We start from the raw sequence: 72,089 nt of genomic DNA, 5'->3' as shown, positions 1-72,089 counted from the left end.
CCCCATATGGTATCCTAAATAACTTGAAAGTCGAACTAGGAGGGAAAACAGTAGAAATAGATGTTGAAGTCATCGATGGGAATCTTGATTACAACATCCTACTAGGAAGACCATGGATATATGCCATGGCAGCTGTTGTGTCAACCTATTTTAGAAAGATTGCATTTCCCTTTCAAGGAGGAATTACAATCTTCGATCAATAAAACTTCCTCCCCAACGGTTCTCAAGTTACAGGAAGCATTCCCATGATCCATGGAAGCCCCCATTCGCTTCAGAATATTGGAGTAGGCCTACTAAAAGATCCTATACTAATGGGAACTTTCGCTCTTCCACCTCCAATCAACCTGGCGGAAGTAGCGTCGGTAGGAACCTGCAACATGATATCTTCCACAAAGATATCAAGAAACGATATCGACATGGATCATGCAGTGGTTTTTCCCCCAAGCCCAATAGAAATATTATAGCAATCAATGTTTCTAGCATGGGAGGCAAACCCAAATCAACGCTCATCGAGCGTTTGGATAGATAGGTCTAGAGAATATGGTACTCCTTTAGATCCTTGGTCGCGAGTGCATGTCACCGACGAAGGAATTGTCCAATCTATGGTAACTGAAGGAGCACCATGGAATGATTCCCACCATCGTTCCCTTATTCCGGATTGTGAAGAAGAGACTCAAAGTGACCTTTATCATCCCTCAGTCTTTGATTTTCTTTCAAATACTGTAAATACGGTGGATTCCGAGTGAAACTTATCCAACATTGAAGAGACTATAGCCATAAATATCTCGACCAAAACAGATGTTGTAGAGAATATTTATGTTGGCAAATGTTGTTCTCCTTCAGAACTAGAAATATATAACGCTCTTTTTCGCGAATTCAGAGATGTCTTTGCTTGGTCATACAGTGAAATGCCAGGCATCGACTCGAGTATCATTGAACACGAAATTAAGATGTATCCAGATGTCAAACCAGTACGACAACGGCTAAGGTAGGTGCACCCCAAGAAAGTCGCTGCCATTAAGGCAGAAGTTAAAAAACTTCTCCATGCTGGTTTCATCTACCCGGTTCCTCTAACCGATTGGGTATCGAATATTTTCCCTGTTATGAAGAAACAGGGGACAATTAGAGTGTGTGTCGATTATAGGGATGTAAATCAAGCTTGTCCAAAAGACAACTACCCTACACCCTTCATCAACCAGATAATTGATGAATGCGCCGGATGCGAAATCTTTTCGTTCATGGATGGATTCTCCGGGTATAATCAAATAAATATTCATCCACGGGACTAGTCAAAGACTGCATTCATTTGTCCGTGGGGCACATTCACATATCGAAAATTACCCTTTGGCTTAAAGAACGCAGGGGCAACGTTTCAGAGGGCAATGAATTATGCCTTCCATGACATCAAAAACATCGTTCAACCATACCTCGACGACCTTCCGGCTCATTCGCAAAAGCAGACCGATCATCCACAGCATTTAAGAGTGATATTTCTACGTTGCCGACACTACAAGATGTGGAGCTGTAACAAGGGTCTTTTTCACCTCTAGTTATCTCACATTACAAGTCAATCCGGGAGCGTTTTGTTATTGTAAGGGACATCTTAATTTGAGGCTATTTGTCAGGATAATGCTTCGTAGTATAGATCTAAAGAATACAAGAGTAAACAGATGCTAATGCTAAATTACTTTTGCATAAAGAAATCACACACGCAGCAACTTCGTCGGTCGAGGGTATGGAATTAATAACCTATCCCCCTAGAAACTGATGAAGGAGTATGGATCATGATCTGGGAGCATTATAGCGTCTGCTGTATCTCACAACAGTCTTGAACCTCCTCTCATGCCACTTCAATAAACGCAAGCGAAAGGAACAGCAAGAAAACAGAATGAAACAGCAATAAATGGAACGGCAATAAAGAAACTAAGTCTCGCGAGGTCTACACTTCCAATCCTTGGCACACGCTTACATACAAAAAGGAAAGCAATCATTTATACAGGTTTGTAGCTTGATCAAATGGAACAGCAAATTATCAAAGACAGGAAACGTCAATCATATATATATCAAATGGAACAGCAAATCATTAAAGACAGGAAACGTCAATCATATGTACACGATCTGCAATAGTCACCAACAATCCATTAACCTCAATCACCTGTAGCTGAAATATTCCACTTATGAATTCTGTAATTAGTGCAAACAACTCAGATCAACAGTATGCGAAGAATCCTTTATTACAGAGATTTATAACAGGGAAGCTACAGATGAATAAATATGAAATGACATGTAACCATAACAGATTATGAGAAACAAACCACACAAAGCAGAATTGTAATGGTACAATCAGCCAGTGTCCGTTGGAACCGGGCCCAAAGCTTCCAATGGCGCACTGTCGTAAACTACTTCAGACGCACGGAGAAATTAACACCGAGATATTATATTAGCGCATCAATGAGAGTACAAAACTAAGTCTCAGAGAGACTCAATAGTCTGAGTTCAACTGATAATAAAATTCATGAACAGAAAGTTAAAGATACAAAAGTCATCCCCTAGTTTCAATGCTACCCTCCTTTTATACAATTAATGGCGGAGTTCATCGGTCGACAAAACGATTGATCGTAGCGATCCCTCAGGATCGAAGATCCTGAGGGATCCGCTAAACTGTTAACGCTTTCCTTTACTCGGCCTGTAATTCCGAACTGGCAGTCCTTCATCTCGTTTCGGACTGATCTCCCTTGATTTACTCGACCTGGTCTGAACCTTATTTAGAATTGGAGGGACAGCCGTTATCTTCTCGTCAAATCCCCGTTTCGCATTGCGCCTTCCTGCTTTTACCTTTTTCTGCGTAGAGAAGACAACTGTTAGTGATTGGATCATTTTAGACTCGTTGTCTTTGCATTTCCCCTACTTTATAATAAAGAAAAGATTACAACTATTGCTTAAAACATCACTAAATCATTTATTAAAACATACCTTCCCAATGCTCTACACACCCCCCGACTTACTCTGTTTCATGGCCTCATGAAACCGTTATAATTAACATGGAGAGCAGTAAGAGAATAGGCTGGAGAGGGTACTTCATGAGGGGGTCTGCAACCATGATAGGCAACCAGATTATCAAAGAAATAATGCAACTGATCTGCAGGCATATCATACGAGGCCTGGTACCCTGGTGCAGGGTGCCAGATAATTGGGCTACGGAACCGATATCCTAACCATGATGGTCCAGCTTGCAGAATGCACTGGCCATAAAAAGGCAATCGTTCAGCAGCCAGCTCAAAGTTCTCATATCTGAAGGGCTCCCTGAGCTGGATGCTTGGGGTGGAAATCCGATAACGGAATTTGGCAGCCTCCAAGGCGGAATCTTTAATAACCAGGAAGTATTCTAAGCTATTTCGGATCAACTCCTCATGCATGGGTCCTAGTAGTTTCATAACGCCAGGGTTTCTCATAAGGCTTTTATGTGATTGCCATAGGCGAACTGGATCTCGAGGCTCAGCCCTGACCCATAGATCCAGGCTGTGCTCCTGCCTCTGAAAGGCATTGTAAGCCCTGAGCCATTTTAACTGGTTGACCCCAAATGAAACAAAGGCTTGCAGCTGTATATCCCCCACAAAGGGGCCAGGGTTTAGATCAGTTTCCTGCTCAAGCACCATATTGTGCAAATAAAATTCGCATAATAATCGTTGGACCTTAACCCCATAATGTTTGCAACAATCAATAAAATCATTAACAGTGTTAATCTGAATGGGGGCACCTGCCCTGACAGCTTTTATTTTCAATCTTAAGTATCTTTCAAGGAGGAATAAAGCATAATTCTTCGCGGGGGCCCTGCAAGTCAAAACATCATCATACAATGAACATACAGTGTCCAATTGTTTAATAACAGTATCTAGTCGACGTGTTACCTTGGCAACCTTTTCCTGCTCCTTCTGCCATCCTTCAAAAGCCCGACTCTCTGATTCACTCATGTTTCTCAGCTGCTGTTGCAGTTCTTCATGTTTTTCCAGAGGGATCCTTTGTTGCTCTAACTGCTCAGCCCTCTGCTGCAATTCTTCGTATTTTTCTCGAGGAATCCTCTGCTCAACTTCCTGTTGCAGCTGCTCATATTTCTCTCGAGGGATCATTTGTTCCCGTAGTTGTTCAGCCTCTTGTTGGGCCTGACTTATCTCGCGGCGCAAGGCCTTGGTTTTTGGATCCCTTTCCCATAATTCCCTGGAGGCCGGAAGTTTCGCCTGGACCTTTACATTTCGTCGCTTAATTCTCCTTGAAGGTGGTGTCTCAGTGTGAACTGCTCTATTTTCCCCTTCCTTCTTGACATGTACAAAGGGGTACGGTGGTCCTTCTGTAACTGGGATGTCGTCTTGTGGCTCAATTTTAATTGGAACGGCAGTTGGTTCTAATGGGCTGTTTGGAATATCAGCCTGCTCCTCTATGTCAATAGGAACGGCATTCTGGTGCTCTGTTCCAGATGGAACAACATTTTGTTCCTCAGTATTAATTGGAATAGCTGCAGGCTTGCTAGCAGAGTATCGACCTACTAGATGCCTATAGGTGCTCTGTCTTCCTCTCTGAGAGGACCCAGCTGTATTTGCCCTTCTTTTTCTTCTCACAGTCCTCTTTATTCTCAAACTGGCTTTCAGACTTCGAATTTTCCGCCGAAGCTGGGCTATAATGGTCAGCAATTTCTGCTGTTTTCTTCTCAACTTCTTAATTTCTTTTGCCTCGGCTGTGGGCACATGGGCGGCCCTCAGTTCTGCTCCTCTTTCATCGAGGGTTTCTTCCATCATTCGGGGAACGTCCTGTTCCCGACAAACATTTTCATCCACCCCGCCATCAGCGGATGGATTTCCTTCTGGTGTTTTAGGAACGGCTTGTTCCTGATTGGTATTCACATTTTCTTTGTCGATGACAGGGGTGTTTTCTTCCCCTGCCATTCCATCATGCAATTCGTCATGAGTATCTTCCTCAAATGGTCCTTCGGGAGGCTCTGCCGGACTGGAGGGTGAAGGATAACCTCTAAGGCTGGCCAAGATGGTGGCCATCTCTTCTTCCTCCACAGGGTTTTGTGGATGGCTACCCCCCAATTGTTCCATCTCCTTCTCCCGAATTGGCTGCTCAGCAGCTCCCTCTGGATAGCTGGTCTTGGCCGCAGAGTCGTCATCCCTATCTCCTTCTTCAGCTCCTACTTCATTCTCTGTTTGTTCCAGGTTTTCCCCAGGTATTTGTTCTGGCGCTGGAGGGTCCTCTATTATTTCAATCGGCTGGCCTATGTTTGGCTGGATTTTTTCCAGCCTACCTCTTATCTTTGCCAACCGAACTGACTTTCTAGGCCTCCCGGGCTGTTCGGGTGTGCTGACCATCTGTTCCTCCGCCTCCACCTTTCTGCGTTTTTCAACCTGTTCTTCTGTGCCAGAGGAATGCCTTCGCTTTAAGGTAGCAGGTCTTTCTGCGGCCAATTCCTTACGTTTTTCTGCATGTCTAGTTGCTTCAGGGGTGCATTTTTGTTTCCCTAGCTTTATGCGTTTCTTCGCTTGCTCGGTTGTGCCCGAGGGTTGCTTAGGTTTTGGCGTTTCTCTGGGTTTTTTAGGTGTTTCGGCGGTGCTAGCGGGGTGCTTCGTCTTTGGGGATGGTGATTCTACTCCCCCTTCAATTGCTGTAAGAAGTTCCCGCCAGCTGGTCTGCTGCCGAGCGAGACTGTATGTCACTATCAGGTGGATCAGCCCGTGGTGGCTAACCACTGCGTCTTCATGGTGTGCCTTTTTCAGGCTCCGAGAGGTATCATGCAACAATGAATTTAACAATGCAGGGAGATTCACAGCACATTTTCCTTTTAACACAGCTAAGAGCTTAAGGTGACGCGGCCTTACCACATCTTTTCGTCCTTCGCAGGTGATGTAGCTCTGTACTACCTTTGCCAGTTCGCTCCAAGGTTCTCCCAGTGTTGCCGGCAGCACTCCTTTTCCCTTCACTGTCAGCTCCTGCCCTTCATCTTGGAAGAGTTCTACGATCTTTTGCAGTCTTTCTTTCTTTGTTGTCCATATTGGACCTAAGTCTGGTAATCCGGTTACTTCCGCGATTATTTCCTTCGTGACTGCTATCTGCTTCCCACCTACCACTGAGTGTTCTTCCTGCAAATTCTGCAGGAATTCCATGGCCACTTTTTCGTTTGATTTGCGCAGGCGGCCAAAATAAGTTAACCACCCTGCTTTCTCTAAGATCTTCCGAGCGGCTTCGGAAACTATGAGCTCGCTCGGCTCGCTTCTGATAGACTTTCCCCCCATGGTTCTGTTTCAGGGTCTAGATGGAACAGCAATGCAAAGAACGTAATTGCGGCAAAAAGAAAAGATACAGAGCATGCATGAATAATTGATCATAAATAACAACTTTTTCAAAAAATAGCATTGTCATGCCGTTAACGCATATCGTACCTCCGTATCATATCATTTCCGAATGATGTGTTAACACATGGCCGGCGGAGTAATGAAGTCACCTCCCCCCCGCGCGAAATGATAGGCTGCCCCAGCCGTCAAATAGAAGAAGGCGGTCATTCCATCACCGAGTCATAATAGAGCAGCTTTTAAAATTTTGCCATGTTTCAGATTAGACAAAGAAATACCGAGATCGATGCGACAGATAGATCGCGTTTAACATAAGCCTTCGTGATGTGATGCAGAACATAAGGATAGGACGTCTAGCACTCATGGAAAGTCTGAGATTGTCATAGTCAATGCCTTTGCCATAATTGGTAATGATAAATGGTCATGTGACGTATCCATTAAGGTGTAAGATATAATTATTACAAGGATAGAAAGAAAGATTTAATAAGATCCAAATTGGTGTATATGTTTTGACTCCGATACCATTAACAGAGCTCTGCTGCCGACCGGTGTTTATAACCGTGGCAGAGTTGTTTATTTCACCCCGGAACCATAGTCCTTTGTGTAGTTTTGAAGAGCAATTCTTGTCAACATGCAGGCCATCATGCTGGCTTGGTAACCAGATAACCATGACGCCATTCACCAGAGAGGCGCGAAACGTGGGCAGGCTGGCTCGTGATGAGACCCCCTGTTCCAAGGTTTGTTTATATAATGAACCTGTTGGACCATATCCCTGGTGTGGTGGCCATAATGGGAATGCCACTTCGCTTCCAATCTTATGATCATAGTAGGCTGGTTCTTAATGAAACCCCCTATCCTGCATTTGACAAATAATTTCTTTTGGTTCTGCTGCTTTTTCTTTTGAGATAGACTTTTGCTCTTGTATAGTTACACATAAGGGTGGTTCAGCCCTCCTTAAGAGTGGGAATGGCGGAAGAAGTCTTGTTATCCCAATAGGAAGATATAAATTTTCTATTCTTATTTCCAAGTAATAATAAAGAAAATTGTAGGAACGTAACATGATAAAGTTTTCCAACAGGGCAGAGGAAGTGAGACTTATGGCTGAAAGAATGATGAGTGTATGGTTTCCTCCTTTGTTGCATCAATACTAGGGCTGTTATAGATAGCGATTTATGATGTGCTGATCTTGATATATCATGCCTTTTATATTTGTTGCATAAATATATAGCTGCTACTTATGGCCTCGGGACAATGTTTTCTTCTTATAGAAAGGACGAGGGCATACTATTTCTTTCTTACAAGGGAGGGTGGGAGGGTTCTTTTTGATGCAATGTCCTAAGATAACAAAAGCACTCAAATGCTGCTTACTAAAAAAAGATTGAAAAAAAACACACAAATGTTGCTCCTTAAACGGAATAAGAAAATTCAAAAGCGCTGTTCCTTTTGAAAAGGAACAGCAAAAATTCAAAAGTGCTGTTCCTTTTGGAAAGGAACAGCAAAAATTCAAAAAGTGTTGTTCCTTTTGGAAAGGAACAGCAAAACTCAAGGGTGCCGTTCCTTTTGAAAAGGAACAGCAAAACACACAAGTGCTGTTCCTTTTGAAAAGAAACAGCAAAACACGCAAGTGCTGTTCCTTTTGAAAAGGAACAACAAAACACACAAGTGCTGTTCCTTTTGAAAAGGAACAACAAAAACACACAAGTGCTGTTCCTTTTGAAAAGGAACAGCAAGACACACAAGTGCTGTTCCTTTTGAAAAGGAACAGCAAAACACGCAAGTGCTGTTCCTTTTGAAAAGGAACAGCAAGACACACAAGTGTTGTTCCTTTTGAAAAGGAACAGCAAAACACGCAAGTGCTGTTCCTTTTGAAAAGGAAAAACAAGACACACAAGTGCTGTTCCTTTTGAAAAGGAACAGCAAAACACGCAAGTGTTGTTCCTTTTGAAAAGGAACAGCAAAACACACCAGTGCTGTTCCTTTTGAAAAGGAACAGCAAAACACACCAGTGATGTTCCTTTTGAAAAGGAACAGCAAAACACACAAGTGCTGTTCCTTTTGAAAAGGAACAGCAAAACACACAGTTGAAACATATATACAAAATTTACAATCTTATATACAAAATGTGGTAATAAAGAATGAAATTCTTACGAATCTATAGGGGAGGAAGTTTTTGCTTCCTCTCCCATAATCTTGATGTTAGTATCTTGGCGTAACTGCTGGCAAAATGATTCCCGAGTGAGCGGTTTGCGATACAGACGAACTCGGTGGCCGTTTACCTTAAATGTATATCCAGATCCATCGATTGTAATCAAAGTAAGGGTCCCATTGTCATGGACTTTTTGAATCTCGTATGGTCCCAACCATCGAGTCTGAAGCTTCCCCGGGAAATCCTGAAATCTAGAATCATATAACAGAGCCCAGTCTCCTTCGTGAAATATCTTATTTTTGATGAGCGCATCATGCCATTTGGCTCGCTGCTGCTGGATGAGTGCTGTATTCTGTAATGCAGCGAGCCTTGTTTCGTCCAACTCATTAATTTGCTGTAATCGATTTTTCTGTGCTTCACTTAAATCTAATCCGACTTCTTGGGCAGTTCGCAGGGTTTGGATCTCAAATTCTATAGGAAAAATGGGTTGCTTTCCAAACACTAAGTGATATGGTGAATAGCCAGTGGTACTTCTCCATGTGGTTCGATAAGCCCACAGTGCCTCCGGTAGTCGGGCGGCCCAATCGCGGCGGTGTGAGGCAACAGTTTTTGTCAAGATGGACTCTATTATCTTATTACTGTTCTCGACTTGCCCATTTGCCTGCGGATGGTATGGGGTAGTAATTTTGTGATGTATGTGATGGTTATTGAGTGTTGCAGCTAATTTATGTCCCACAAATTGTGGTCCTCCATTTGTAACCACTTCCCTTGGGAGACCATAACGTACAAACAAATGGAACAAGAACTGAATTACCGACTCCTCTGTAGCTCTGGGTAATGCCTCCGCCTCAACCCATTTGGTAACATATTCAGTTGCCACCAAAATGTAAGTTTTTTGGTTTGATGGGGGATTGATGGGTCCGACAAAGTCCAGAGCCCAGCGTTCGAAAGGTTCGATCACCAATTGAGGCCGCAAAGGCATTTCGTCTGCTGGGCCAGGTCGTCCTACACGCTGACAACTATCACAGGCCTGGAAATTTTTTTTGGCATCTTTGAAGATTGTAGGCCAGTAATATCCTGTTTGTAATACTTTGTGTGCTGTCCTTCGTTCAGCGAAATGTCCTCCACATGGCCTGTCATGGCAGGCTTTCAAGATATCAAAGATTTCGTCTTCTCGAATACATCTTCTGATTTCCATATCTGCGCCTGTGTGAAATAGATAGCCCCCAACCCACGAAAATCGATTGCTTTTCGCAACGATCTGTTTCCGTTCGTTGGGAGTTAAATGTTTTGGAAGCTTACCCACTGCAAGATAATTAGCCACATCAGCGTACCAGGGAGTCTGAACAGCGACTGCAAATAAGTGTTCATCTGGGAATTGGTCCTCAACTGCTGCTGTTTCAACTGCTTTTGGTATTCGTGAAAGAAAATCAGCTACAGGGTTCTCCTTCCCTGGTCGGTCTCTGATTGTAATGTCGAATTCCTGCAACAAGATCAACCACCTGGTTATTCTTCCATTTGTAACAGGCTTATTTGCTAAATACCTAATAGCAGAATGGTCTGTAAACAAAATAATGGGATAGCCTGTAATATAGTTTCTAAATTTATTAATAGCATGTATCACAGCTAAAAATTCTTTTTCGGTAACAGTGTAATTTAATTCAGCCGGAGCCAAATTTTTGCTGATGTAATAGATAGCATATGGTCTTTTCTCTTCTTCTTGGCCCAACACTGCACCGATTGCTGTGTCTGAGGCGTCGGTTGAAATTTGGAATGGTAAGTTCCAATTAGGTCCTCTGAGAACTGGAGCTGTAGATAGCAACTTCTTTAACTCTGTGAAGGCTCGATCACATTTTTCTGTCCACAAAAAATCAACATTTCCAGTTAATGCATGTAGAGGTGCGGCAATACGTGAGTAATGTTGTATAAATCGTCTATAATACCCAGAAAAACCAAGAAAACTGCGTACCTCTGTTTGATTAGTGGGGGTTGGGATAAGCATGAGTATTTGAATTTTAGCCGGGTCTACCTGAATGCCAGCTGCTGAGATGTGATGTCCCAGAATGAGTCCTTCTGTCATCATCATGTAACATTTTTCGTGACTCAAGCAAAGCCTGGTAGCAATGCAACGCTCTAGAACTTTTTCGAGAGTGTCCAGGGCTGGATCAAAGTTATCTCCATATGGTGTGAAATCATCCATATAGACTTCCAATCCATCATTAATTAAATCTGCGAAGATGCTAAGAACAGCCCGTTGGAATGTGGCCGGAGCATTACATAATCCAAAGGGTAAGACTCGGTATGCGAACGTTCCCCAGGGGCAAGTAAAGGTAGTCTTGTCCTGGTCTTCAGGGGCGATCTGAATCTGGTTATATCCGCTGAAGCCATCCAAGAAAGAAAAAAATTTCTTGCCTGCTAAGGTGTCCAATACCTGGTCCATGAAAGGGAGAGGGAAGTGATCTTTTTGTGTAGCTTTGTTTAATTCTCTGTAATCAACGCAGATCCTCCATTTCCCGTTCTTTTTAGGTACTACCACAAGTGGGGAGACCCATTTGCTGTCAGAAATAGGATAAATAAAATTAACGTCTAATAATTTCTGCAGCTCATCTTTTACAACATCTTTTAAATGGGGATTGAGTCTTCTCTGTGGTTGGCGAACTGGTCTTGCATCTTTCTCGATATAGATACGATGTGTACATAGCTGGGGATCAATCCCCTTCATATCGGGATAGTCCCAAGCAAATGCCTCCTGATACTTTCGTAGGAGCTGGATGAGTTTGGTCTCTTGTTCAGGTGTCAGATTAGCGTTAATGTTTAAAGTTTTGCCCGGTTCAATTTGTATTACTTTGCTGTTAGCAACAGAGGTTACAGGTATATTTGGGTCATTGTCATCTTTTAGAGGATCTTCCTCTAATTCGTTATCAAATGCCGCTTTTATCATAAAGCATTGTGTATACGATGTGGACTCTGTTTGATTAATGAATTTATTGATGGCATCATCTTCCGTTTGATCTTTAAAATCTAGCGCTTCCTGAACTGTTAATGGTGGTCTAATATTATCAGTAATATATGAGGCAGGGCGCAGATTGGTCATCGATATATGAGGTGTGATGCTTGGCTGGGCTGGCGGGTACAAGATTAAATTTTTGATATCCGGTCCTCTGGTTATGGTCATGTTTCCCTGCCGGCATCCAATGTAGGCGTCAGCAGTAGCGAGCCATGGTCTACCTAGAATTAGCGGATGTCCATCTAGTCGGGTTTTGGGATTAATCACCAGAAAATCGGTCGGGTATTCCCAAGAGTCCACTGAAACCATGACATCATACAAGGTGCCTTCTGGTCTTATTACTGATCGGTCAGCTAGTTCTAGTAAAGTGGAAGTAGGCTCTACCGATGTGATTCCAAGCTTCTGGCAGGTTGATGTTGTCAGGATGTTAATCGCAGCCCCTAGATCTACTAAAACGTTGGTCAGGGTCTGCCCACAGACTTGAACAGTGACAATTGGGTTTCCAGGATCCTCATATTTAATTGGTGTTTCTTTCCCTGATAAGAGGTCGGATAAGGTGCCGACTACCTGGACTCTAGGGTTAGGGGTTATATTTCTTTTTGTTTTTCTGCTACACAGGTCTTTTATGGTTTTTGCATATATGGGGATGTCCTGTATAGCCTGAAGGAATGGAATTCTTATATACAAGTTTTGGAGTTCTCCCAGAATATCAAAATCCAGATATTGCATTTGTCTTGGAATGGCCAGTCGTTCTGGGAAAGGTGGAGAAGATGTAAGTACTTGCTGATGAACTTGGTCTTTACTTACTTCTTCTTGTTGTGACGGCTGTTCTATCGGTAACTGGTTTTCAATATGAGCGGTTCTATGTCCCTCAGTTTCTATTATTCGCCCAGATCTCAACTGAAGATCATTGCACTCCTGTAGAGCAGATTCAATCTCGGAAGATTCTATAATTTGAAGAGATTGAACTGGCCGATTATTTGGGTTCGGGTTGGGTTGGGCTGGGAGCTGCGGTCTTAGGTTGGGCTGGGGATTTTGTTGCAAGGCTGGCAGAGTTGGTTGAGGGAGCGGAATTGATCCTGGCGTTTGATATGTCGATCTTGGCCAGTTGCTCTGCCAGGGTGAACTTTGCGAAGTGGAAGGGGTCCACTGCGGAGGATATGAACTATTTGGCCAATATGGCAGAGGATAAGGAAAGTTTGGCCAACCAGCTTGGTTCATCCAAGCGTTCGGAGTAGGAAACATTTGAGGCGGCCAATTTGAAAACGGGTGCTGAGACTGATTTTGCCACATATTCTGTTGCTGAGCATTAAATTGCGGAGATTGAAAAGAAGAGGAGGGATCTTGAAACATACCAGGTTGCCTAGGTTGCCATTGACGACGCTGGTTGATAAAGTATGCTGATTCTGGTTCCTCTTCTGCTTCTTTGTACACCGCCTTTAAACCAGGGAGCGAGGGACAGCTTTCAGTCGGATGGTCCTTGGTACAAATAGCACATATTTGAACTGTATCGAGCGGGCATTCTTTTTGGCTATGTTTCTTCCTGCATCGTGGGCAGAAAATTGCCAGATTCTGTTCCGCTTCTGCTTGCTTCTGTTTAGCCTGCACAATATCAAGCTGTGTTGTTAATGTCCCCATGATATCAGTTTTAAAATTCTCTAACAGATTTCCAAGTTCCACTCGTGATACTCCTTCTGTTGATGTTCGATTGTCTCTAATGAAGCGATCATATTCTGCTGGTTTTATCCGTGTGCTGCCTCTTGAGCTCCTGATACACAGATCAATGATGTCAGCAAAATTTTCCTGATAAATGTCTCCTTTTCCCATAATATTCAATGTTTCAATCCATTGCTCCTTCATACCTCTAATTAATGCAGTTTTCAACACGTTATCGGGCAGAGGTAACGATGCATATGGAGATCTCTGCAAGTTATATTGGAAACGTTCTACATATTCTTCTAAAGTTTCATTTGGTCTGGCAGACATTTGAAATATTTCATCCTTTAGTTCTCTTGATCTACAATAATCCTGATATTTTTTTAAGAAGGCCGCTTTCATTTCGTCCCAATTGTTTATGACTCCACCACCTAGACCCATGAACCATCTCAGAGCTGCTCCCTTCAAGGTAGAGGGAAACAGTTTTAGCTTCTGGGGATCAGTGGTGTAATCGTATCCCCTGCATAACACATCAAATTCAAATAGAAACGCATCAGGGTCTTCTGATGTGAGTCCATGAAACGTCGGAATATGTTGAAGCGGAATTGCCTTCATTGGTGCATTCGCAGCAGAATCTACTATGGGATATTGCAAAGTAGAGGTTTGGGTATTTGGCTGATTCTGCGCCATGGAATCAAATATATGCCAGTAATCTTCAGGAATTTCCAATAGAGTATTCCTTGGTTGAGGAGGGGTAATCTTAGCAGGAACTATTTTTACAGCACTCCCTTTATCAGGGATAATGATGGCCCCTACGGTCTGAGGTGAATGAATTCCCTCAACAAGGATTTTTGCAGCGCTTCCTTTATCCGGACTATTTAAAGGCTGGTTTAGTTCAATAGGAGATCTAGGTTCCTCGATTTCCCCTGTTTCTCCTTCTCCTTCGCAAAGGTTACTAAAATTTCCTTCGTGCACTGGTCCAGGAGTCGAATTGTCAAATTCTTGAAAGTCCTACTCCTCTGTCTGACTGTGCACCTCCGCAAAGGCTTCAGATGGTAATTCTAAGGCCTGAAGGGAACTAGCAGGTTGTTTAGAGTTTACTTTCTTATAACCTACTGATGGCGGAGATCCGGCTTTCTTGTAAATTTCGTCTATAAAGGTCTTTCGTCCAAGGGTCGCCGACACCTTGGCTTTTTCGATTTTGGATGGAGGCTTTTGATTCTTTTCTGGCTTTTTTTGCTTAGTCATGCACTCCAATTAAATTACTAAATCAATTCTGCTAGGAAAGCGGACGGTGGAGCAGGGCTTTTACATGCTCCGCACGCAGGTTCTTACCTTCCGTTTTTAAAATCCAGTTCTCCCCTAACAGATTCACACACTACCCTGTTAAAAAAAACAAATGGCTATGCCCCTTCCCCGGCAACGGCGCCAAAATGTGGAGCTGTAACAAGGGTCTTTTTCACCTCTAGTTATCTCACATTACAAGTCAATCCGGGAGCATTTTGTTATTGTAAGGGACATCTTAATTTGAGGCTATTTGTCAGGATAATGCTTCGTAGTATAGATCTAAAGAATACAAGAGTAAACGGATGCTAATGCTAAATTACTTTTGCATAAAGAAATCACACACGCAGCAACTTCGTCGGTCGAGGGTATGGAATTAATAACCTATCCCCCTAGAAACTGATGAAGGAGTATGGATCATGATCTGGGAGCATTATAGCGTCTGCTGTATCTCACAACAGGCTTGAACCTCCTCTCATGCCACTTCAATAAACGCAAGCGAAAGGAACAGCAAGAAAACAGAATGAAACAGCAACTTCAGAAATGGAACAGCAATAAAAGGAACGGCAGTAAATGGAACGGCAATAAATGGAACGGAAATAAAGAAACTAAGTCTCGCGAGGTCTACACTTCCAATCCTTGGCACACACTTGCATACAAAAAGGAAAGCAATCATTTATACAGGTTTGTAGCTTGATCAAATGGAACAGCAAATTATCAAAGACAGGAAACGTCAATCATATATATATCAAATGGAACAGCAAATCATTAAAGACAGGAAACGTCAATCATATGTACACGATCTGCAATAGTCACCAACAATCCATTAACCTCAATCACCTGTAGCTGAAATATTCCACTTATGAATTCTGTAATTAGTGCAAACAACTCAGATCAACAGTATGCGAAGAATCCTTTATTACAGAGATTTATAACAGGGAAGCTACAGATGAATAAATATGAAACGACATGTAACCATAACAGATTATGAGAAACAAACCACACAAAGCAGAATTGTAATGGTACAATCAGCCAGTGTCCGTTGGAGCCGGGCCCAAAGCTTCCAATGGCACACTGCCGTAAACTACTTCAGACGCACGGAGAAATTAACACCGAGATATTATATTAGCGCATCAATGAGAGTACAAAACTAAGTCTCAGAGAGACTCAATAGTCTGAGTTCAACTGATAATAAAATTCATGAACAGAGAGTTAAAGATACAAAAGTCATCCCCTAGTTTCAATGCTACCCTCCTTTTATACAATTAACGGCGGAGTTCATCGGTCGACAAAACGATTGATCGTAGCGATCCCTCAGGATCGAAGATCCTGAGGGATCCGCTAAACTGTTAACGCTTTCCTTTACTCGGCCTGTAATTCCGAACTGGCAGTCCTTCATCTCGTTTCGGACTGATCTCCCTTGATTTACTCGACCTGGTCTGAACCTTATTTAGAATTGGAGGGACAGCCGTTATCTTCTCGTCAAATCCCCGTTTCGCATTGCGCCTTCCTGCTTTTACCTTTTTCTGCATAGAGAAGACAACTGTTAGTGATTGGATCATTTTAGACTCGTTGTCTTTGCATTTCCCCTACTTTATAATAAAGAAAAGATTACAACTATTGCTTAAAACATCACTAAATCATTTATTAAAACATACCTTCCCAATGCTCTACACAAGATACGACTCAATCCGCACAAATGTGTATTTTGCGTCAGTTCTGGTCGTTTACTTGGCTTTGTAGTCTCCAAGGATGGGATTCGTCTCGACTCGTGTAAGGTCCAGGCAATCATAAATTTGCCTCCACCTTCAAATTTGCTTCAGATTCAGAAACTCCAAGGGAAAGCAAACTTTCTGAGGAGATTCATTCCAAATTACGCCAAACTTGCTAAAGGTTATACACGTCTTTTGAAAAAGGAGGTACCCTTTGTCTGGGATCAGGTTGTGCAAGCTTCCTTTGATGCTTTAAAAGATTCCCTAATGAAAGCATCATTAATGTACGCCCCCAATTATCAAAGAGATTTTAACCTGTATCTGGCTGCAGCAGATACGACCATCGCAATGGTTTTAGTTCAAGAAGTCGATGGAATTGAAAATCCTATATATTATTTAAGTAATAACTTAAATGATACAGAAAGCAAATATTCTTATGTTGAAAAACTAGCGCTTGCAGCTGTTCAAGCGATACAAAGATTTCGACACTATGTCCTCTTTCGGAAAACTACCATTCTGTCAGATTGCAACCCCATGACTTATATATTGTCGCGACAGTTGCTGGGGGGAAAATATTCAAAATGGATAGCGATCCTTCAAGAGTTTGATCTGGAATTTGTAAAATCCAAGTCAAAGAAAGCTCTAGTTTTTGCAGAACTATTATGCGATCTCCCATCGTCGTCCAACGATGAAACATCCGAAGAATCAATCGTGGATGAGAATTTGTTTATGATATCTACAAGCAATGAGTGGTATGGAGATATAATAATTTATCTCCAAACCCAAAAATTTAGGCCAAACACCTCACACTCTGAACAAAAACGTATTCGATACCAAGCAAAAGACTACATGATCGTCGGTGATACACTTTACCGTCGTGGTATCGATACAGTTCTGAGAAGGTGCCTCACCCATGAGGAGGCCGAAAAAGCCCTCAATGAGTGTCATTCAGGCGCCTGTGGGGGGCATCAATCTGGATATGCTACAGCACAAAAAATCTTACGAGCAGGATACTTCTGGCCAACAATGTTCAAAGATTGCATAACCGCAGTCAGAAGTTGCCATGCTTGTCAAATTTTTGATAGCAAAACCAAAAGACCACCCGCACCTCTACAGCCAATAGTTGTTGTTGGGCCGTTCGCCAAATGGGGCATCGATTTCATGACATGTAACCCCACCTCGACCGGGGGGCATGGGTATATCATAGTCGCAGTTGACTATTTTACCAAATGGGCCGAGGCGATGCCTACATTAGATAATACCGGTGAAACAGCTGCCCTCTTCTTTTTCAATCATGTAGTCGCCAGATTCGGCGTACCACAGGCTATAGTCACAGATCATGGATCGCATTTTTGCAATCACATGATGATCGAATTAGCTGCCAAACTAGGGTTGTCTCACGACAGCTCTACTCCGTATTATTCGCAAGCCAACGGACAAGTTGAAGCGATCAACAAGGTCCTGAAGCGCATGTTGCAAAGGATGATCGGAGTTCACAAAAGAAGGTGGCACCTAATCCTGTACTCAGCCTTGTGGGCTTACCGAACATCGGTAAGGAATGCAACCGGGTTCACACCCTTCCAACTGGTATATGGCCTGGAAGCAGTCTTACCAGTCCAGTGTGAAATCTCGTCTCTCAAACTCGCAATTGATCTCCTCCCCGGAACTTCAGAAGAAGAGGCTCATTTCTTGCAATTAATCCAATTGGATGAAACCCGTCGTGACGCCGCTTTGGCTAACGAAGCCCATAAGAAACGAGTCAAGGTGCAGTTCGACAAAAATGTCAAACCCCGTGTCTTCTCAGAAGGTGACTTGGTCTTGCTTTACGACCAAGAATCCGATAAATTGGGAGCAGGTAAATTTAAGTCTTTATGGATGGGCCCCTATATTGTTAAACGAGTGTTAGCAAAAGGAGCCTACGAGTTAATGGATTATGACGGAATTCCACTGGCGCAACCTCGTAATGGGTTGTACCTCAAGCATTACTATGCATAAATAGTAACCAATATGCTTGTTGGGTTGTGTTATATTCTTTCCACGACTAACCTACGTAGTTAAACGGGGGCGTAGCCCCCCTTCGTTGCGCCGATTGCGTAGCGGGGGGGCGGCAACCCCCCCTGTCCGGGGGGTTTGAGGGGGGCAGGTAGCCCCCCTCTACGGGGTCTGGGGCAGCGCCCCGGGAAATTTTTTTTTGGACCCTATATTAGGTTGGGCGAACCTACCTATGGTTTTGTGCATGATTTTCGCACATGGTATTGGACGCGATGGTTTTTCGGTCCATGGTATTGGATGCTTCGGCATGTATAAATATGTATTGTAACATTGAAAGGAACATAATGAAAAATCAATCTGGTAGTCCCGGTTTTGGGATCCAAAATCTATGTGCATATGTGTTTTATGGGTTATGCTCTCGCATTGTTTATTTTCTTTGTTTAAGAATTCGTATGCAGGTAATTTCTGTACAGGGTTAAAACCTACATTTGGTATCAGAGCTATTTTGGCTTCAAGGGGACGCCTTTGTTGCTGAGGGGTTTCGCTCGGGCCTGTGGTAGACCCTGTTCAGTGGGAGATCTGCGAGATCGATTCTGGTGGTGAAAGAAGATGGCGAGCAGTGGAAAGATCGAGATTGAGAAGTTCAATGGTCAGAGTTTTGAGTTGTGGAAAGTCAAGATGGAGGATCTGTTGGTCGATAAAGATCAGTGGATCGCGGTAGATCCGGGTACTAAACCATCAGGAGTGACTGATGAAGAATGGAAGAAATTGGATCGGAAGGCAAAGAGCACAATACGATTGTGTGTCTCAGATTCAGTATTGCTGAATGTATCAGGGGAAGCTACGGCAAAGGCTTTGTGGGTCAAGTTAGGGACTTTGTACCAATCTAAGTCTCTGGTGAATAAACTGTTCCTGCGAAAAAAGTTGTATAACCTGAGGATGAAAGAGGGAGACTCGGTGACAGAGAATCTGAATGCGTTTAATACTGTGGTAAGTCAATTATTATCTGTTGATATTAAAATTTCAGATGAAGATAAGTGCATCAGTCTATTGTGTTCTCTACCATATTTGTGGGATAGTCTGGTTATTGCAATAGGTAGCAATGCAACTGCTTTGCAGTTTGATGAAATAGTCTTAGCCTTGCTGACGGAGGAGATGAGACGGAAGAATATGGACAACCAGAATGGTGATGCCTTGTCTGTACGAGGACGGTCCCAGAACAGAAACAAAAATAAGTCATCGAGTGGGAGATCTAAATCTAGAGGGAGATCTAAATCTCCAGGAAAACCTACAAAGGTGGTGTGCTGGAAATGCGGAAAGGAAGGGCACTTCAGAAGGGATTGTAAATCTAAAGCTCCTGATAAAGGAAAGGGATCTGATGATGCTCCTTCTGCAGAGGCGAAAAGCACCTCAGATGAAGGTGTGGATGTGTACTTGGCTTCTTCAAGTACACATGTAGATCATGAGGCATGGTTGATTGACTCAGGTGCATCCTTTCACTTCACTCCCCATAGAGAGTGGTTCTGCGAGTATGAGAAATACGATGGTGGTGATGTCTTCTTAGGAGATGATAGGAAGGCTAGAATCATTGGTCGGGGAAAAGTAAAGTTGAAGTTGCAAGGTGGAAGGGTTAGAACACTTCCGGGTTTTCTACATATTCCTGCATTGGCCAGAAATCTGATTTCTGTAAGCAAGTTGGATGATGCAGGTGTAAAGACGTTGTTCGAGAAAGATACCTGCAAGATGGTTCGAGGAGCACTGATATTGATGCGGGGAGTTCGGATTGGAACTCTGTACAAGCTGCAAGGTAGCACTGTTGTTGATGGGTGCAATAGTTCTATGGTTCCTGAAAATGGAGTAGAAAATCTAGTGGTCTCTGGAGAGAAGACCATGTTGTGGCATCAAAGGCTTGGACATATTGGAGAGAAGGGCCTTCGAATACTTCATGGTAAAGGTATGGTAGAAGGTATGAATGATAGCTCTCTGGATTTTGATTTTTGTGAAAATTGTGTGTATGGGAAGCAGAATCGAGTGAGTTTCCCCTCTGGTGGTAAGAGGACGAAACAGATATTAGAGCTTGTGCACAGTGATGTGTTTGGACCTGTGAAGGTTCCATCACTGGGTAAGTCTGTGTACTATGCATCATTCATAGATGACTTCTCAAGGAATACATGGATATATTTCCTTAAGAAGAAATCTGAAGTCTTTGACAGGTTTAAAGAATTTAAGGCTCTGGTGGAAAATCAAACAGAGAAGAAGATAAAGGTGCTGAGGACAGATAATGGTGGAGAATTTTGCAGCAAGGAATTTGAAGAATTTTGTAAGAAGTGTGGTATAGCACGGCAAAAGACTACTCCATATACACCTCAGCAAAATGGAGTCGCAGAAAGAATGAACAAGACGTTGATGGAAAGGGCAAGAAGCATGCTCAGTGGTGCCGGGTTAGGATAGGAATTCTGGGCAGAGGCGGTGGATACTGCACGTTACCTGATCAACAGATCACCCTCATCAGCGTTGGAGGATAAGACTCCACAAGAAGTATGGATTGGTAAGAAACCCTCTCTTTCACATCTGAGGGTATTTGGATGTGATGCATATGTACATGTTCCAAAGGAGAAACGAACCAAGTTGGATAGTAAATCTGAAAAGTGCATCTTTATTGGGTATAAGGATGGTTTAAAGGGTTATAAGCTTTGGAACCCAGTCACACGGAAGGTTGTGTACAGCCGAGATGTGGTGTTTAGAGAGGTAAAAGATGTTATTCAATCTGAAGTCAAACCAAAGGAACCTGAGAAGATAGAGTTTGAGCCAAAGGAGGAAGAATCAGACTCTGCAGCAGAGGAGGAATCAGAAGATGAAGAGCCACAAACTCCGGCTGTTAGAAGATCAGGTCGAGAAAGAAGGCAGCCAGAAAGGTATAGTCCATCTGCTTTCAGTTCAAATTTTGCTTTGTCTGTTACTGATGATGATCCCAGAACTGTGAAGGAAGCAGTGGATTCAGAGGATGGAAAACTCTGGAAAGAGGCCATGGTTGATGAAATGGCATCTTTGCACAAAAATGAGGCTTGGGATCTGGTAGAGTTGCCGGCTGGAAGGAAACCCATTGGCAGCAAATGGGTGTTCAAGAAGAAGACTAATGCAGAAGGAAAGGTGGAGAAATACAAAGCTCGGTTGGTAGCAAAAGGTTATTCCCAGGTGCCGGGAATTGATTTTGGTGATATTTTTTCTCCTGTTGCCAAGGTAGCTTCTATTAGATTACTTTTATCTGTTGTTGTTGCTTTTGATTTTGAGGTAGAACAGATGGATGTGAAGACAACATTTCTTCATGGGGATTTGGAAGAGGAAATCTACATGAGGCAACCTGAAGGCTTTGCGGTGAAGGGTAAGAAAGAACTGGTATGCAAGTTAAAGAAGTCTCTGTATGGGTTAAAACAGTCACCAAGGATGTGGTATCAGAAATTTGATACATTTATACGGGGACTTGGCTTCACCAGAAGCAAAGCAGATCATTGTGTGTATTTTAAATTAATTGGTGACCGTGTTATTTATCTGGTCTTGTATGTGGATGATATGTTGCTGGTTGGAAATGACAAAGAAATTATCCAGGATTTGAAGACCCAATTGTCCTCCAAATTTGACATGAAAGATCTTGGTGCTGCAAACTATATTTTGGGCATGGAAATTAAAAGAGATCAGGCAAAGAGGAAGCTCTGGTTAAACCAGAGGAAGTATGTCGAGACAACACTGCAGAGGTTTAATATGCAGGATAGTAAACCGGTGAAGGTTCCTATTCCTGTAGGTGTGAGGTTATCTGCTGAACAGTGTCCCAAGACACAAGAAGAGGAAGAGGACATGTCCTGTGTTCCATATGCAAGTGCAGTCGGTAGCCTGATGTATGCAATGGTCTGTACTAGACCAGACATTGCACATGCAGTGGGAGTATTGAGCAGGTTTATGTCAAAACCTGGGAAGGAGCACTGGACAGCAGTGAAGCGGGTTTTCAGGTATTTGCGTGGCACCAGTGATTATGGTTTGTGCTACCAAGGAAGACCAGGATTGGACAGAGTGTTGGATATTCATGGTTTTGTTGATGCAGACTGGGCTGGAGATCTGGATCAGAGAAGATCTACAAGTGGGTATGTGTTTAACCTATTTGGAGGTGCAGTCAGTTGGATGAGTAAGAAACAATCTGTAGTGGCACTGTCAACTACAGAGGCAGAATACATGGCAGCCACTCATGCAAGCAAGGAAGCAGTTTGGTTGCAGAGATTGTGTTCAAGTATGGGGTTAGTACAGGGAGCTATAAGAATAGACTGTGACAGCCAAAGTGCAATTTTCTTGGCAAAGAACCCTACTTATCATTCAAAGACAAAGCACATTGATGTTCAGTATCACTTTGTGAGGGATATGATAGAAGACAAAAAGGTGTTGCTGGTAAAGGTGGACACTTTGAAGAATACTGCAGATGCATTGACAAAATCTGTGAGCTCTGAGAAGTTCTCTTGGTGTAGAGAAACAATGGGTGTTTCAGGGCTAGAAAAATGACTAAGCTCTCCTGTGGCCCCCTGTGGAAAGAAAACAACAAGTGGGCCACAGGAGAGCTTAGTCATTGGACGCGATGGTTTTTCGGTCCATGGTATTGGATGCTTCGGCATGTATAAATATGTATTGTAACATTGAAAGGAACATAATGAAAAATCAATCTAGTAGTCCCGGTTTTGGGATCCAGGGAAAAATCTCTGTGCATATGTGTTTTATGGGTTATGCTCTCGCATTGTTTATTTTCTTTGTTTAAGAATTCGTATGCAGGTAATTTCTGTACAGGGTTAAAACCTACAATGCTTTTGTTATATTTTTGTTTTCGCTAAAGTGTTTGTTTTGGTCGAGTAATCCACCTTTTTGCATTTATTGCAGATGTCAAACCTATTGGAGCCATGTGTTGGATATTCCGATGGAGCGAGTCGTAGTTCGCGGAACCTGTCCTCCGCAGCCAGGGCCATTTTTGATCCAAGCGGCGAGTTAGTAAGTTTCAGAGGTGTATGTATTGGTCAATCAACGAATAACATCACTGAGTATAGCGCGTTGATAGAACTTCTCTCTGGTGCCATCACCCATGGTATACGCCGACTAATTGTCAGGCTAGACTCACAACTCGTAATACTACAACTCAATGGTATATATTCCGTCCGAAACCCAGCTATTTATCGCATGTTCCTAAGGGTTAAGATTTTGGAAAGACAATTTGATCTTATTCAATAGCAACATATTTCCAGAAACTTAAACACATTAACCGACTCATTAGCAAACTATGTGTTAGATAGACATTTGCAACATTTATAAAAAGAAACACATCATCAATGTTTTACATGTGGATCATATAGCTCAACCAAAATAAAACCCTGAAAATCAAAATATATATAGCTGTTTATGGTTTACATATAATGTTCTGTAACCAAGACAAAATCGGTCACATGACCTAAAAACTCAAAATGCTAGGGGGCACCCTAGTCTAATGATGCTCGTGATAGCAAGTCACAGCCTGTGCGATCATGGGTAAGAGACGAGTCCATCATTTGGGCACACCAGTAGTATGCCCCTGTAACTGCAAAGGTAGCTCGTCAGTCCTCAAATCTGCTATACCGAGAATGAGGCCCTCAATCTGCTCCTGTAAAGCTGAGAGAGTCTCGGCCACATCGAGGTCGCGAAGAATAACTCTTCCGGTAGCCTCTCCTGCTGGGGCAACAGCTGGTACTCTCAAGTGAACTACTGGACGAACAGGACCAACATCTGCATGCACACATGAGTTTGATTAAATTCTTGATAGAATAAAGCACAAGGACATTATAAACAAAAACAGTAAACAGCAATATGGTCAGAGATTTTACCAATAGCACCCCACTGCTCGCCATCCGGCAGTACCAAATCCAGATCAACCCGGAAGTCCATGCCAGCATATGGATACTCGGAATAAACCATCTCCTGACGATCAAACCACCTGAAGAAGGTATCAGAAAATGAAATCTGAGACTGGCCAGCATGCCTAGACATATGGTCAACCCATCTCTGCATACGTGGTTCAGTAGGAGAAGGTAAATCGAGTGCAATGTACTGCGGACGCATCAGTGGTATCTTCTCCAAGGCAAAGGCGGTCAAAAAAGAACCGAACCCAAAGTTCTTCAACCTCCCGTTCTTTATCTTGGTCTACTGCGTCGCACCAGTTGAACACCTTCGGTTGGAGGCATTCCAAGGCATGCTGCATATAGGATCTGTTGGCTACATGAAGAGACGCACTACCGGCCATCCTACCAAAAGTAAACAGGATAGTCCTAAGGGACCTGTCAGTGACATCACGGATGATGATCTTGCCATCTTTACTTGGCTGAGATCCTTCCCTGCAATACCGGCGGACATAATCTCTCACAGAATCACCTCCTCGGGCCGAACCTGACAAAGAGATGGGGGCACCCCGCCTCGACAAGCCAGTCAAGAAATAGATGTCTACTGCAGTCAAGGGGATAGATTTGCCCCTAATCTGGAAAACTTGATTGATAGGATCCCAAGCATCGAGCAAATACTGCAATAAGTTAATCTTTTGTCTCATGCTAGAGATGCGGAAGAACTTCAGCAAGCCACAATTCCGCAGAGCGTTCACTGTAACTGGATCATGTAGGGCAATCATGTCCTCTTCTTCATGTTCTCGTTCTCACCATGTAAGGGTCATCTTGCTCCGAGATCTCTGAAAAAACAAACAAGAGAAGAGTTAGATCCTGATTTTGGTGAGAAACAGGCAAAAATTCCATCAAAAACTGTGCAACAAATTCCCTTTCTGCGCCCAACGCACCTGCAGTAGTGTTCCAGGTGCGTTGAATGTCAAACTACCTTCATACAGGCCAGCATTCAATGCAGGTTTCGATGTACTGAGGGTGCGTTGATGGCAGAACGAATCCCTCAAACCCCAGAGCTCAGAAAAGTAGGGAATAAAGCACAGAATGCAAAAAGGAAACCATGAAATGAAAGAGCTCGGGTTTAGCTCCTACCTGGTCTAGACAGCGCCAAGAATCGTGCACAGAATCTCCCGAAATCAACTGATGAAAATCGAGGGGGAAAGCACCTCCAAAGCTCCAACAAACCAAGTTCAAACGAAATGGTAAAATGAGGTAAAAAACATTTTTTATTTACTTTTACGTAGTTCAAAGTAAAATATTAGCATTTTAATCTCGTTTTCAAAGCAAATGTTGTTCATTTCTAACTAGTTTGATGAAGCAGTTGAAAATACAGTACGATCTTTGGAAGGACAAAGCTATCTATGGTAAAAATCAATACTAATCGAGCAGTTTTAGCGCATAGTTCAAGCTCGTTAAAAAATAAACATAAGACATGAGCAAATGTTTCCACCCGCGTTTAAGCTCGTTAAAAAATGAACTATTCCCCGGTAAATAACCACCGTGAATGTAGCATTTCAGCCATTAAAGCCTTGGTCGTGTTTGCACCGTCACCTCCACTTTTCCATTGGCCAATCATTCACCTCCATTTGATTGTTTACCCATTTTGAGGAACAGCTGCGAAGAGTGATTTCACTAGCCATCCTTGTGACACCGCCGTGATTGGAAAATTCCAAACCTTACCTAGAATTAGCTGCTACCCATTTTATCACTCGTTCCTCAAAAGACGAGTCTTCTTTAAGCTCTTTTCAACTGACTCGTAAAATATGAAAAGATTGCCGAGTTTTGGCCTTCCAGCTCGTTAAAGCGACCGGAAGTGCTATCCCTCCTCTAGATTTTAATCTTTTTGGACCTGAGGGATTATTGCACAAAAAGATCGAGCGCTTGTTTTATTCGGCTCATTAAAACTATCGAAAATTCATCCCTTCTGTATTGTTTTATACTTTTTCGGACTTAAGGGATTAGATGACGAAAAAAGAATTTTGGAGTTACCTTTACGTACCTTTTCAGACTCTCTAAAAATGAAAAGGACCGAGTTATCTTTGTCGTTAAACTCATTAAAAAGATTAATAGCGACAAACTTGTCTTTAGACGAGAACGAGTTTCACTATCGCTAGGCTCGTTAAAACATAGCGATGGGTTTGCTCGAAGGGCAAATTATAGAACAAGCATATGTTATCCTCCTCAAACTTGACAAAAATAAATAGGTACTGGTCAGCAATGACTGGGGAAAAATTGGGAAGAAAACTCAAAGAATCTTTATTGGTAGCAAGTCGCTCTTGAACATGACACTTACACTCCGTGCCTGAGTTGGGTTGGGTTGTTTCATTCACTGGTCACATCACCATGGTCACGCCATACCATCCACATTTGGGGTAAATGCTACCAATCCATCACATAAGTGTCGCCGACATGTTCAAGAGAAGTCATCCAGAGAAGTCACCCGTGTCCCATCTGTTAGCGCTTGAAATTTCACCTCAGGCTGAGAAAGGTAAACCTCAAGGCAACATCAAACCACTTAGCCTCGTAGCTAGCCCTACGGGGCTGGAGAGGGCTCTCTCCGGTCTATCTCGGTGAAATCTTCAATGGATGAGATGACCAATAGGGTAACACTGATTTTAGGCTAGTAAACTGATCAAAAAGGTTGATTTGGGGTTTTTAGGGTTTTTGGTGGCAAATTGAGGGGATGGAAATTTTGGGTGCGGGGATTGGACACAGTTTCTGCAGGGGGTTCTTTGGGGCGAGGTAGGAGACAATATTGATGCCTTTGATTGAGGTGAATGGATGAGAAAGACAGGTGAGGAGCTAAGGAGAGCAAACAATAACTTTGAATTCTCCTTAAACAGTAGAAAACATTGAAATTAAACAAACTTAAAAGCAGAGCATGACAGTCATGAATTCTTACTTTAACACTTCGTTTGCTTAATGTGCAGAAGGAAAAGAAAGGAAATGATTCACATAACACACTTACAGGTACATAGAGAAACACACCATCAATACATGTAACCACAAGAATCCCAAAAAAGACTGCAAAACCCTGGTCTTCCTTTGCCAAAAAATGCAGAGATACAGTGAATAATACAATAAGAGCTTCTCCCTCAAGAGTCCAACCATGAAAATGAGCAAGAAAGTACATAATATAGATCATCTAACCTCTTTCCTTGCCTCCATGGGTCGAGCTCACTATCCTAGGATCTGTTTCAACCACTTCTAAACTAAGCACTACAAACTAGGCAGTCAAAACAACTTACCTCTATAAGCTAGGAAACCAATTCATTCATTTAATTTTCACCTTTTTCATGAATGAATCTTCTAGAAGAGGTACATAAGTGTAAAAGTGTCATAAAAGTACATTAATTACATCAAAGAGCATAATAATCCACCCCAAAAAGTCAAACAGGGTCAAACTGCGTTTTTCTGAGTTGTACACTGAAATTTGGAGAAGTTTGCCTGACGGGTCGCGCGCCTTTGGGACCACATTTGGGGCACTTCCATGTGGCCAAATTGAGCAAGAGTAGGCTTGTTGGAAAGGTCTGTGAGTCTACTTTCCAACCCAACTAGAATTTCTGAATTTGGTTGTCATTTTCACCTCCAAAATTGCAATCTCCCAAGACTGCTTTCTATGTCTCAAAAATGTGGCAGAAAGTCATTTTTTGCTTGTTTTTTGACTTTCTGGAGGCCCAAAACTTCATAAAATCTCAAGTCCATTGATGAGCATATGTAACTTCTCATGAAAAAACTGGAAATGCTAAGTTTTTTGCAAAATGGAGTTGCCAGGATGAAGGGTCGCGCGGGGGGTGAGACCCGTTAATGGAGAAAACCTGTAAATTGCCTGAAAAAACCAAAATTTACCCAAAATACTCAAAATTTCTTGGGATTTGTGCTGTGGCTAGGCTATTTAGTGCCTTTTTCCTTCAGTGAAGCCTCGGCCAAGATATGGAGGGGATCGGGCCTCTTTCTCCTTTTTTTGTGCCTTGGCCAACCGCCTTTGGAACATTTTCATCTTTGCCTTGCACACGTGCATTCTCGCCCAATAATGGTTCTTCATGTTCCTCAGCAATTTCTTCTCTTGGTTGGCCCTAGCCAATAGCCTCTCCAAGTGTGCATTTACCCGGATGAGCATGGACTCTCGCTCAGCAGGCAATAGATCACCGGGTCTTCTCCGGTTCAAATTGCGGTCACTACGAATCCTCCACAACTCATCAAGAGCTTGTTCATCCTCCAACTGTTTGTTGCGCTGCTCCAGGTATGAGATTTTCCATTGTGCCCCCTCTAATCTCCTCTGCAAGGCATCATTTTCAGCTCTAAGGTGCTGAATGATCTCCTTTGACTCTCGGCTAGGAGAACTGACATCAAGATCAATAAGCTCTATATTCGGAACACCTGATGGTCCCTCATAAATCTTGGGCTGTTTGTCCCTCCCTGGTACCTATGCTGCTGAAGAAAGCGAGGCCCCTTCCACCTGATGTGGAGATAAGACTCGCTGAGCCGATGAAGAAGGTGAGACCCCTTCCACATGCTGTGGAGAAAGTACTTGCCGAGCTGCTGCAAATAAGGCCCTCTGGCCTCTCTGATAAGTAACCAAAGGTGAGGAGCTGACATGTCTAGTGACGGGGATGTCATGCTGCTGTGATGGTCCTCCCTCGTGAATAACCTCAGGATGTGGCGGTGGTGGTGCTGTGAAAAGCTCACGAGAGATGAACTCCTCCCATGAGATGCCCTGCTGAGCCAACTGATGTAATACTACAAGCTGAATCAAACCATAATGGTAAAGGCTCCTATACTGCTGTGTCGGGCTCTTCCTCTGCATCATGGACACCATCCTCTCAATGTTCTGATAGAAGAAAACAGGGATGTTCATCATCCGTACCCGTGTGAAGTGCATCAATAGGCGAATATGGTACGAATATACCTGTGAAAATCTGCCCTCACAGGTAAAATAGAGCATGATGAGCCTCATCATGGGAGCATACTCACTCCTGAGAAATCTGAAGGGAAACACTCCTGTCAAGTGCCTCATGAGTGCTGGTCTAACGAAAGGCTCAAAATGAACACTGTCCAACACCTTGCGCTTATTCCATACCTCTCCAACATTATGTATCCCTGTGGCCTGTGCAATCATCTCGGGTGTCAATGTAAAGTCCACCCCGGCAAGGTTGACATGTCCATCATGCAAATGTAAAAAAAATAGGCGAGCCAACTCTCTGTGGTGCTGAATTCGAGAGATCCTCTCACAAAACTCATAACAAGACATGTACTGGAAACATGAAACTGCCATGGGACAAGCCTGTAAATCTGCCAAAGAAGTGGGCTCCTCTCTCTTATGATGACCACCCTTTCCACCCTTATGAGGCCTCCTCTGTACCTCAATCTCTGAAGCTGATGCCTGGTCATCACTCTGCTCATAGGTTTCGGTTTCTAACATTGTTTAAGGAGCAGAGTGGCCAAAATGTACTGCTGTTTCTGCCTTGTAAAATGCTGATCTATATGTTGTTTCAAGGGGACAAGGAGCACGGGGGAAATGTTAGGGGAGGGACACTTTTAAAGGGAAAATGGGAATAAATATATAAAACAGGGATTCAAGGGAAAAAACATTGCAAAAATCATTGCATATGCATCATTATATACATTGTTTACATGGGTAATGAGAGGTAGGGTTAGGGCTTAATTTTTCATTTTTTAGGGAAGAGGGGTAGGGTTTGGATTTTTCTTTACAAATAAAAGGGAAATTTATATAGAAAGACAAGGAAAATGACATGGGAAATGGGGAAAATGATTACAAGGGGAATACCTTTCAAACAGCATAAAACCCTAGGCATATTTTACAAATTTAAAATGCAGCAACATGGAGCTTTTCTCTTGCACATGGAGATCCTTTAAAAATGCAATTAAGATTCCCATTGACCATAACAAGCAACCATTCTTAAGTTGGAGAGCCTACCTTAGGCAATTTGGCGATTTCGGAGGGTCCTTGGATAAATTTGCAGTCGGTTTGGTAAGCAGGGCGCTGACGGGTCGCGCGCCTCACCCAACGGGTCGCGCGCCACTGACGGGTCGGGCCCATTGAAAAATTACACTGCCGGAACGCGCTTGACGGGTCGCGCGCCTCTGACGGGTCGCGCACCTGGTCTGACGGGTCGCGCGCCTGTCAAGCTCACAATTTCGCTCAAACCCTCGCCCAATCTCTCTTGCAAGTGAGTTAGATGCACAATGAGGGTAAATGGAGGGAGATTGGGCTTTTATAACTTTGATTTGAAATAATTTCATGCCCAACCCACTTTATAATGTTTTTCTTTGACACTTTATAAAATTGACTTTTCTTGGTTCCTTTGTCCTGAAATTGACTGATTTAGTGCTTTTGCTCGATACTTTTTGCAGGGATATCATCTGAGGGATCTTAGAAAGGGAGCCAGGGTTACATGCTGTCTTTGGAAGTTTTTTGAAATTTCATCACTTTTTACAAAAATTGAAAAATGACCTTGGCTTTAAAAATAGAGTTTTTAAATCCAAGGTGAAAATTAACTGTACAAGATAGAAATTTGCGAAGAAACACCTTTAAAATAATCCCTCTGGCTTGTTGAGCACTTATTGACCTTCAGAGACATGACCTTGTAAACAAACTTGACCAAAACCCTAGACCTAGGAATTTGACCTCAAGACAAGACAAGACAAGCTTGAAAGTGACTAAGGACTGAAATGACTTGATTCAGCAATGCCAAGAGGGGGACAAGGACACCAGCTCCTCCATCAGGGTTATGGCATGCCTAATGGGATGCAAAAATTGACACTGATGAGACACCTACTTATGCAAATGCAAAGAGCTTTGATCACTGATGGAGGGCTACAAGACCGACTCTAACACCATCCACTACCATTCATTATACTTCATTCTTTCATGACCGCCATCCTGAACCATATATCATCAGATCGTTTTCACCTCCATCAAAATCATTTGCTCCGTTCCGTGTCATTGATGTGGGATTCATTAAGGCCCTCCTTTGACGGATCGCTTCTTGTCGACATCAACTCATTATCCAAGAAGTTGATCTAGGAACACCCCCTTCAGTACTTTGAAGCTTGCATGCCTCAATGGCAAGTTTCTCACTTCCGACGACAGGTATACATCAATGACCTTCGACCGAAAGATTTTGCGTGGTGTTCGACGCCAAGTCCTTTATTCACACCACGTGAAATATACTGCAGTACCTTGAGGGTCATCATCATTATCGGTGATTCCTCTCGCGCTTGTTAACGGTTTACATCATTGACTGGTAATCAAGCGATGTCTTTCCATGTTCGACTTCAAAACATTTCTCACATGGATCGACTTGTACTTTGAGTGAAGATTGGACGAGATTGAAGACCCCAGATCTAGTTTCATCCATCCGGGTTGCGATATATATTCAGGAAAATAAAGACATTGAAATGTACAACATTGCAACACAGATAATCATCCTACCAAAAGGATGATGGCTCTATCAGAATCATCAGTCTACCATCAGACGATTGTCTGTCCTATGTACATGAAAATGAATTTATAAAGCTAAGCATGGGAATGCCCGCCTCAGCTAGATCATGAAAACAGCATGAAGATAATGTATTGTATTGTATCTTATTACAGGTCTCCTCCCAGCATTGAAAGAACTTCGGATCCTCCTAATAAAGCATTTCACCTGATAAACGGCCTCATACTTTAGGGGGCAACTGTTATAGACATTTTTTTGCCTTACAGCTCTAAGCATGAAATGTCCATAAACCAAGGGATCCTAAGTCCCTAAAAGTGTTGTTCCGGCCCCTAAAGGAACAAGGTCAACAAATTATAGCTTCTCCCAGAAGTTCTCCACTAGAAACTGCTCAGAATCAGTCAAATCAGGATCATTTCAGCTGCTCCACTAGCTAGATGCGTTGCATAGCACCCAAGTACACTAGCTAGGTGCGTTGCAACACACCTAAATGCACTACCAGGGTGCGTTGAGCGGTAAATGACAAATGGCAGTGTTATTCCGCGAGATGGACAGACAATGGAAGCTTCCAGAATCTTCCCCAATGACACTTGCCTCACTGAGTTCGACCAAGGATGAGTAAGAGGCTCTCAGTCTCCAAGTGGAAACAAGAACTGACAGAGAGAGGCCACTAGTCAAATCATAAGTTGACTCATCCTCTTTGCATACATCTATATATGGATCCCTCATCCCAAAGATCCAGGGGGCTGGAATTTTGTACATTGCAGAGAATTGTTGTTGGTTTTGAGATAGATATCAGAGTATTGGGTGATTTATGCTTTGTTGGAGGTGAAGAGGGGACTCCTTTGCTGGGAGGTTGATGCTGGATCAGGAATCATCGGTTGTAACTCCTCCTGGATCTTCTTGTTATATCACTAAAACTATTTGAGTTTCTCCTACATGCTTGTGTATCATTGATGTCTGTTACATTTGTATGTTTAGCTTAAATCTGATCCTAAGCTATTTATGAATATAAATCCATGTCTTTGTGTAGTTTTCTTCTTCTGTGATCTTACAGGAACTTGGTGAAGCTGGGCAAGTAAGGGAGAAGGTAGCTGGAAGCTGTCAAAGAGGAGAGAGATTGGATCAAAGGACTAGCACAAGACACAGGTTGGTTCATCCTATTCCTCTTCGTTTATAGTTCATAAAGAAGAATACGAAAGTAGTTTTCTCTGTTTGTTTCTAAGGTCACTGTCACACCTTAGTGGGATAGGGTCGTTCTGAGTAGACACTTTTCCCATTAACAGCCTTGCAGAGTCATCCAACAAAATCCTGGTAAAGGTAATAAAAAAGAATCTAGATGATCATAAGAAGAGTTGGGATTCACATTTGATTTATACAGTATGGGCAAACAGAATTACTCCAAAGAGATCAACTGGAAAATATCCATTTTAGTTAGTCTATGGGAAAGATGAAATTTTCCCTACCAATTTATCCTTCCCTGTTTTACAATTCCTGCAGGATTCAACAGATGAACCTGATGATTTTTCAAGAATAATAAATCAGATTATTGAACTTAATGAAAACAAAGATGAAGTTCAATACAAATTGAATAAATATCATAATAAGATGAAGACCCTATTTGACAGAAGAGCCAGGGAAAGGGATTTTAAGGAAGGTGATCTAGTTTTAAGATGGGATGCCAAGAGATAAGAGAAAGGAAAGCATGGCAAATTTGAAAATCTATGGTTTGGACCTTTAGCAATTGTTGGAGTGAAGGGTAATAACACTTTTGTGCTACAGAATCTTGAGGGGCTATATTCCACTTATCCTATAAATGGAAGGTTTCTCAAACATTATATTCAGTACTAAGAAGTTGAAATAAATTTCATTGTAAATACTCTGGTTTTCTTTTACCTTTCAAGATGCCAGTGTGATTTTTCTTACAGCAAGGACTCCATAGCCTAAGGAGAATGCACATGGATCTACAAGTTCTCTGCATTCTACAGGAGAAAGTAGTCCCCATATGGAGCCAATGTTGTAGCATTTTTTGGTTTTGATAAGATAGAATATTTGAAAAAATGTTAAGTTAGGATATGGACATAACAATAGTGAATAAAACATTTTTTTTTTTTTAAATATCTTGATGATGATGTCCATATCAAAGAAAATGTTAGGTTAGATGCCCTAAAAAATCAAGGCAAAAAAGAAAATGTTAGGTTAGAAAGAAAAGGAAACAAATAAACTCTGAAAGTGAGCAAGTCTAAATGCCACTACTATTGTTTCTGAAAAATAATGGTTGTGTGCAACTTGTCATAAATGCCACAACCCATGACAGTCAAATAGTTTAATCTTGACTGCTTCATGCTTTAAATTTGATGTTATAATTAGAGAATAAAGATCTGGCTAGACTGTCTAATCTTGGCATATCAGTAGTTAGGTAGAGAATAATAAGGTGCTCATCAGTTTAATCTAAGCCCTTGGATGTTATAAGGTTAGAATTAGATAGTTTTCTTTTGTAAAATAAAAGAAAGGAAAAGGGTTTTCTAGCTTAAATGCACCCATTAAGTGAAGAAAAAATTATAGGATAAGTAAAGGGTAAGTAGAAGAAAGGTTAAAGAAGTATGATAATTCATTGGACAAATGTACATTTATCATGTTTTACCATATGTTTCTATGTCCATGATGCAATTACATGAAGCAAATGAAGGTCTATAAGATCAATTAATTAACTTCCCTCATCCTCATTCATCCCTATATTTACTAATTTCCCCTTCCTACCTTCATACAATTTATATTCATTCATTTTCCATAAAAATCCCTTTTCTTAAGGTTAACATCCTTTTTACCTAGGAAAAGTGAAAATCCCAAGTTAAATCCCCTTTTACCCAAAAAACCCACAAAAAGAGGTTTAGCCTAAGTATTGATGTATATATGCGAAAAGTAAATAACTAACAAAAAGCATTATACTTAGTGTATTTCCCTTTTCCACCTATATTTCCCTTTTCCGCCTATATTTCCCCTTTTTGCGTATATTTTCTCTTTCCGCTCATATTTTCATATTAGCACTAACCTATAGTATTAAACCCCTAAAAATTCCCTTTTCCCGTATATTATTAACTCCCTTTATCAAATAACTCGAAACCTTTAGCTTTATTATAAAACTAGGTATTTCATAAAAAATCGCATCGCAAGCCTTTCATATGAATGCACTTTCTTCCGATTGTGATATGCGATACGTGATGGACCCGAACCCGATGCTATATATATCATAATCAATTACCATATCGCATCCACCCCTCATCACAAGTCCTAGCTAAAAGCATTACCCTCCGCCATTGTGATCTCCGATATGCGATGGGAACCCGGACCCGATCACATATTATCCATGATTTATCCTCACATTGTGTCCGGCCCCTATCACATTACTTTGCGATGGGCCGTCCTTCACTAAAATCTGATTGTAATATGCGATGAACCCGGACCCGATGTCATTTATCTACCCAAATTCATACTATTTCAAGTCTGCCATATCGTGTTTTGCAAAGATTTTCTTTGTTAAATTGTTTTTATGATTTTAACGAAGAGCCTGCCTAAACCTCCATTTAACCACTAATCTCAGTCTTTAACCCAAAACAAAGTGCCATACCACCATAATAGCTCCATACTACTCCTTCACTCCACCATTGTCAGATCTAATGCATTCAAATCCAACGGCCCTTTGCGATTTCAGGTTGACTCTCTATACGGGCATTGCTCACCCGAAAAGCGGTATTCCACCGTCCTCCCTTGCTACGCGTCAGGCTTTAAACCATATCGGGTGACCCCTTCCAAAACCGCCCATGCCTCATAAGCGGTGCAATGAAAACCAAAACCACCTCCCACATAACGACAAAATATTCACTGTTCACTTTGCGCCATATTTCAAAAACTAGACTATTTTTCCATTTAAATGCAAAAATCACCATTTTGTTGTGTTTTGCCTGTTTTACACAGGGAAGCCTCCATAAGCCTCTGTGACCAATAAAACCATCATTTTACCTTCCGATATGCTTTGGACTCCTTCCAATATCCCTTCAACCTTTATAAAGCCATTGAAGGCCTTTTGTCACCAATGTTTTTCTTAATAGTTTATGTGTTTTGCAGGTAAAGACTCTTGTTCCAGGCTTACAAAGGAAAAAGCCAGCGTATAGTTGGAAGACAAATATGAATATCATATCAATTTACTTTACCCCGTAACATAAAATCTAAAGTGAATTACTGTTGAAAAACACAGTAAAAACCTGAAATGCACAGTAAAGGTAAAAAGAACACAGTAAAGGTTACTCAGCAGGGTCAAAGGATATTTATAGAGTTTAAAGAGTATCAGATGAAATATCAAATGAAGGAATCAACCAGCGCAAAGGATTCAAACGATCTAGCAGCTTAAAGGGAAAAATATCAAACAACAAAGCCAGCACAACCTAAATAAAAGAGACAAAAAGAAGCAGTTCAATAGCTACCCCTATCTTCTTGCATGAAGATCTTTCCTTTCCTAGATTAAATATTAATCAATTTTAGGATATTTTTTAGTTTCATTATTGTATAAATAACTCTCTTCTCGAGTTGTTAATGGTTCAAAGTTCAAGATTCATTTTTCATTACTTGTTAAGTTGTGACTAATCATTCTACTTTGAACCTGGTTGCACCTTTGAAGGAAGCTTTTCTAGACACTTGATGTACTCAGTTTTTCTGGAACCTTAATACAAAGCAGAGGATTCTGAATTTGATTTTACACAGTTTGTGTTATCCTATAATTTTTTCCAGTTATCAATCATTATGTTTTTCTTCATATGCTTATGACTTATAGAGATATCTAGGTAGGAAGAATTGTGTCTCAATTTATTCCTATAAGCTCCTGAAGTGATCATCTATTAAGAGAATGGATTAATGAACTATCTGTTTAGCTAATCCCCTCTAATCAATAAATCATCATCATCTTGTGTAAGCTTAAGTATACTTCCTTGAACCTTTGGAACATAGTTTAGAAGGTTTTCACACTTATGATTGTTCTATTTTACAATCTAGAAACTGTGATAATCATATTATTTATGTCTTATTATCACCACTATTTGATCTATATAACTGTGTAAAGTATTATAACAACCCTTTGCTAAGATATTAATATTATCTAAAGGATTAAGTATTTCAATTCTAAATCTGTCTTCATTCATTGGTCTTCCAAAACTAAAACCAAGAACCCCAAAACAATTATTTTAGATGCTCTGGCATTGGTAGCTGACCTACTACTATCTTAGAGGTATAGCAGGGAGGTTGAGGAAGAAACAGAGGAAAGCAACCGTAAAGTAAATCCAACCTTTCCTAAGAGATTAGCCCAACCACTCCAACCTACCTCAGAAGAACTTGAACTTCTGGGAGAATTGAAAAATCTATGTGTAAAGTGTTGGGTGTGGAGCCTGATTATATTTTGTATTCAAAGGTATCGCCACGTTGGACCCCAGTTCGTAATGGGGTGGCATCGCCACCCATAAAATATTCGTTGCAGGGGGGTCCAGGGGGGGTGGCTGTGACCTTTAGGAGCCCCCTCTAGCAGGGGGATCGGGGGCAACACCCCTGAAGCTAAGAACAGATGTAAAATTGCCTTGTAAAATGTTGTAATTTCGTAGTCAATTTGGGCCATTCATTAGGTGGAGATCTAACGGTAGAAGTTATGTTTAAATTAGGGTTTTTTTCTCTAGAAGGAAACCCCTCGCTATATATGAGGGAATTGTATTGTGTCTATTTAGATCTGTATTATGAGTGAGGAAGAGAGAGGAGATTGAGAGTGAAGAGGAATTATATCGAATCTGTTGTAGGTTGCATCTCTTCAGTTTGTTGGATAATATAAAAGGAAGGACCGAATGTTTCTCCGTGGATGTAGCCCAAACTGGGTGAACCACGTATATCTGTGTCTCTCTTGTTTTATTCATTTTCTGTGTTTGTATTTCTGCAATATTTTATGTGTTCCATTGATCTGTAATATATAAATTTCTAACAACTGGTATCAGATCCGAAGGTCTATTTGGCTGATAAACTCGCAGGAGAGAAAGGTTCCTGGTGTTAGGGTCTAGATTTGTCTCAGGCTGGAAAGACAAGGTTCTAGGTCCACATCAAACCACGCTCAGCCTCGTAGCTAGCCCTATGAGGATAGGAGAGGGATCTCTTCGGGTCAATCTAGGCAAAAGGTAATCGATGAGGCTCGAGATGAATAAATTTGCAACTGATCTTAGGCTAGGTATTAGGTGCAAAGGATTTTATTTGAGTTTTTGAGGGTTTTGTTGAAAAGATGGGAAAGGCAAATTTGGGCTCGGGGATGAGGCACAGTTTTTGCAGAGTTCCGATTGGGGCAAGGAAGGCAATCGTTTTGATGCTTTAAAGCAAGTGAGATGGATAGATCAGACTGGTGAGGAGCTAAGGAGAGCAAGAGAGTCTCAAGAATTCTCCTTAAACATATGAAAACATGGAAATTTAAACAATTTGAAAGGCAGAGCATAACAGTTATGGATTCCACCTTAATCACTCATTTGTTTCAAATTCAGAAGAAGAAGCAAGAAAATGATACACATAACACTAATGAACTTACAATTTACTCAAATAATCTCACCATCAAAACATAAAGCCACATGGATCCCAAACAGTGCTGCAAAACCCTGGTCTTTCCTTAGACAAAAATGCAGAGATAGAATTTACAATAGAGTGCCAAGCTTTTCCCAAGAGTCCAACCCTGACAATGACTTAGAAAATACATGATATAGACTAGCCCAACCTATTCCCTTGCCTCTAGGGGTTGATATCATCATTCTAGGAGCTGTTTCAACCAATTATAAACAAAGCACTAAAATCTAGGCAATCAAAACAACTTGCCTCTACAAGGTAGGAAACTGATTCATTCATTAAATTTTCACTCTTTGGTAAATGAATCCTCTAGAACAAGTAACCAAGTGTCAAAATTACATCATATTCATTCAATTACATCAATATAGGTCAAAATAACATCACAAAGAAAAACTAGTCAAACTGGCCAAATTTCTGAGCTCGAAGGTGAAAAATTGGCCAAAAAACCTCTGTGCGCCGCGCCAATTTCTGTACGCATAGTGCCAATTTGATGCTATTTTTGAGGCACTTTATGAAGTCCCAAATGAGCCCAATTGTGCTTGTTGGAAATCCCTACTTGTCTACTTTCCAACCCAAGTGGAATTTCTGAATTTGGTGCCCATTTGCCCCTCCAAAAACTCAATCTCCCCAGACTACTTTTTGTGTGTGAAATTAGGGGCAGAGAGGTCATTTTTAGGGTGTTTTTGACCTCCTGAGGACTCAAAACTTGCCCAAAATTCTTGGCCATGCACCAAAAGTCATGATTTTTCATGAAAAATCCAAAACTATAAAAAAAATTTCATTTGGAGCTTCCAATCGTAAGCGCGCACCACGTGGCGCGACGCACAGGGAGAAAAACCCTGTTTTTGCACAAAATTTTCCAAAAATACCAAAAATGCCCCACATTTCTTGAAATTTGGGTTGGAGCTTCCTTATCAAGTGTTATGTTGGGCTAAAGAGGCTTCGACCAATATTTGAAGATGATCAAGCTCCCTTTGCCTCTTTTTCTTCTTGATTGCCTTCCTCAATTTCGCCTTCAAATTCCTGATTCGGGCCTTGCACACTTTGTTTCGCGCCATGTAATGGAAAGCCATGTGTCTCAGAAATGCATGGTCTTTGTTAGCCTTGTCCAACAGCCTCTCTAGGTGCATGTTAACTCTCTCGACATTGGCCTCCCGATCCTCATTAATCTCTTGCTCCAAAGACGTAAGCTCAACTTTTCTCCTTTGTGCAGCTTGGTGATGCTCATGAATGTTTTGTAGCTCCATGATCACTTGCTGATCCTCAAGCTATTTGTTCCTCTACTCCAAGTATTTCATGGTCCACTTAGCCCTCTCCAAGTCAAGCGATAAGGCTTCGATCTCTGATTGCTGCTCCTAGATTATCTCTCTAAGTTTAACGCTTTGTGGACCTGTATCTGTATCTTCATCATGAAGGAGAATGAACTCAGTCTCTCATTCACCTGAAGGCCCCTCATCCTGCATTGGCCTCTTGCCTTTGTCCTGTACCTGTGATGCTGATGGAGGAAGTGAGGCCCCTTCCACCCCAGGTGGAGATAACACTCGCTTTGCCGCTGCAAACAAATGTCTAGTGCCTCTCTGATATGTGATGAATACGGCACACTAGCAGTCTCATGGCGATCATACTGATGAGAAGGTTCACCTTCATGCTTAACCTCTGATACTCCTCGTGAAGCTTTGAAGAAGTCACGAGAGATGAAATCATCCCAAGTGATGCCCTGCAGTCCAAGTTGATGAACCACCAAAATCTTGATAAGAGCAAAATGATAGACACTGTTAAGTTGCTGCTGATGGGGTTTTATGTTGTATAAAGGTGGTCATCCTCTCTATGTTCCGGCAAATGAAATATGGAATTTTCATCATCTGTACCCTGGTGAAATGCATAAATAACCTGATCTGATAAGCATAAAGACGAGAGAACCGTCCCTCACAGCTGAAATATTTCATGATCAATCTCATTAGTGGAGCATATTCATCTTTCAGATATCGGAACGGGAACACTCTCTTGATCTGCCTTAAGAAACTGGTTTTGATGTATGGTTCATAATGCTACTGGTCAATCTTCTGTTTCTTGTGCCATGGTTCACCAATGTTCAGTATACCGGTTGCTAATGAGACAGATTCTGGTGTAAGTGTGAAGGTGACACCAGCCAAGATAGCTTGATCTCCGTGCAAGTGCAGCACAAAAAGATGAGCCAACTCATGATGAAATTGGACACTAGCCACCTTTTGACAAAACTCATAGCATGACTTATGCTGAAAAAATGCATAGCAAGATGGTAGGCCTGCAATTTTATAAGGGTGTTCGGTTCTTCCCTAACATGTCTGCCACTTTTATGAGGCCTCTGGGGTGCCTGTTCTTCCAAAGGAGAGTCACTTTGGGTTTCTACCTCATAGTCCAATGAATACTCAGATGCCATGACTACTGGACAAAATAACTTGAAGACAAAGCTACTGTTGTATATAAACTGTACTTGGACTGCTCTTTTTGGTGTTGTATTCAAATTCTGGAAAATCCACGCAAGGAATGAGCAATTTGGAGAAGTTTGAAACAATTTCGGGCTTTGAATTGTGTGCGTCGTGCCAAAAACCCAGTGCACTGTGCACTTCCAGTGCACCGCGCCCATTCAAATTAACACTGGGCAGAAACTCCCAGTGCGTCGCTCTCTTCCAGTGCACTGCGCCACCTGTTATCTGCGCTACGCCGGTTAGCTGCAACAAATTTCTCTCCAAAACACGCACTGCTCACCCAAATTTGCTTTGAAATGCTTTTCTCCAACCTTGTCATGCAAAATGACATTCATCTTCATAGCAAAACCTTATAAAGACATCAATTTGATTTTTGGTTCTCCAAGACCCATTTTTGTAATGTTTTGCAATTGACACTTTTTCACAATTAATAGAACTCTGACTTTTTGTTTCCTCCTTGATTTTTGGTTGAAATGATGAATTTCTTGGCAATTTTTTGCAGGGATAGTTATCATGGAATTTGGCAAAGGAGACCAGGGCTGTGCTTGAAGAATTCAAGAACTGAATTTTTTTTGAAAATTATTACAAATAACAAAATGTTGACTTGTCTTCAAAACAGAGTTTTGAAGAAAAGTCATAATCCATCTATATGACGATAAAAATCTTTGAAATAACAACTTATCAAGAACCTCCCTCTGGCCTGTTGGCTTTATTAGACCTTGTGAAGACACAACTTGACTAACCCTAGACCTAGTGACAAAAATGACTATTATGACCTAGAAACTGAAACAAGACTGCAAATGACTTTTAAGACTTGATTTTGATGAACAAACCTGAGCCAACAGTCTAAAGCATGAGGGGGATGAATGACAAAAGCCCTTTCGTCAAATTATGGCATGCTCCTAAAAAAATGCAACTGATCAAGAGAGATGGGACACCTAAACATGAAATGCAAAAAGAGTTTTGATCTCTGACGGAGGGATGACCAGACCGTTTCTAACACCTGGTTCGAGTGGGAGCAATGGCGGAAGATGGTAGGTTTAGGGTCGAAAAATTTAACGGCCAAAACTACCAGTTGTGGAAGATGCAGATGGAATATTATTTATACCAGAGAGATCTGTACCAACCATTGAGCGGAAAGGCAAAGAATTCGACGAGTATGACAGACACAGAATGGGATATTCTCTATAGAAAAGTACTTGGAACAATACGATTGTGCCTAGTGGTGTCAGCATTTAATATTTTAAAGGAAACGACAACAGAGGGTTTAATGTCGACATTGGCGAAACTATATGAAAACCATCGATGTATAATAAGGTATTTCTTATGAATCATTTATTTAATATGAAGATGTCAGAAGGTGGATCTGTTGCTGATCATTTAAATGAATTTAATACAGTTACCAGTCAGTTAAGTTCTGTAGGGGTAACTTTTGATGATGAAGTCAGGGCTCTTTTATTTTTGTGCTCATTGCCAGAAAGTTGGAATGGTTTAGTTATGGCCATTAGTAACTCTATCTCTAGATCTAGTACTTTAAAGTTTGATGATGGTGTTGGTGCAATCCTTAGTGAGGAAATGCGACGGAAAAGCTTCGGTGAGACATCAGGTAATGATTTGACTGCAGAGACTACAGGAAGAAAAATGGAAACAGGAAAGAGCCTTGGATATCGTAGTAAGTCAAGAAAAGGCAGATCCAAGTCCAAATCGGGGATAGTGTGCTGGAAATGCAGGAAGAAAGGACACCTAAAGAAAGACTGCAAGTCTCGAAAGGGAAAATAAGGAGATGCACAGCAAGAAACTAATCATGAAGCGAATGTAACAAGTGATGTATTACAAGATGCTTTGATTCATTCATTAGGAAATATTATTGATGCCTGGGTGGTAGATTCAGGGGCCTCATTCCATGCCACACCTGATAGGAAACATTTTTATGATTATGTTTAAGGAGATTTTGGACAGGTTCGATTGGGTGATGATAAACCCTATAAAATCATTGGAATGGGTATAGTTTTCATAAAACAACAAAATGGAAATCAGTGGCTATTGAAGGAGGTAAGGCATGTTCCAGATCTGAAGAAAAATCTGATTTCAACAGGGCAGTTGGGAGGTGAAGGTTCCGTAACTACTTTCATAGATAAAACCTGGAAGGTCACTAAAGGATCCCTGTTAATAGCGAAAGGAGGAAAGGTTGGTACATTGTATTTATGCAATGGTATTTCTAATTTTGTTAATGCTTTAACCTCTATAGAAGAAGATATGACATTGTGGCATCATAGGCTCGAGCACATGAGTGAGAAGGAGATGCAGATTCTTCACTCAAGAAATTTGTTGCCAGGTTTGAAGCATGTTGATTTAAAATTCTGTGAGAATTGTGTGTATAGAAAACAGAAGAGAATCAAATTCCTCAGAGTTGGGAAAGAAAAGAAGATCGAAAAATTAGAGCTTGTGCATACATATGTATGGGGACCTACTCAGGTATCATCTCTTGGTGACTCTCATTATTATGTTACTTTTATTGATGATGCAACTAGAAAAAACTGGATTTATTGTATTCGAAATAAATCTGATGTATTTAATACTTTCAAGAAATGGAAAGCTTTGGTTGAAAATGAGATAGGAAAAAGGTTGAAGTGTCTCAGATCAGAAAATGGAGGTGAATATTGCAGCAAAGAGTTTGATAGGTACTATTCAGAGAATGGAATTCGCAGAGAGAAGACAGTTCCAGGAACACCACAAGAAAATGGTGTGTCAGAAAGGATGAACAAGACAATCATGGAGCGTGCAAGGTGCATGAGATTGCATGCAGGATTGTCTTTACAATTTTGGGCATATGCTGTAGATACTGTTGTTTATCTGATAAACAGAGGGCCTTCAAGTTCCTTGGATGGTGGTATTCCAGAGGAGGCATGGATAGGTAAAAAGGTAAACTATTTTTTTTTAAAGAATTTTGGTTGTGAAGCCTTTGTCCGCATTAATAAAGAAAATATAACAAATATTGAGGCAAAATCAAAGAAATGTACTTTTATTGGATGTGGTGTTAATGATTTTGGTTATCGCTTTTATGATTATGAAAAACACAAAATCATTAGGAGTAAAGATGTCATATTCAATGAAAAGGTTTTGTATAAGGATCAGCTGCAGGAAAAAGAAAACAGAGAATACATAGTGCTTGAAGAGATCACAGGAAAAGTGATGATGCCTGAAAATCATAATGATCAATAGCCAGAACAACAACCACAACAACAAGTAGACCCACTGAACGATACTCTCCTTCATTATATTATGCATTGTTGACTGATTCTAGTGAACCAAAATGTTATGAAGAAGCAGTGCAGGTAGAAACCAAGAAGAAGTGGGAGCAAGCCATGAAAGAAGAGATGGACTCCTTAGCACATGACCAGACTTGGGACTTAGTCATGTTGCCTGCAGGTAAAACAACATTGCAGAATAAATGGTTTTACAAGTTGAAAGAAGAAGATGGAGGTAGAAAAAGGTATAAAGCTAGACTTGTGGTGAAAGGGTTTGCATAGAAAAAGGGTATAGAGTTTGATGAGATATTTTCTCCTGTTGTTAAAATGACTTCAATAAGAGCTATTTTAAGTATAGTAGCAGCTGAAAATTTGCATCTTGAGAAGTTAGATGTAAAGAAAACCTTTCTCCATGGGGATTTGGAGGAAGAGACATATATGCAGCAGCCACAAGGATATGAGGTAAAAGGGAAGGAGAAACTAGTGTGCAGGTTGAAGAAGAGCTTGTATGGCTTAAAACAGGCTCCAAGGCAGTGGTATCTAAAATTTGACAGGTTTATGTCTCATGGTTATACTAGATGTCACTCTGATCATTGTGTTTACCTCAAAAGAAAAAATGATGGCAGCTACATTATATTGTTATTGTATGTAGATGACATGCTTGTTGCAAGTTATAACATGCAGAAATAAATGTGCTCAAAAGAAAATTGGCAAACTTGTTTGAAATGAAGGATTTGGGTGTTGCAAAACAAATCCTTAGTATGAGAATAACTAGAGACAGGAAGAATCACAAATTAACATTGTCTCAAAGTGAGTACATAGAAAAAGTGTTGAAAAGGTTTAATATGCAGAATGCAAAACTAGTTAGTATACCTTTGGCAAGCCATTTCAAATTAAGTAAGGAGGAGTGTCCCAAGACTCAAGAAGAAATGGCTCATATGTCTAAAGTTCCATATGCATTAGTAGTTGGAAGCTTAATGTATGCAATGGTCTGCACAAGGCCTGATATTTCACATGCAGTGGGAGTTGTAAGCAGGTACATGAACAATCCAGGAAAAGAACATTGGATGGCGATGAAGTGGATTCTCAGGTATTTGAGAGGTACCACAAATCAAGCATTATGCTTTGGTTGTTCAAACATTTCTCTACAGGGATATGTTGAAGTAGATATGGTGAGTGATAGAGATAACATGAGGAGCACAACAAGGTATGTGTTTACTGTAGGTGGAACAACTATCAGTTGGGTCCCAAAACTACAAAGTGTTGTTGCACTCTCAACAACAGAAGCAGAGTATGTTTCTACTACAAAGGCTAGTAAAGAAATGATTTGGTTACAAAGGTTTCTGGATGAATTGGGTAAGAAGCAAGAGTTGGGCAAGTTATACAGTGACAGCCAGAGTGTCATACATCTTGCAAAGAACTCTTCATTTCATTCCAAGACTAAACATATACAACTCAAGTACCATTTCATACGGTTAGTGTTGGAAGATGGAAAGTTGAAGCTGGAAAAGATACACACTAGCCAGAATCCTGCAGATATGTTAACAAAAGTTGTAAGCAGAGAGAAACTAAGAATTTGCTCAGTTTCAATTGGCCTTCAAGTATGATGAAGAAGATGAGAATAGCCAGGTCCAAAGTGGAGTCATTTTCCAACAAATGAAGCAGTGATGGAGTTGCTATAATCAGTCTTCAAGTGGGAGATTGTTGGGTGTGGAGCCTGATTATCTTCTATATTCAAAGGTATCACAGCATTGGACCCCAGTTCGTAATGGGACGGCAACGCCGCCTGTAAAATATTCGTTGCAAGGAGGGTCCAAAGTGGGGGCGGCTATGACCTTTAGGAGCCCCCCCCCCCGGCGGGGGGATTGGGGGCAGTGCCCCCGAAGCTAAGAACAGATGTAAAATTTCCTTGTAAAATGTTGTAATTTCATAATCAATCTAGGTCGTTCATTAGGCGGAGATCTAACAATAGAAGTTATGTTTAATTTAGGGTTTTTTGCCCTAGAAGGCAACCCCTCACTATATATGATGGGATTGTATTGCATCTATGTAGATCTATATTCTGAGTGAGGAAAAGAGAGGAGATTGAGAGTGAAGAGGGAATTATAGCGGATCTGTTGTAGGTTGTATCTCTTCAGTTTGCTGGATAATATAAAAGGAATGATTGGTTGTTTCTCTGTGGACATAGCCCAAACTGGGTGAACCACGTATATCTGTGTCTCTCTTGTTTTATGTGTTTATATTTCTACAATATTTTATGTGTTCCATTGCTCTGTAATATATAATTTTCTAACATAAAGATCCCCCTTCTCCAGGCAATAAAAGATGTTCCTATTTACAATAAGTTGATTAAGGAGAAGTGATTCAAGCATCTAGGAAGAAGAAAAAGGGATGCCCCTACCGTTAATGTCATTGGGCAACTATCTGACTTGATGTTGGGGCAGGTAATATGTCTGAAATATTTAGACCCTCGAAGCCCTATAGTAGATGTGCACATCATTGGTACCATTGTCCCACACACTCTAATCGATCTTGGGGCTGCCATTAATGTGATGACCAAGGACAACATGCTCAAGCTAAACCTCCAAGGGGCATTGAGGAAGACCCCAATAGTTCTGCAACTTGCAGACCGTTCCACAGTCACCCCTGAGGGAATTATGGAGGATGTGATGGTCTCCATTGACTCTTGGGAGTACCCTGCAGATTTCCTAGTTCTTCAGCCTAAGGCTAAGCTTACTGGTTACCCTCTCAGCCTTAGGAGTCCATCATTGGCCACAGTTGATGCTTAAATTAGCTACAAAGCTGGGAATATGACCATCAATAATGGGCATATGTCCAAACAGTTAGTCCTATACCCTCCTTCTCAACCTTCTCTAGAGCATGATTTACATTTATGGTTGGAGGAGGAGGAAGAAGATGAGGCTTATTCAGCCCAACTTTATGCTTTGGAAGCAACCATAGGAGGAGGAATGTTGTGGAGGTAAATTCCCTCTGCGGACAGAGGCGATCCCTGCTAGTCCAAACAAGGTCTAGCAACAATCAAACAACGCTACGCAGGTTCCTAATTACAAATAAAAGACCAATGATGAAGGCCTACCTGGATTCCAACACTAATACTTGTAGAAGAGTTGATGCTCCCGTTCCTTTGCCCCGGCTGGTCACAATCCTCACGATCCTCGTGCACGGACACCTGCACATGCAAAGAACGATATAAACACAAGCATAAAATCCAGTAGATGTAACTATATATCAGTCAGAAAGGATATAACTCAAATACCATCATAAAGACAATAATATTGGAACCATAATGATAGTCGTCTATTATTAATAAACAAAGAAGAATACAACCATAGTTCTGACGTCAAATCCTTCTCAAGAGGGTCCAGCCAGCAAGCCTCTCAAGCATTCACCCTTGAAGGTAGATCTCCCAAGACAAAAGCTCTCTCTCACACAAGTTTACAAAAGAAAGAAACACTTCACAACCTTCCTTAAGCTCTCTAGCAATCCCACACTTGTCACACCAGCTACTTATCATGCTCACACACTAGCAGCAACACTCCAAGCACTGTGAATTCCAAACTAACAGCTCATGGCAATGGTGGAGGCTTAAATAGGAGAAGGAGTCTCCATGAATGGTGGGAGGATGAGCTTATCTCCAAGGAAGGTGGCTCAAATGACGAAACAGACATGCCAGAGAAGGGAGGGTGACATTTACAAGGCCAACAACCAGGTCTGGAGTCATCTATAAGGCTGGCTGTTAGAACAAACTCGCCCATACTGGATCATCGCGGGTGCATAACTGCACTAGAGCGCTGACATCGCTGCTGAATAACGAAGAAAGTCATGTCAGCGCGATTAAATATAATCAACAGTCACGATGTCTCATGAAATTCGACCAGCGCGGGAATCACGTGTACTTCCGCGCTGGAAGCGCGTCGGTCGGATTTGGAGCGCTCATCAGCGCGTTTATTTTTACAACAGTTGCGATGATAGCAAAACTTTGGCAAAGTGGGTCATTTGGCAACCTTAGAGAGCATGAGCATGGATGATTTGGACCCATGACACAGTAGGAAGACTGGTAGGAAGACAGTGACAAATTACTGTGTAAAAGATGCCCCCTAAAGCATGAAGCCCGAGAGAGTGGGAGGGGTGAAATTCTTTATGAAACTGGCTGAACTGGAACACCACCAGGAAGAACCTGTATGTATGTACAACTGATATCTCTGATAATCGATTACATATAGTCTAGGCATGGGCGCAGCCATCCAAAAGACATATGAAAGAGGTCTGTGGTATGGACGTAGCCACCCAGCTAATGAGACCGTAATGATAGTAAAGGTATGGTCGCAGCCATCCATGAAGACTCAGGTATGGGCGCAGCCATCCACCAATGAGTCATGTAATGATCATAATAATCCACAAAATCACAACCTGGATCTCAAGAGACAAAATCCAGGGTCTTGCGCTCCATCTCGACCCGAACAAAGTACAAGTTCAAGCATGTGAATATGGGAGTTGAAGTCGAACATGCAAGAACATCGTCTGATTACCAGTCAATGATGAAAACTATTAACAGACGCGAGAGGTACCACCAATAATGAAAATGGTCCCCAAGGTACTATAGGTACAATCTACGGCGTGTGAATCAATGAGTTGGCGTCGAACACCCGCAGAATCATTCGATCGGAGGCCAATGATGAAAATCTCGCGTCGAACACGAAGAACTTGCCATTGAGGCATGCAGGCTCCAAGGCACCTGAAGGGAGTCTCTAGGTCAACTACCTGGATAATGAGCTGAAGTCGACAGGAAGTGACCTTGATCGAAGGTGGGCCATAATGTTTCCCACATCATCGACACGAGACGGAGAAGAATAAGATATTTTGTGTGAGGTATCAGAGGGAGGTTGAGTATCCTTGCAGAGGTCAACTTCTCTTGAACATATTGGCGGAACGACAATGGACTTGGCAGTATTTGACATTAAATGATCAAGGGTCATGGCGACAAGGCAATGAGCAGATGAGAGGTCAAATATGATAACCCAAACCCATGGAGGCCAGTGTAAAAACAAGATGAGAGGTTCCCACCCAGACACGAATGCAGACAAGTGCCATGTTCAAGAGCGACATACTGTCGACATGACAATGATTATGATTCTATTTTCCCCACCATTTTTGGCGAGTACCCCGATTATTTTTTGATGACAAGCTTGACGGGGATAACATATGCTTGGAAGCCGTCATTTCGACAGAATCTGATGTCATTAAGTTTTAACGAGTCTGACAAAGGAAGAACTTGGCGTCTTTTCCTGTTTAGAGAGTCTGAAAAGACAGTAGAAAAGTGAACTCCAGGGGGGTCCTTTTTCATAAAGTTGTGTCTCTCGAGCCCGAAAAAGTATAAAATGATGCTCGAAAGAACCGCCCGACCAGTATGATCGAGGAGTACTTTTCGTAAGTAGTGACTTCGACCCGAAAAAGTAGAAAAGCGGTCAGAAGCACGTCGTTTTGTAGCCAATAACGAGTTCGAAACGACAAAAACCCGACGATCTTTTTAAGTTTTAAACGGTCGAAAAAAGAGCTTAAAAGCGACCGCCTCTTGCTTGCTTTAACGAGTCGAGAGGGAGACTCGGCTATCTTTTCTTATTTCACGTCGAAAAAGAGCTTAAAGACGACGTTTCGGGACCAAGTGTGTATAGAACTGTCGTAATTCCACCAGCATGAGAATCTGCACAAGGAACACCGCACGCGTAAACCTGTTCGAAATAATATGGACCACATGCATAAAAACATAGTAAAACTATATCGGAACCAAGCACATGGTAAAAACCATCATAAAAAACCCACATTTATGAAAAATAATATTTAATTTTCAAAATTTACCATAAATAAGGGGGTAAACAAATTTTTTTACCATTGTTACCATTTGGAGCTTTGGAGAACGACTTGGAGCTGTGAGGTTGATGAGCCAAATTCCACATTGTACGCGCATCAAACATCCTGCAATCTGTTCCAGGTAGGTTTATCTTCCTTTACGCTCCATTCTGAAGTCTTTTTGCTGCATTTTAATGGTGGGAAGTGGCGGTTTGGGCGGATTTTTTGGAACTCATTCCGCTTTCGGTCAGCACGGATTTCCCTATCGGGTCCGCGCTGATCGAAAAAAACTTCCACAGGCCACTCCCGGATTAGCGCGGAAGAGTGATGTACTTCCGCGCTGACCCAGAAAAAATATCAAAGGGCGCCATGATCAACGTGACTGTTTTAAAAACAGTCGCGCTGACGCCGCACAACAAGTTTTTTGACAAATTTAATGTATGAAACTTTATGGACAGGGCCCTAATGAGTTTTTTTGATCATGCAGGGTAAAATGGCGTTCATTTGGTAGGAGCGAGCTCATGATAACGAGGACATAGCGGCATTCGCCAATGCTGGGTGCCGAAATGCATTGCGAGCATGTGGGTTGTTCAAATTATTCCTAACTCCACGCTTGTGAGCACAGCCTGACCTTCTTGAATTCTTGATCAGAGCCTGGAATCCCACTGATGGGAAGTTTGTGATCCGAGGCCGAGACATTGAGTTTGACTATACAGATATCTATTTTTTGACCGGGTTATCACGTCGAGGTGAGATGCCTATTTTGGAGGGGCAGCGACCCGGTGGTGATACTCTAGACATGCTGATGGCCCAGGTGTGCCCACAGGCACGCAAGACGCGGAGCGGGAAGGTAGCAATTCCTACGGTGGAGGACATCATCCTTTGAACTATACTCTTCATGGTGACTCGGGCAGCGGGCTCCTTGGCCAATCACGAGGCCTCGAAGGCCCATCTTCGATTGGCTCTCGAATGCTTGAATCCTACCATATTCAACTGGGCAGTGGCAGTAACGACAAGTATGAAGAGACAGCTGACCAACTGTCGTCGTGGTGAGTCGAAGCAGTTTGGCTACGGGTCGATTTTAGTCCCGCTCATGCTGGAGCGGGTACCGGCATTGCAGCTGCAGGATATGGTCGTGGACCCACCTAGAGGCCCTCAAGAGACGAGGGCCACACGATGGGGCCATGTCATGCCACGAGGAGGTGGCGGTCGATTGGTGGCATGGGGAGTATACTTCCGAGAGTGGTTGGAGAGGCAGACTATTTTTGTGGAGGACTGGCCGTATGCTGGTCTAGACTTCCGTGGAGATCCAGACATGTCGCTGCCTGCTGGAGAGCAGTGGGATGACGGTGGTAAGACACTTGATCTCATTTTTGGATTTTTTATTTTTGTGATGTTTTTTATTTTTACATGTACATGTCCTAACAGTGAATGCTATGGTATGCAGATGTAGGGCCGATGAGACCCCTTGGCTTGGCCCCAGACGTGCGGAGGGATGCACAGGGCATTAGAGCTCTGGCCCTGGCTCCTTCGGGAGACGATACGATGGAGACCGTGATACGGAACCTCGAGGGCTTGCTGTCAGGGATTCCAGATTACCAGGGGATAGAGGAGGTCCCCCTAGCATCTCAGATCCATACAGTGGGAGTAGAACCTAGGATGCACTGCCTTTTGAGGTGGGTGGCACAAGCTGATGTAGATTATAGGGAGCACAACCCACCACAGTAGATATCTAGGTATTTATTTCCTACTCGTGATTTTTTGAGAGACATGTGTCTCAGATGTACAGAGAACACAAGCCCCATCTAGACATGCACACTTATTTTTGAGCGCCTTGGTGCGCCACACGATATATATATATATACATATTCCTATGGTTTATTATTGTGCTTTTATGTGCTTGCTTGTATGATGTTTTGATTATAAATTACGCAAATGTCTATCTAATACATGATTAGCCAATGCATCAGATAATGTGTTTAATCGTCATGGAATATGCTGATATGTGATAAAATCAAAATTCCTTTCCAACAATTTAACACGTAAATACAACCTTAAAATGTGACGGTCTCTGACGAAATATCGCCCATTGAGCTGATGGACGACAAGTTGAGAGTCTAGGTTAACAACCAATGTACGAATATTGAGATTAATTGCCTCGGCTAATAATTCAATAACAACACTATATTCAGCGACATTGTTTGTAGTACAGCCTAAACACACACCTTGAAGATCTATCAACTCACCGTGAGGATCGTAGATCACCCATGCCACAGAGGACAAATTGTGAGTGCTGCGGCAGGCACCATCAGCGAAACCAACATAAGGTACACCCGACATCTGCACAAGAAGCAAAAACACAATAAGGGGCAATCACACCTTCACACCAAGAAAAAAACATGAAAACACACACACACACACTTGCTAAAACACACGCATGTATAAATTGAAGTGCATGGAATCATGCATAGTACTTTTTCAAGTATAGCCCATTGCAGGGCTTATCAAGAGGATTACCTTCGTAGTCAACTAGCTCATATGCCCCCTTCTGCAAAACTCTCTTTACAATATAAGGGCCCCGCCACATGGGCTCGAGTTTGCCTGCCCCCAGCTTGTCATTTGCTTGGTCGTATAGTAGGACTAGATCTCCCTCAACAAAGGAACGAGGATGGATGGTATGGTCGAAGTGAGTTTTGACTCTCTTCTTTTGTGCTTCGATAGCTAGAGAGGCTAGGCGACGGGTCTCATCCAGCCGTTCTAGGTAAAGAAGCCGTTCCTCTACCGGAGTAGTGTTGGGAAGCAACTCGACGGCTATTTTTAACGAAGGGATTTCGCATTCTATAGGAAGGGTAGCCTCCAGTCCGTAAACTAGTTGAAATGGAGTGAAACCGGTGGCATCCTTCACAGAGGTTCGGTAGGCCCACAAGGCGGGAAACAACATCATATGCCAATTAGACTTATGCATGTCAACAGTACATTGAAGCATTGTAACCAAAATCTTGTTAACGGCTTCAACCTGGCCATTGGACTGAGGATAGTATGGGGTCGAGCTATCATGTCGTAAGCCTAGTTGGGTTGTCAGTTCAATCATCATGTGATTACGGAAATGCTTCCCGTGATCCGTGACGATAGCCTGTGGAACTCCGAACCGTGTAATAACATGGTTGAACAAAAATTGCGTCGTTGTGTGACTGTCTTCAGTTAATGTGGGCATCGCCTCGGCCCATGTTGTAAAGTAATCGACGACAACGATAATAAACCCATGCCCCCCGGCCGAGCGAGGCTTACAGGTCGTATAATCAATGCCCCATTTTGCAAAAGGGCCAACGGTGACAACAGGGTGCAGCGGAGCTGGTGGCACACACATTTTCCGCTGGTATATCTGGCATGCATAACACGAATGGACGACAAGAATGCAATCCTTAAAAATGGAGGGCCAGAAATAATCGGCGCGGAGGATTTTTTGAGCTGTGGCATATTCGGACATGTGACCACCACAGGCGCCAGAGTGGCAACTTTCTTAGCTTCCTCGAGAGTTAGACATCGATGGAGGACGGAGTCAATGCCGAGACGGTACAGGGTGTCTCCGATAATACGGTAGGGTTGAGACTGATGACGGATCCGTCGCCGAGCATCCTTGGATACAGCGGGATGGAAAGAGGATGTCTGCAAATATACAATAATATCCCCGTACCAGGGATCGAGGGTGCTGATCAGAAAAAGAGTTTCGTCTGGGATATGATCCTCTGAGTGAGAGGGTGCAGAAGGAGATGGCAAAGAGCAAAGTAACTCAGCAAAGACTAGGGACTTCTTAGACTTGGCAGCAGTGAATTCCAAGTCAAACTCTCGGAGGATAACGATCCACTTTGATTATTTTCCCCCCAGCAACTGACGTGACAAAATGTACTTCATCGGGTTGCAATCAGAAATCATGGTCATGGTGCGCAACAAGATATAATGCCGGAAACGTTGGATGGCACAAACAGCGGCCAATGCCAACTTCTCGACGTAAGCGTATCGAGTCTCCATGTCTAAGAGGTTGCGGCTAAGGTAATATATGACGTGCTCAGTGTCATCATCGTCGTCTTGCATGAGAACCATGCCGATAGTGGTATCGGCGGTGGCTAGATACAGCGTATAATCGCGATGGTAATTCGGAGGTCGCAATAATGGAGCAGAAACAAGGAGACCCTTGAGATGCTCAAAAGAATCCTGAGCAATAGCATCCCAATGAAAGGGTGTATCTCGCTTCAATAACCGTGTAAAACCTTTAGCCACCTCAGCATAGTTCGGAACGAATCGTCTTAGGAAATTTTCTTTGCCCTGCAAGCTCTACAACTGTTGTAACTAAGCAGGGGGAGGAAGATTCAAAATAGCTTTGACTTTGATGGGATCCAGACGGATGCCCTCTCGGGAGACGATAAACCTGAGTAGTCGGCCTGATTCAACGCAAAAGACACATTTATGAGGATTGAGCCTGATGCAGTAGTGTCGACAGCAGAGAAAGATTTCTCGAAGATGGGAAGGATGGTCCTGGCATTTGATTGAATGAGCTGGAAGATCATCTAGATACGGTTGTACAATGTGACGGATGTCATGACAAGCATAGGACATTGCACGTTGGAAGGTAGCACCGGCATTCTTCAAACCGAAAGGGAGCTTCTTGTAAGCAAAAGTGCCCCAAGGACAGATAAAAGCAGTCTTATGCTGATCAGCGGGCGCAATATTGATCTGGTTATACCCAGAAAAACCATCCATAAATGAATAGATTTCACTTCCGGCACACTCATCAATGAGCTGATCGATGAAGGGTGTGGGGAAGTTATCCTTAGGACAGGTGCGTTTGATGTCACGGTAATCAACACAGACTCGAATGGTACCTTGCTTTTTGTTCACAGGGACAATATTAGAAACCCAATTCGTAAGTGGAATGGGGTAAATGAAACCAGCCTTGAGAATCTTTTAAACTTCTGCTTTAATGGCTGCAGCCTTTCGGGGGTGCACGGGGCGTAGACGTTGACAAACAGGCTTAGCACACGGATACGTAGGTATCTCATGCACCACTATGTTAGGGTCAATGCCGGGCATTTCTTCGTAGGACCAAGCGAAGAGATCCCAAAATTCGCGGAAAAGATCGGTGTAGAGCTGAATTTCCTCTGGAGTACAAGTGACTCCAATGTGAATATGCTCGACAATCCTTGGTTTCACAAAGATGTCGATGGGTTGAGTCTGCGTGATGTTTCCCATATTGCCTTCAGAGGACACTTGATAAACTTGAATAGGTGTTTGAAGGGGCTAAAATGGGATACAAGAAGCAAACCATTCGAGACAGGCGATCATTTCCTAATGGGCAGGGAGAAACGAGGAACGGTGGTGATGATCAGACCAAGGAGGTTCCTCAAGAGACATGGTCTCTATAATGGCTTCATCGGAAGGAAATATTTCCTTTAATGGATCCGAAGTAGCGTCATCTCCAATCCAAGGGGAATGAACATACGAGTCAGGAACACTGCTCGGAGGATCAAGTTCGGGAGGGGGAGCCGATGCAGCAATGATTTCAATGTAGTTGAGCTCGGCAGGACTCAACGGCATCATATCGCCCCAAGATTCTATCTGATTAGAGGGAGGGAGGACCCACGGATCAGAGCGCACGAAAATCATATTAATAGGGGCGAGATTAGGAGGCAGGAGGGAAAAGACACCCATTAGGGTGGGATCTTTAAAGAGTCCGGCTCCCACACTCTCACATGATTTGGAGGTATGCTCCACGAAAGGCACGTTACCTTCGGAAGAGGAGGTGAAGAAGGAGAGCTGGTACACGGTGACAATCTTCCCTTGACGAGGGAAACAAATGACACGGAAAAGAGAGGAAGCCACGTCTTGCATGGCGTATGTCCAGCTACGTCCGAGGAGGAGGTTGTAGGTAAGATTAGCATCGACAACTTCGACCTCCACTTCGACCATCTTCCCTTCCAAAGAGATGGGAAATTGTTGGAGGATACCATAAGGACGGGACTCTCTTCCGTCAAAGGCTTCCAATAATGTAGGAGACTGGCTTAGCGTCGGAGAACCAATAGCTTTCCAACAAGCAACAGACATGATGCAAGTTGAAGCACCTTCATCAATGACTATACGATGAATCATTTTAGTGTTGATAATGACCTGTATGAGGAAAGCGATTTGGTGAGGCAGCCTCGGTGTATGGCCCTCGAGGTCAAAAGAAATCAGATCCGAGTCAGCCAGGTCTATGCCACCGATGGCCGATAGCAAGGACTTCCTCTAGGAGGGGCAGCTTTGGAGCACTTCTAAGGTGGACACAGTAGACAGAGCCTGAGCTAAGTCCTCAACGATGCTGTAGTGTTGGGCCGCACGAGCATTAGGGTTGTAAGAAGACTTCCGGAGTACACCTTTTGGAGGGGGTCGGATAGGCATCTCAGTGCTAGGTCTCTCGATGTGGAGTGACCAGAACTGGACGGAGGAGTGCTGGAGGAGACCTCAGGCTCTTTCCCGGCATGCGACGAATATTCTTTTGCTTGAGTAGTGATGTGGACGGGGATCGTCCCAGCCATAAATACTTGAGAGCCAAATGAAGAAGAGGGTTGTGATGGATCTGCCACCATTTGAGTTTGCTGTGAAGGGAAAGGTTCTTTAAGCACAGCAGGAGTCTCAGGAGCACCTTTCAACAATCGACTAACTTCAGACCGCCTGGGGCAGTCTTTAGTATAGTGATCCTCGTCACATATAAGACAAGGATACTTAGGTTTACGTTTGGCTCCTTCCTCGAGTGGAGGTTTAGGGGAGTCCTGTCTAGGCTGTTCGGATTTATTCTTGGCTTTCCCTTTCTTCTTTCCTTTCGAGGATTTATCTGTCGTGGTGGACTGGACGGCGTTAACCTTGGAAGTGTTTCCAGAATTAGATTGACCCTGAGAAGTGTTTTCTCTAGGAGCATTCGGTTTTTTCTTCCCAGGGTTCGCGGATGATTTCTTTGAAGATGCGTTTACAGAGCCAATAACACCGTCAACAGATGGCTTTGGCGGAGCTTTGGATGTTCCGGGTCTCGGGGCATCTGGAAAATAATCATATAGAGTACCTGACTGAGAATAAACTAAGTCAAGATACTAAGCATGCGCGATAGCTTGCTCTTCAGTTACACAAGCTCCCATAGCAATGTCTCACGCAATCGCAGGGACGAAGGAGGTTGTAAACCAATCGGTTAGGAGCTGATCAGGAATCCAGAACTTGATCAAACAATGACGCCGTCTCCATTCATGTATATGATCGGATATATGTGTGGCTGTGTCCTATTTGAGAGACGTAAGGAGATGCGTCCCTGTCTCATACCGAATGGGCAACTGAAAGTGAGTTAGGAATGCCATTTCCAACGAGTTGAAATCTTGAAAGGACCACGATTCAACTCAATATACCACTTAGCAGCCGAGCCGGTGGGAGTCCTTTGGAAGAGGTGGAGCCGGATGGAATCATCAAGCCACGAGTTTGATGAGCACCAAAGGTGATAGGTCATGACATGGGCTTGAGGGTCCTCGCCAGCTTTGCCATCAAATTTCGGACAATCACCGGGTATCTTGGTTGGAACTGGTGGCCAATATGGATTATGAAGAATGGGATCATTAGTCAATTTTGACACATCTGGCAGTTCCAATGTCGCTAAGAAAGGTAACTGAGGATTGAAGGACATCTGTGGTCGTGGAAAAGGGGTAGTACCAGAGTTCCAACCAGGTGGTGGTTGCCCCCATGGACTTTGTCCGGATGGGCTTGGCCCATAAGGGTTCTGCCCATAGGGATTCTTTCCATAGGGGTTCTGTCCATAAGCAAACAGTTGACTCTGGATCTGCCCCCCAGCACCCCATGGATTAGCAACTTGACTTGCAGGTGCAACATACTATTGCTGATAATTTTGATAAGGGGTGACCTGCATTTGTTGATAATTTTGATAGGGGGCTAACTGAGTTTGCCCCTGGGGTTGCTGGTAACCATACGGTTGTTGAGCTCCATACTGAGCCTGGTGACCAGGCTGCGCTTGGTAAGAAGGTTGGGATTGCAACCCACCTTGCATCTGAAGACCAATTTGAGTCTGGGGCCCAGAAGGATGTCCTTGAACAGGTTGAGCTTGGACCATCTGGCCGGAAGGTTGTCCTGGTTGGGTTTGGGACGGACCCGTTTGCCTAGAAGGATGAGCTTGCTGGGTATTAGGTTGTCCTTATGCAACCGAGGGTTGCCCTTATGGAACAGATGGTTAAGCGGGCTGGACGACCGGTTGACCTTGAGGTTGACCAGCTTGTCTAGAAGGTCGGGCAGTGGGTTGGCCCTACTATACGTAAGGCTGACCGCCCTACCCAGAAGGGTACCCCTGTTGGACTCCAGGTTGTCCTTGTTGAATATAAGTTTGTCCTACTTGTCCAAAGGGATAACCTTGCTGGACACCAGGTTGACCTTGTTGGATGTAAGGTTGTCCTGGTTGTCCAGATGGGTAACCTTGCTGGATACCAGGTTGCCCTGGATTACCAGAAGGTTGAGTCAGGGTTGTCCTTGTGGGCCCCCAGGTTGCCCTGGGTAAGACTGGCCATAATATTGCTACCCTTGGGGGGTTTGCGCGTAAGACGACTGGCCTTGGTTAGGCTGTCCCTAACGCTGTGCAGGCATTGCCTGGCCCCCATGGTAAGTGGTGGCGCCCCAAGAAACAGATAATGGTACCAAGACCTCAACAACAGGTTGAGTAGGCAAGGGTCTGGAAAGATAAAGGAACTGACCAGTAGAATCGTAGTAATAAAATGGACCTTGCGTGCTCGGATCCTGGAAAGCTTGCATATACTGATCATATGGCCCCCCTCCTAGAACGGGACCAGAAGAGGGTGGTGCACTTTATGCAGGATGAACAACTTTGGGTGTATGTGCCGGCTGGCCACTACTCACTTGGCTGTGAGGCGGACCAGCACCAGTAGTCACAGCTGAAGATGTCGTAACGGCACTAACAACCGGAGTTGAATGTGCTACACAAACAGTCGGATTCGTTGGAACTGAAGTGACGGGTGTACTGTGAACTTGTGAAACAAAAGATCCCGTAGTGGGAGTGATGCGGAGGTCCCACATGGTACTGGAAGTAGGGATCCTAATACCCGCATTATCCCTCAACGACTTATAGCGTGAGGGTACCGGAGATGTAGCCAGGATAGGAGTTTCAATACTCGACAAAACAGGTGTCTCACTCACTCTAGGAGATGTCTCATCCATGTGTGAGGTATACATTGGGGTCGAAACACTAGGAGGGGTAAAAGGAATATCTTCTTCGTCAGGCTCCCAAATGGGTTCCAATGAATTTCGTAATCCTCATCATTCGGAGCACGAGAGTTGATCGGTTGGATACTCGGGATAACAGGAAGAGTATCACTCACAACCGGTACCTCAGGAGCAATGGAAGACGGAGACCCTTGATCACTTGGAATGGGAGACGGGATCAATGATTCAGCAAGGATGACAAACTCCAGAACAAAACCTAAGGAAACTAACGAGGAAGGACCCTACTCAAACTAACGTACACAAGATCTAACCGGGTAATGTTAATCGCAGCCAAATAAATTTTAAGACGCAAGGACACAACTTGACCTTTTCATGTTTTAAGAGTCGAGAAAAGGACAAAAAGATGACTCTAGTCTCCTTCGAATGTTTAGTGAGCCAGAAGTGACAAATGCTCAGATGAGCCTTTTCATTTAAGGAGTATGAAAAGGATAAAAAGTGACTACTCTGGAGAGCTAGGCAAAAAGGTTACCAAACAAATCCGTAAAACTGCATATACACCTTGGCAGTCATATGAAAACCAAGGACTTCCTGTACGGCAGTCAATCTTCCCGAATGTTGTGTTCGGTGTGTTACGGCTTGTAAGGCGGCAGACACGGCTTCCTGTGGATAAAGGATGATAACCTAGTGGGGTCTCCCCATATAATCAACAGTACGTGGGAGTTCAAGTCCGTGCTAGACCACTTGTTGTGTCACGGAAGGAGGAATCACCCAACCTTAAGTGAAACAAAAGTGACTAGGTTTAACGACGCCGGAGCACGTCTTTAGCCTAGACCTCTAAACAGTGAGCGTTATGTTCTAATGCGTTTTTAAGTTCATTCAGTTCATTTTACAGTTGATCTTGAATTAGGTTTCAATTTTCAGGCCCTACCGTATGAAATCTCTCAAAAAATGCCTAAATGCAAACTATATGCCAAAATATGTCATTCCATTCGATGAATGCTAATTACGAGAGAGTTAGAAGGCTTTCACACAAACGAAATGATCACAAAACAACAAACAGCTTCTCTAATGCAGCTAATGGAAATTCACAAACTTTTCTTTAAGATCACTAATCATTAATCAAAACGAAAAGTTTCTAGTTCTCATTAACTAATACAAAGCAAAAGAGATTTTCTTTTTGTTGATGGCAAAGTGCATTAAACAAACTTTTGAGAAATAGTAACAAACAAATGTGAAAAGAACCGGTTGACCCCAAACAACCGTGATCTGTGTTCGGGTAGTGAGAAGTAATCGAAACAATGTGAAGACTAGTTCAATAACAATCACCTAAACAACCAAGCAAAAGCAAGCAAAGAGGAAGGTTTCCCAAAACCAAAAGCAAGCAGTAAACGAACCTTTTGTAAACGAGTAACCAAGAAAAGCTGATCCAACAAAATTGGAATGATAAAACTAGGTCACAAGACACAAAAAGCAAGATTCGTTCAACAAGACTCACAAGAAAGTGTTTCAATCTTCAGAGAATGAAAATCAAGTCATAAACCAAGTGAAAACAGCAGGGGATAGCAAGACCAACAGGCTCAGGAGGCAGAATTGAAGAAATTCAATTCTACAGGAATCAGCGCGGGTGATACACAGCAACAATGCGCTGATAAGAAACCACACGTAGCAACAAAGCGATGTCAGTGTGGAAGTACACGACTTACCCGCGATGGTCCGATTTTCAGAACCGTCGTGACTATTTGGTGTATTAACGCGATGATCAAGAGGTCACAGAAAGGGCTATGCGATGGCAGCGCGACTGTTTTATTATAAACCGCGATGAAGCTAAAAAACGGCCACAATCAAGCCAAAAACTCCCAAACCAAGGTAATCACTCTTTAAACAATCAAGGCACTTCCCAGACCAAACTAGGAAACCCAAAAACAGAGAACTAATCCCCAAACTTTGAAAAGAGAGCAAAAAATCAAACTCAAGGAAAAATGAATAAAAAGGACAAAAGCCAGCTCCCAGCTGTTCAGTTCGTAAACCAAACCGGAGATTGACTGAAGTGGCGTTGATCTACTTCGCTAATGCAGAGCAATAGCGTTTCGAAGGCTATCTGGCCATGCTTCAAGCTCCGTCTAAAGTTTACAAATCAAACAACAAGGTAAAACTCCCTAGTGGAGTCGCCAAATTGTTGTGGAGGTAAATCCCCTCTGCGGACAGAGGCAATCCCTGTTAGTCCAAACAAGGTCTAGCAACAATCAAACAACGCTAACACGCAGGTTCCTAATTACAAATAAAAGACCAATGATGAAGGCCTACTTGGATTCCAACGCTAATACTTGTGGAAGAGTTGATGCTCCCGTTCCTTTGCCCCGGCTGGTCACGATCCTCACGATCCTCGTGCACGGACACCTGCACATGCAAAGAACGATACAAACACAAGCATAAAATCCAGTAGATGTAACTATATATCAGTCAGAAAGGATATAACTCAAATACCATCATAAAGACAATAAGATTGGAACCATAATGATAGTCGTTTATTATTAATAAACAAAGAAGAATACAACCATAGTTCTGACGTCAAATCCTTCTCAAGAGGGTCCAGCCAGCAAGTCTATCAAGCATTCACCCTTGAAGGTAGATCTCCCAAGACAAAATCTCTCTCTCACACAAGTTTACAAAAGAAGGAAACACTTCACAACCTTCCTTAAGCTCTCTAGCAATCCCACACTTGTCACACCAGCTACCTATCAAGCTCACACACTAGCAGCAACACTCCAAGCACTATGAATTCCAAACTAGCAGCTCATGGCAATGGTGGAGGCTTAAATAGGAGGAGTCTCCATGAATGGTGGGAGGATGAGCTTATCTCCAAGGAAGGTGGCTCAAATGACGAAATAGACATGCCAGAGAAGGGAGGGCGACATTTACAAGGCCAACAACCATGTCTGGAGTCATCTGGAAGGCCGGCTGTTAGAACAAACTCACCCAGACTGGATCATCGCGGCTGCATAACTGCACTGGAGTGCTGACATCACTGCTGAATAACAAAGAAGGTCATGTCAGCGCAATTAAATATAATCAACAGTCACGCTGTCTCATGAAATTCGACCAGTGCGGGAATCACGTGTACTTCCGCGCTGGAAGTGTGTTCGGTTTGTTTTGGAGCACTCATCAGCGCGTTTATTTTTACAACAGTCGCAATGATAGCAAAACTTTGGCAAAGTGGGTCATTTGGCAACATTAGAGAGCATGAGCATGGATGATTTGGACCCATGACACAGTAGGAAGACTTGTAGGAAGACAGTGACAAATTACTGTGTAACAAGGACAGTAAGATGAGGATGACTTAATTTAACACCTGCTCCAAAGTCCAACTCCTAGTTCGTTACCATTAGAAGAAGAAGTAAGGGAAACCCAGAACAATCATCCAATTGACTTATGCTTGGCCAATTCCAACCCACTCTGTGTCAAAACCATAGAATTTGGCCCAGAGAAAAATTTGAAAATTAATCCATCTCTTTCTACTCTTGAAGAGGAAAATCTATGCAACATGTTGAGAGAAAACCTAGAAGCCTTCGCTTGGAGTTACAAGAAAATGAAGGGAATACACCCCTTAGTGTGTACTCACCACATATACATCAATGAAGGTTGCAGGCCAGTCTGACAACCACAAAGGAGGATGAATCCAGCTCTTAAAGATATAGTCTGGCAACTACAAAATATGCTAGATGCAAGATTAATTTACCCTATCTTTGACAGTGAATGGGTCTCTCCTTTAGTGTTAGTTCCCAAGAAAAATGTTAAGTGGAGGATTTGTGTTGACTACAGGGAGTTGAACAAAGCCACAAAGAAGGATCATTTTCCCCTATCCTTCATTGATCAAGTGCTAGATGGCCTGGTAGGGAAGAAGTTATTTTCTTTCCTAGATGGATTCAGTGGGTGCAACCAAATCCAAATCTATCTAGAAGACCAGGATAAGACCACATTCACCTATCCTTGGGGTAATTTTGCCTATAGGGTTCTTCTTTTTGGCCTATGCAATGCTCCTGCCACTTTCTAGAGAGAAGTCTTAAGTTTTTTTTCTGAATTAGTACATGAGGTGGTGGAAATCTATATGGATTATTTTACACCTTATGGCTATGATTTTCAAGAATCCTTGACTAACCTAAGCAAAGTATTACACAAATGCATTGAAATGAACCTGTCTCTCAGTCCAGAAAAATGTGAATTCTTAATGACTGAAGGGACCGTGCTAGGTCATTCAATATCTCAGCAAGGACTGTAGGTGGAGCCAAACAAAATAGAAATCTTCCAAAGGGACCCACCTCCTCAAAAGCAGAGGGATGTCAGGAGTTTCTTGGGTTTAGCTGGATACTACCAAAGGTTCATAAAGGACTTCAGCAAGTTGGCCTCTCCTTTATTTGGGTTGTTAGCCAAAGATTCTAAGTTTATATGGTCAAAAAGTTGTCAAGAGGCCTTAGATATTTTAAAGGGTAAGTTAACCACTGCACTGAATCCAGGTGGATATTGGTGGCCACTTGCCAAGTCCACCTGGACCCCCACCATTGTTTCTCTCAGCATTTTCAGTTTCCTTAATTATAGCACAACTTACTATCTTTAGCAGTTTTTCGGGTCTTGAACTTCTGGAGCCGTTTTGAGGCCCTAAACGACGTTTTTTGGGAAATCTGGGGGCAACATGGGTCCATGGACTGATGTTTCCCTTACCAAAGTGGTAGTGCTCAGATAGATCTTTCTAACGAGCTATTGTATGCGTCAAACGGAGATCGTATGCCAAAGTTAGGACCCCGGGAAGTTGATGTACCAATTTACCCAAACGGGGCCCACAGTTTGGCGTTTCATCTCCTAGGGTTAGGTTTTGGAATGTTAAGGGTTTTCCATTGTTTCTGAACAATAAATAGGCCTTCGAGCCTCATTGTAATACAGTTCAGAGGCATGTAGCCACCACATCTCTTCTCAGAGATAAGCTACCATCGCCCTAGCTGGTTTATTTCCATTTATGGTTGTAAGCATATTTCAGTGTTTTCCATTAATGAAATGAAGTATTATTTCCATTGCATCTTTGTGTATATGGTTATCTCTGTAATTTGTTGCGTTCCTGTTCAAATCTGGATCATGCACCAATTCTTCGAGGCCCAAAATGGGCCCTCCCTTTTCATATTCATGTTGATGCCTAACACAAAGCCATAGGAGAAGCCTTATGTCAGGTAGAGGAGAAATTGCCCTATGCCATCTATTTTATCAGTAAGAACCTGTCAAAGGCTGAGCTAAATTATACTATGACTGAAAAGGAACTTCTGGTTGTTGTGCATTCATTAAACAAATTTAGGCATTACATTACAGGTTACCAAGCATTTGTGACCACGCTGCAATCAAATATTTAATGAACAAACTAGATGTGAATGCTAGAATTATAAGATGGTTACTTTTATTACATCAGTTTGATCTAACTATTGTTGATAAGCCTAGTAAGGAAAATGTTGTTGCTGACTTTCTATCTAGGATGAATCTGCCTGTAGGTGAAGAAGGAATGGTGGATGACCAGTTACCAGATGAGCATTTGTTTGATATTTCAGTTCTCTCCCCATGTTTTTTTGATATAGAAAACTATTTGGTATCAGCACAGTTCCCACCAAACTTTCCCTCCAAAGAAAAGAGCAAGATAGTCAGGAAAAGCACCCTCTTCACCTGGATTGGGGGCAATATTTTCAAACTTGGCCCAGATCAAACCTTGAGAAGGTGTGTAAGGGAAGAGGAATTTTTTGACATCCTTCTGACCTATCATGATGGGCCTTGTGGAGGTCACTTTGCAGCAAAGAGGACAACATTCAAAGTGTTTCAAGCAGGCTATTATTGGCTCACTCTTCATCAATATGTGAAGAAGTACATTAGTCAGTGTGATTGGTGCCAGAGGATGGGAAAGCCTACTCCAAGAGATGAAATGCCCCTACAACCTCAAGTGACTTTCAAGCCAGCTGACAAGTGGGGAATGGACTTCATTGGGCCTATCAACCCTCCTTCAAAGAAAAAATAGTACATTATTGTGTGCACTAATTATTTGACTAAGTGTGTTGAAACCAAGGTGATTAAGGTTGCAATAGAAGAGAAGGTGGCTAAGTTCCTAAGGGAGAATGTATTCTACAAATTTGGGTAACCTAGAGAGCTAGTCACAGACCAAGGCAGCCAATTTACCTCCAACATGATTGAAGAACTACTCAGCCATCACAAAATAAAGCATAGGACCTCCACTCCTTATCATCCACAAGCTAATGGGCAAGTGGAGGTGACCAACAGGGCACTAGAGAGCATCTTAACCAAGGTAGTGAGCAATAGCAGGAAGGATTGGGTAGAGAGACTAGTTGAGGCCACCTGGGCCTATAATACAACATGGAAGACCACCACTAGATTTACACACTATGAGATGGTCTATGGGAAAAAGGCTTTGTTGTCCATTGGGTTTGAATATAACACATTGAGGATGGCAGCCCAACTAGATTTGGATCTTAGTCATGCACAGAAAGAAAGATTGTTCCATTTGAATGGCTTGGATGAATTCAGAATGCAAGCCCTCCCACATATAGAGATAGCTCAGCTTCAAAGGAAGATCTGGCATGATAGACATATTAAGGAGAAGCAATTTTAAGAGGGCGTTTGGGCATTGTTATATGATTCTAGGTATAAATATTTCAAGGGCAAGCTAAGGATAAGATGGGTCGGACCTTATGTGGTGTAAAGATGCCATGATAATGGTTCAGTGAAAATCAAAACTATAGATGAAGAAGCCATTCCATTACTTTTTAATGGACATCGATTGAAAATTTACAAGAGGCCTTTATCAAAGCAATATTTCCTTGAAAATATCAATAAAACAGTGATGATGGTGGAGCAAGTTCCATCTCCTCCCTCATCAGGTCACTGGAAAAAAGAAGGACTTAGGTGATAACCTCCATGAGGCGCCTGAGTCCCATCTTTGGGTTGAAAAACTCGTGAGGCGGCCCAAGGATGAAAAAAAAATGGAAAAAGGAATAAGAAGATCCTTGGGTGAAAACCTTCCTTGAGGCGCCCAGGGAAAACATCTAGGGTGAAAACCTCTTTGAGGCAGCCTAGGTGTTTTTCAAAAAAAAAAGAGAGAGAAAAAGACATAATTGTTATTTGCAGGTGGGTGAGAAAGACAATCAAGGAGCAAAGAGAAGATCCAAAGGGAACCCTGCCTCACATATTCATCTCCTCCACTCCTTACCATGCATCCCTCCATCAATTCCATTGTTTTTTCACTTCATTACTTCAATTTAGGCGAAGACTATGTTTTCAAAAAGAGATCAGTTCTGCCAGTTATTCCCTTGCTCCACACATAATCATTCATTGTAACATCCTCACAGCCCTAGCCTGCAACATGATTAAGAAATTCTAAGGGAGAAGCAGCTACATGACATCTTGTAGGAAATCTTGTAGCAGCCTATCCCACAGAATATCAATCATTAGCTACAGGTCTTCACGATGATGATCCAGGAGCTCCACAACAGCAGCAACATAAGATCTTCAGTCACAGACACCTGCAAAAGCCAAGAAACCATCAGCAGACAACACAACAAATAAACAATGCAGTGCCTCTGATCTTTGACAACTGTAGCATGGCATCGAGACCATAGGTAAGTATCCTGCTCACTCACTCATATGCATAATTTGATCAAAAGTTGTAAAGGTTATGAGGTAGTTGGATTATAAGTTAAAAGGTGGCCAGTTAACTTGGCCACCTTCATTCAATCATCAAATAAAAAACTGGGTGTCCTCTCACACGTGGCCGCAGTCAACTCAAAGACAAAGGAGGAGTAGGACAAGAAGCGGTTAACTACGGATCTAGTGGGAGTTGATTACGAGGAGTGGGAAACAAAACATAATTTTCATGCATTCATGCATTCCACCTCCTCGAAACTCCCTCAATCAAGTCATGCTTATAACTCTGGCCACCCACTGGAGGCAAGGATCCCTCGTTCTGGCTGATAATTTCTACAGGAGCATGCACATGAATTCCTACGGGAGTAGTCTACAAGATACACAAAGGCAGTCTACAAGATAGGTAGAGAGGGTTTCAAGAGGGAATATCATGAGAATTGTCCACTGCCACCATTCTAAAGAGGTAGGATCTAAAAATCCATCCCCATTTACAAGCAAATGAACTAGAAATGCTCTAAAATCTAGAGGATATAACAACTATGGGAGGTGAATTACATACACAGGAAACTCTGTTTTATCCTGAATTTAAAATTCTTGTGTCAATCCTCTCATTTCCTCCTCAAGCCTCATAAGCAAGATGACAGAAGGGTTTAATAGGAGAGAACCCACAAACATTATGACGATACAACAACACCCCCAAGTGCTTGAAATCTTTATAAGACACTAATGGATGGGGTTTTTGGAAAAATTCACAGGGTATGATGATGAGGTGGCTCAAGAATTTTCTCATTCCCTCACTCCATATAGTAGAATCCATGCCACTATTATAGTTAGAGGGCTCACTATAGATCTCACCCCAAAGCTCATCAGTAGGGTCACCACACTTCCCCTAGGAATTCCATGGAGAAAAGAATACAAGCAGAAAGTTAGGTGGAAAAAAGGAAATTATTTTTAGAAGGTGAAGAACCCACAAAGGATAAAAATGGAGTAAGGAGAGACAGTCTGCCATACCCATGGAGTGAGGTAGGTTACCAACTCATCAAATATATCTCATGTGAGGGTAGATACAATGTTGTTTATGGCTACCATTTTAGGATGCTTGAAGAATTAAGATTTGGGGTAGAAACACTAGTTCACCAAAGACTCAACATACCCTATTTATTGATGCAATCACTCATAGACTCCAACAACGAAGTCAAGGAAGGGAATTCCCAACAATTGGCTCACCATGGGTGGATCTAGGTCCCCATTGAGGATTCCCTCCAAAACCTCAGGATCCCTATAAATGGTCAGTCTTCAGAGACTTACCAGCAGAGGATGACATGATGTTAATCCTTCTGTCGGTGAGGAGGAGGCAAAACAAGAAGAAGAAGATATAGAGCTAGATGGGGATGAGATGGATGAAGAAGGAACTAATACAGAGGAACATGATGAAACAAAAGAGAAGGAGGATGATGCTGAAATAGAGGAGGAAATGAAGGAAGAAACTGATGGAGGTGAGAAAGAACAACAAGAGGAAGAAGATAAGAGAAACAGAGAGGAAGATGGCATTGAAACAGATGATCTAGGTCCGGGTGTGATGAAGGACCCTTCCAAGACCTTTTACTTTCATGATGTGTTAAATTGAATTTTTAAAAGAACATAAGTGAATACATCTGCATGTTGTAAAGAAGAGGAACAAGACAATCATCGGCGACATAAAAAACATAAGTCGTTGATAACGGAGTTCGTCCACAAGGGACTACGTCTCCAGGCCCTAGTGTCAAGATGGTGTAGGCTGCTGCATTAAGTGCTGTCAATAGTGATGATGTACATAAGAGGTGATGTCACTATCATACAAGGAAAAATCCCTCACGCAAGAGTGGCTCTAAGAGATGTTCCACTACAGGAACTCTCCGTCAAAAGACTCCTATCAGTATGACATAAACTCATGCATGATGATAATGAGCATCCTGCCAACATGGCATAAAATGGATCTCAATGCAAACATGCATGGCGACAACATGAGTATCCCATCAACATTCAACAAAGGGATCTCAAAACACAACATGATGAATCATGACAACAAGTACATCTCACATATGATTTCGCGTCACATCAAGCAAGAATAATGAAAACAAGTAATAAACAAGATCCCACATCAAACATCAAATAGGGATATGTGCAGCACAATGCATAGCAAAAGAAGTACATGAACACACTACATATACCTCACATTGAGGGGCCATCTGAAGAAATGGATGTCAAACTGCTGAAGTTGTTCGTGCCATCAATCTCACGACATTAATCGCATGGAAATGGCTACTCACACATAAATGTTGACACCTGCACTCCACTTAGAAAAGTGGCTAGAAAATGAAATGAGAGAATGAAAAATCTATATGCACCATCGGATTTGTGGTGTCGAACAGTGCAAAATCGACTGTCAAATTTTTGAATTCTGAAAATTTGAGAATCTAGGGCTCAAGGAATCTTTTAGATTCCCCCTAGTAGGTTCGACCCCCGCCGGTCCCGAACTAAATATGTATATGGCAGTTGGTAAGGGGTGTGGGTGGGGTCCACCGGAGGTGACCCGTGCCCACCCCATTTAATATAATGTAATATATTTGGGTATTAAGGTTACGGGAGGGCCAGCGGGGGTGATGGCCTGTCAGTCCTAAAAATTTGACTTTTTGTTACGTAATGTGGGTTTTGGGGGTGGCGGGGGTGGTGGCCTGCCACCATAATATTTTTTTTTTTTTTTAATTTTTATTTAGAATAGGGGAGCTTTCAGATCTTTATAAAATAAGGGATATTAGGTAAATTAACGAGGCCACAATTTCGACTGATTTCGGGAGCTAGGTTTCATGCCTCGAGGTCGATCAAATTGCAGGACACTTAAACTTGGCCCATAGCCCAAATTTGACGAAAAATTTGACTGGCTCGTTCTCCCTCATACGAGCTCAGATTGACAAACCATTTGCACCTTCGCGATCAAGACGACAAGATCTATGCTTTGGTCCTAGGTCGAAATCATCTTGAGCACTTTGATTTTTGAGCTTTCTTGAGTCCTCTTTGTCCTGTGTGTGTCTCTGGAGCCACCTAGATCAATCCTCCCCACTGAGGAGCTTTTGGTCCCCCAAAAGCATGAAAAATAATCTGCAACTTCTTTGTACCTTGTCTACATCACAAGCATCCTGAAAGGCCTTTCTTCCATCTCCTTCACCTTTGTTCTTCAGAGCCTTAAGCGATAAGGCGATACCTGCAACCTCTGCAACCTGTAGTACATTATTTTGAAAATTACATGCTTGACTTTCACGACCAACGAATGACCCAAGCATCCCACACTTGCCACGAGTTTATAACACATACTCGGTGGTCAAGTTTACATCAAGATGGACGCAATGCCCCAGCTACGAAAACAAGGCCAACATATCATTGTTGCTTCAACAAGTGATGGAAGACATATCATCACTGCAACACATGATTTACAACAAGAAGGTCAATCACTATTGTCTTCTTGACAAGTGATGGAAACACAACATCACGTTCAGAGTTCAACATGCGACACAAAATAAGACCAAACAACATTGTTGCTAAACAAGTGATGGAAAACATATCATCACTTTTACATTTTAAAATGCAACAAATGATTTACAAAAGCACGACCATGACAAGCTAACATATCTAGAAACCATTTTTCACTTATCAATGTGAATGGGTCACCTCCTTGTGGTGGTTTTTCTTGTCAAACAATTGTTTCACCTAGTTCATGCACCGATGCTTTGTCTTTAAGGTGCTACTTTGGATTGAGCCTCCAACATGTGGCTCTTTGATGGCCACTTATGTCGCAATGACTGCAATAGGTTTTCTTCCTCCAGATCTGCTTAACATGTTTCTTTACCTGTTGTTGAGAGGGTCTTTCATGCCTCATCATTTTATGTGCTGCCATCCTTTTCCAACACTTAGAAAATGTATGGTTATGTAATCCACAAAAGGTACATGTTTTTCGATGCCAGGTTTTACGTTCATCATTAAAAACATGATTATAATTGAAATGAACATTTAAATGTCAAGAGTGGTTATACCTTTCCTTGTTGTCTTTGGTGTAAGTATGGCGATGAGAGCTTGCCTCATCTCTTTCCCTGCAATGGGCACTATGTTAGTGGCTAAATCTACCTCAGGCTGAAGGAAGGCATATCTAGGGTAACATCAAACCATGCTTAACCTGGTAGCTAGCCCTACCAGGTCAGGAGAGGGCACTCTCCTTATCAATCTCAATTAGGATATTGGAAATTAGGGCTTGAGATGACTGAAATGAATGCTGATTTTAGGCTAGGTATAGTAGCTCAGAGGATCTGATTGGATTTGTTTTGGGTCGAAAATAGCAAGAGAAAGGGTAATTGGACTATGGAATCAATGTTAGTTTCTACCGGCAAACCTGGGGCAAATTAAGTGCCATGTTCAGCCAAGTGAATATTGTAAATGTGAGAAGTATAAGGGAGAAATCCTACTACCCTGCAGGCATCAAACAAAGGATGGATCTGCAGCAGCAACTTTAGATGAAAGAGAATAACGAAGTTGCTCAACAGAGCACCTAACAACGAATGAATTCTACAAAGACAAACATTACAACTAACAGAAAAATCATCATGAAAGGAGCATCATTATGGATGAATTCCTAACATATCACTTAGATAATTCTAAAACAAAGGAGAAAAACATAATGTGTAAATGAATTATAGGAGAAAAAACATATTGAACATTTAAGCACCATGATGAATCCCAGGCCTAAAGGGCAAAAATTGCTTTATTATGATATTCAATAAAACTTTACACAGTCCAAATGTTTCTTTGCTGCCAAAATCCAACCTCTACACTATGTAATTCATAAAATATATACATTTTATCATCCTTGTACTAAGGGAATTGAGCTCAACCATTTTCTTCAAAATAGAATCAGTTACATTAAACTTGGACCGAATTTCTGAAAATAGGTGTTGAAGATGAACTCGTATCTCCTAAAACCATAGCACCTGTTACAAAAATGAAAGAGGTTTTTGTAGATAAGGTTATTTTGGAGAAAAACCTCTCTCAAATTGTGGAAATTCGTTTCCTCTGGCTCGTAATCGGTGCCACAAAATCATCTCTAAAACAGAAAATCATTAAAAATTTAAATCTGTGAAAATGAGCTGTAAAGATCTAGTCACATATCCAAATTCATGACACCTGTGAATAAACTGAAATAGGTTTTTGTTATATGGCTCGTGGTTAACAAAAAAATCCTTGGGTTTTGCAAAATTACTTTCCATCTGTAGTAAAATGGCACCGCACTAAAATGACTAAAACAGTAAAATAAATGAAAATTTTGCTTTGTTTTAATGCAGGCTCCAAATATCACTACATATCTCC

This window comes from Pinus tabuliformis, chromosome 6, assembly GCF_031772625.1.
Source record: "Pinus tabuliformis cultivar Carrire ecotype Pingquan chromosome 6, CPIR1, whole genome shotgun sequence".
Classification (NCBI taxonomy): Eukaryota; Viridiplantae; Streptophyta; class Pinopsida; order Pinales; family Pinaceae; genus Pinus; species Pinus tabuliformis.
The sequence above is the reverse complement of the archived record's forward strand: the minus strand, read 5'-3'. Positions refer to the sequence as shown.